Below are 60,948 nucleotides of genomic sequence, written 5' to 3'. Positions count from 1 at the left end.
TAAAAACAGTCTCGCTAATCGTATTGTCATTCTAGTCCATGTCCTTTAAATTCTACAAACATCTACTGTGCGAAGGCCTGATCCCAAAGCCATAATTTTAATTTCTTTCCAAAAGCCAGAAGGGAGGGAGCAGATCTTACCTCATTTGGGAGTGTGTTCCATAGGTGGCGGGCCACCGCCGAGAAGTCCCTGTCTCTCGTCCCTGCCAGACGCATTTGTGCAATTGACGGGAGCGAGAGCAGGGCCTGCCTGGATGATCTTAGATTACGAGATGGGACATAGGGGTGGATGCGTTTGGACAAGTAGGCTGGGCCAGAACCATATAGAGCTTTATAGGTCAAAACCAGCACTTTGAATTGGGCTCAGAGATAGACCGGCAGCCAGTGGAACTGGCACAACAGGGGGATGGTATGCGCCCAGTATGTCGCCCCGGTTAGTAATCTGGCTGCTGCCCGTTGGACTAGCTGAAGTTTTCGAATTGTCTTCAAAGGCAGCCCCACGTAGAGCGCGTAGCAGTAATCTATTCGGGATGTAACCAGAGCGTGACAATCCTGGCCAGATCAAACTTCCCAAGGTACGGGCGCAGCTGGTGCACGAGTTTTAACTGTGCAAAAGCACCCCTTGCCACTGCCGAAACCTGGGGTTCCAGGCTCAGCAATGAAACCAGGATCACTCCCAAGCTGCGAACCTGCGTCTTCAGGGGGGGTGGAACCCCATCCAACACATTTATACATGGCCCTCATCATGTCTCCTCTCAGCCTTCTCTTCTTCAGGCTAAACATGCCCAGTTCTTTAAGCTGCTTCTCATAGGGCTTCTTCTCCAGACCCTTGATCATTTGAGTCACCCTCTGGACACATTCCAGTTTGTCAATATCTCTCTTGAATTGTGGTGCCCAGAATTGGACACAATATTCCAGGTGTGGTCTAACCAGAGCAGAATAGAGCATGGGGAGCATGACTTCCCTAGATCTAGACACTATGCTCCCCAGAAGGCCTTCCTAAAATCCCGATACGCCCCATCTGCGGCATTCCCTGCATCAACCCACCTTGTGACCCCATCAAAAAAAAGATCAGATGTGTCCGTCATTACTTGTTTTTGATAATCCATGTAAGCCTAAACATTTGGAAGAGCGTCCTGATGGGAAGAAGAGCTGATTGTCAGTTGAATATGCTGCTGCCTGGGAGTCAAAGTGTCCTCGAGAGGTGTTGAAACAGAGGCTGGATGCTTGCTTTGATTGCCCTAATAAAACAGCACCAGGGGAAATCTAGTGTGCCAAGACCTGGCCTAAAAGCTCCCTTCTCTTAAGAGAGAAAAACAAGATTGTGGGGATTGTTTGGGTCCAAGGGGCATATCTTATCCTGCTCCTGCTGAGAGCCTTCACGTCATTTAGGATTTATGGCATCCCTATCATGAGGTTTTATGAGGCCAAGAGAGTGACTTTCCCCACCAGAAGGGACCCGGGCCCTTTCCACACAGCCATACACACCCAGAATATCAAGGCAGAACATCCTACAATATCTGAACTGTGTAACCTTACTTATTTATGTACAGTATTTATATTTCGCCCTTCTCACCCCGCAGGGGACTCGGGGCAGATCACAATGCACATAAACATGGCAAACAGTCAATGCCATTTAGACACACAACATATATAGACTGGCACACGATTAACCTATGAACTTTCAAGGAAAGGATGGAAGGAAGGGAAGGAGGAAGGAAGGAGAGACAAAAAGGGAAGGAAGGAAGGGGTGAAGAAAAGAAGGAAGGAGAGACTAAAGGGTGAAAGGGAATGGAGGGAGGGAGAAAGGGAGGAAAGAAGGAAGGAAAGACAAAAGGGAGGGAAGGAAGGATGAAAGGGTGGAAGGAAATGGAGGGAGGGAAGAAAGGGAGGAAAGAGAAGGAAGGAAAGAGAAAAGGGATAGAAGGAAGGGAAGTAGGAAGGAAAGAAGGAAGAAAGGAAAGAAAGAAAAAGGGAAAGAAAGAGGTATGAAAGGGTGGAAGGGAATAGAGGGAGGGAGAAAGAGGGAAGGGAGGCAGGGAGGGGTGGGAAGGAAAGACAAAAGGGAAGGAGGAAGAAAAGAAAGAAGGAAGGAGGGACGAAGGGTGGAAGGGAATGGAGGGAGGGAGAAAGAGGGAGGGGAGGAAGGAAAGACAAAAGGGATGGAAGGAAGGGAAGGGGGAAGGAAGGGAGAGAAGAAGGAAGGAAAGAAAGAGAAGGAGGGACAAAAGAGTGGAAGGGAATGGAGGAAGGGACGAAAGAGGGAGGGGAGGAAGGAAAGGCAAAAGGGATGGAAGGAAAGAGAAGGACGGGAGGGAGAAAGGGAAGGAGGAAGGAAATAAAGAGATAAGGAAGGAGGGAGGAAAGGGCGGAAGGGAATGGAGGGAAGGAAGAAGGGATGGAAGGAAGGGAAAGATGAAGTAAAAAGGATGGAAGGAAGGGAGGGAAGAAGGAAAGAAAGAGAAGGAAGGAGGGACAAAAGGGTGGAAGGGAATGGAGAAAGGGACGAAAGAGGGAGGGGAGGAAGGAAAGGCAAAAGTGATGGGAAGGAAAGAGAAGGACGGGAGGGAGAAAGGGAAGGAGGAAGGAAAGAAAGAGATAAGGAAGGAGGGAGGAAAGGGCGGAAGGGAATGGAGGGAGGAAAGAAGGGATGGAAGGAAGGGAAGGAGGAAGGAAAGAGAAGGATGGGAAGGAGGAAGGAAAGAAAGGGAGAAGGAAGGAAGGAAGGACGAAAGGGTGGAAGGGAATGGACGAAGGGAAGGAAAGACAAAAGGGATGGAAGGAAGGGAAGGAGGAAGGAAAGAGAAGAATGGAAGGGAGGGAAGAAGGAAAGAAAGAAGGAAGGAAGGAGGGACGAAAGGGTGGAAGGGAATGGAGGAAGGCACAAAAGAAGGAGGGAAGGGAAGGAAAGACAAAAGGGATGGAAGGAAGGAAAGTTGGAAGAGAATGGAGGGCGGGAAAAAGGAGGGGGGGAAAGGGAGGGAAGAAAGAGAAGGAAGGAATGACAAAAGGAAAGGACGGATGGAAGGAAGGAAGGGAAGAATGAAGGAAAGAGAAAGAAAGAAAGAAAAAGAAAGAAAGAAAGAAGCATTCAGCTCACAGCAAGCAGGGCCCGACGTGTTGTGGCTGGAAAAAGAACTTAGAACTTCGGAAGCAAAGATGAAAAGAGTTCAATCCTTAAAGTTATCAAAGGTTTATTTACAAATATAATAACTACATTTCTTGTATTGTCGAAGGCTTTCATGGCTGGAATCTCTCAGTTCTTGTGGGTTTTTTTCGGGCTATATGACCATGTTCTAGAGGCATTTCTCCTGACGTTTCGCCTGCATCTATGGCAAGCATCCTCAGACCTCACCTCTGAGGATGCTTGCCATAGATGCAGGCGAAACGTCAGGAGAAATGCCTCTAGAACATGGTCATATAGCCCGAAAAAACCCACAAGAACTGAGACTACATTTCTTCATTTCTGGGTCTGGGATACTTTACAACTCCATCTGTTAGAGGCCGGGTGGCTCTCTGTTTGGAAGGCTTGGGGTGGTGTGAACCCTGCCTGGCGGAAAGAGGGTCGGACTGGATGACCTTGAGGGGTCCCTTCCCACTCTGCCCTTGTTGGAGGGGGCTCTGGGCGGGCCATGTGGAGGGCTTCCCTCCCTCTTCCTCGCAGAGAGGCGGTGCCATCCATCCCTCCATCCATCCTTCTTTCCACGCAAGACGGAGGTGCCGGGAGGAGAGGCATGGGCGAGCGGGACCCCCCGAAGGGCGAGGGTCCCTTCCCGGCCCCTTCGGCGCCCCCTCCGCCCCTCCTGAGCGACCTGTACCAGTTCAGCATGGCTTGCGGGTACTGGCGGGGCGGGAGGCAAGGCGAGGCGGCCGCCTTCGAGCTCTTCTTCCGACACAACCCCTTCCGAGGCGGGTTCGCCCTGGCCGCCGGGCTCCAGGACTGCCTCGCCTTCCTCCGGGGATTCCGCTTCTCCCAAGAAGGTGAGCAGCAAAGCCAAGCAAAGCAAAGGAAAGGAAAGCAAAGCAAAGCAAAGGGCGCTCTGCACATGGGCAGAGAAGAGGGAACCCCGCACAGCCTTGGGACAGCCTTTCTCTTGGCTGGGGAGTTGCAGGAGAGAAGGGGGAGAGGAGCCCGAGAGCCAGGTAGAAATAGGTGAGAGGCTGCCCTAAGGAAGGAAGAGGGAGCAAGCCTTGGACACACTCACTTAGGCGATTCCTCGCTCTAGCATTCTCTCCTGACGTTTTGCCTGCATCTATGGCAAGCATCCTCAGAGGTTGTGAGATTTGTTGGAAACTAGGAAAAAGGATTTATATATCTGTGGAATGACCAGGGTGGGACAAAGGACTCTTGTCTGCTGGAGCTAGGTGTGAATGTTTCAACTGACCACCTTGATTAGCATTTGATTGCCTGGCAGTGCCTAGAGCAATCTTTTGTTGAGAGGTGATTAGATGTCCTTGTTTGTTTCTTCTCTGTTGTTGTGCTGTTCTAATTTTAGAGTTTTTTAATACTGCTAGGTAGCCAGATTTTGTTCATTTTCATGGTTTCCTCCTTTCTGTTGAAATTGTCCACATGCTTCTTGTGGATTTCAAGGGCTTCTCTGTGTAGCCTGACATGGTGGCTGTGGACAAGTCTCCAGAGGGACCACCAAACGCAGCACCCAAACATGAATCAAGGAACATGATTCTTCAGCCAGAGAAAGCAGCCATAGCGGAGCACCTGAGGAACCAACCTGGACACAGCATATTGTTCAAGAACACAGAAATGCTGGACCACTCTCACAACCACCATGTCAGGCTACACAGAGAAGCTGTGGGTTTGGGGGCAATTGACCTGGAAATCTGGGAGTTGTAGTTCTCCTTTACCCAGAGAGTACTAAACCCAGCCGACAATGGATCTGGACCAAACTTGGCACACAGACCCAACATGACCAACTGCAAATACGGTCAGGGTTTCGGGGTGATTGACCTGGGTATCTGGGAGTTGTAGTTCTCCTTTACCCAGAGAGTACTAAACCCAGCCGACAATGGATCTGGACCAAACTTGGCACACAGACCCAACATGGCCAGCTGTGAATACGGTCAGGGTTTCGGGGTGATTGACCTGGGTATCTGGGAGTTGTAGTTCTCCTTTACCCAGAGAGTACTAAACCCAGCTGATAATGGATTTGGACCAAACTTGGCACACAGACCCAACATGACCAACTGCAAATACGGTCAGGGTTTCAGGGTGATTGACCTGGGTATCTGGGAGTTGTAGTTCTCCTTTACCGAGAGAGTACTAAACCCAGCCGACAATGGATCTGGACCAAACTTGGCACACAGACCCAACATGGCCAACTGTGAATACGGTTAGGGTTTGGGGGTGATTGCTTTGGAAATCTGGTTGTGGTTCTCCTTTACCCAGAGAGTACTAAACCCAGCCGACAATGGATCTGGACCAAACCTGGCACACAGACCCAACATGACCAACTGCGAATATGGTCAGGGTTTGGGGGTGATTGACCTGGAAATCTGGGAGTTGTAGTTCTCCTTTATCCAGAGAGTACTAAACCCAGCCAACGATGACTCTGGACCAAACTTGGCACACAGACCCAACTGCGAATATGGTCAGGGTTTGGGGGTGATTGACCTGGGAATCTGGGAGTTGTAGTTCCCCATCCAGCCTCTGTTTAGAAACCTCCAGAGAAGGATACTCCACTGGACTCCTAGAAAGGGATATTCCTCGACTGAACAGTTCTTACTGTCAGGAAGTTTTTCCTAATGCTTAGATGGAATGTCTTTCCCCGTAATTTGAACCCATAGCTCCATCGGACACAAGATAATTCCAAGCAAGGTCTGACCAAGGCAGAAGAGAGAGGGACTGTGTGTACAACGCTCTCCTAGGTTTCGCCTTGGCCTTCCTCTGTGTCTCCTGGTTTCCCAGGCAGATAAGTAAAGGGAAGAGAGTGCAGGAAACTCAGCACTCTGCACATGGCTAGAGATTGGGTTGCTGTCCCAGATAGCCCTTGGCGCAGTTCAGCCACGCCGGACTTTGCTCTGCCAGCCAGGTCTGAAGTCGAATCGGAGATAAGGGAGAGCTGAAACGCCTGGCACGTGGGGGGAGCCATTGGAAAGGAGCCATAATTGGATTTTCCTAAATGCCAGATCAAAACAGTGCTGTCAGGTGAGTGCATGTATACCTTGAAGCTTGGCCTGTCACTGAATATCGAGAAAACCAAAGTGTCCTTCCAGCAGTCACCAGCCATCCCCTCCCCAATGCCAGAGATACAGCTTAATGGTGTAACATTAGAAAATGTGGACCATTTCCGCTCCCTTGGCAGCCACCTCTCCACCAAAGTCAACATGGACACCGAAATACAACACCACCTGAGCTCTGCGAGTGCAGCATTTTCCCGAATGAAGCAGAGTGTGTTTGAGGACCGGGACATCCGTAGGGAGACCAAGGTGCTTGTTTATAAAGCTATTGTCCTCCCAACCCTGCTCTACACCTACGAAACGTGGACTGTCTACAGACGTCACATGCAACTCCTGGAACGATTCCATCAGCGCTGCCTCCGGAAAATCCTGCAAATCTCTTGGGAAGACAGGCGGACAAACGTTAGCATGCTGGAAGAAGCAAAGACCACCAGCATTGAAGCAATGGTCCTCCACCGGCCATGTTGTCCGGATGCCTGACCACCGTCTCCCAAAGCAGTTGCTCTTCTCTGAACTTAAGAATGGAAAACGGAATGTTGGTAGGCAGGAAAAGAGATTGAAAGATGGGCTCAAAGCCAACCTTGAAAACTCTGGCATAGACACTGAGAACTGGGAAGCCCTGGCCCTTGAGCGCTCCAGCTGGAGGTCAGCTGTGACCAGCAGTGCTGCAGAATTCGAGGAGGCACGAATGGAGGGTGAAAGAGAGAAACGTGCCAGGAGGAAGGCACGTCAAGCTAACCCCAACCGGGATCGCCTTCCACATGGAAACCGATGCCCTCACTGTGGGAGAAGATGTGGGTCAAGAATTGGGCTCCATAGCCACCTACGAACCCACAAGGAAACCCATCATGGAAGACAATCTTACTCGTCCAACGAGGGATCGCCTAAGTAAGTAAGTAAGTAAGTAAGCATTTATACCAGACATGGGCAAACTTCAGCCCTTTGGGTGTTTTGGACTTCAACTCCCACAACTCCTGACAGCCGGCTACCTGGAGAGCCGAAGTTTGCCCATGCCTGATCTACACTATAGAATTAATGCCATGCACATGCAATGGAATCCAGAATATTGTAGCTTGGTGCTGCACTGGCACTCAGAGAAAGCACAAGACCTTGCAAAACTGCAACTCCCAGGATTCCGTAACATCAAGCCTTGCTGTTCAAGTGGTGTCAAGCTGCATTAATCCTACAACGTAGCTGCAGTCGTGGCCACGTGCCTCCCTCTCTCTCCACATTCAGAAATGACCGTCCTGAACCCAAATATGGGATTTTGAGGCCTCTAATTTAGCCTGTATAAAATGGAAAGGGTCCCAATTCTCAAATAGATAACTTGCCTTATAATAAGGGGCAATGCCTTCTTGTTAACTGCTGTGTTGTTTTATGGTGGCCTCATAAATGAGAGCCTGTATATAGTGGTTTGGGTCTTGGACTAGTTGATTTGCTTCCTAAGAGCTTTCTTCACAGCCCAACTTTCCCATCCATACATAGAAATTGGAAATTGGAGCCTAAAAATGTAACTGTTCCCAAAACTCCCAGGCTCAGCTAGCGTTTCGGGCTTTGTGCTTTGCATTTTTTTAGTTAACACACATACCAACACACATTCTTCACAGCCCAGCTTTCCCATCCATATATAAAAATTGGAAATTGGAGCCTAAAAATGTAACTGTTCCCAAACCTCCAAGGCTCAGCTAGCGTTTCGGGCTTTGTGCTTTGCATTTTTTCAGTTAACACACATACCAGCACACATTCTTCACAGCCCAGCTTTCCCATCCATACATAGAAATTGGAAATTGGAGCCTACAAATGTAACTGTTGCCAAAACTCTCAGGCTCAGCTAGCTTTGCGGACTTCATGCTTTGCATTTTTTCAGTTAACACACATACCAGCTCACATTCTTCGCAGCCCAGCTTTCCCATCCATCCATCCATAGAAATTGGAAATTGGAGCCTAAAAATGTAACTGTTCCCAAAACTCCCAGGCTCAGCTAGCTTTTCAGACTTTGTGCTTTGCATTTTTTTCAGTTAATACACATACCAACACACATTCTTCACAGCCCAGCTTTCCCATCCATACATAGAAATTGGAAATTGGAGCCTAAAAATGTAACTGTTCCCAGCTTTCCCATCCATACATAGATATTGGAAATTGGAGCCTACAAATGTAACTGTTGCCAAAACGCCCAGGCTCAGCTAGCTCCCTGATTTTTTTACATGCTCATTTACACAGTAACCCTAAATGGGTCCAGGGAATGACGTGACCTGTAGTTCTGCAAGGTCTTTAGCTTTCTAAGCCAAAGAGCATGCATGCCTCACCAAACTACAACTTCCAGGGTTCCATGACATTGAACGATGGCACTTCCAGTGGTGTCAAACCGCATTAATTCTACAGTGTAGATGCATCCTTATGGCAAAACAAAACTAGAGGGAGATTTTCCAAGCTCTACTTGACGTCCAGGATGTTAGCAGCAAGAATGAACAGATGGGCTAAGCACATAGAGACAGGAACTTCTCCCTGAATGGCAAATATTTCCAAGGAGCCTGAAAGCCCTGTGTTTACCAGGCCTCCGTTGAAGCATCAAGGACCCATTTCTCAATGTTCAGCAATGTTTGAAATGCATTAATGTGGCCATTCTTATTTCCGCCGTGGCCCTGGCCTTTTCTAACAATGGTCCATCTGGGCTGGGAGTCAACAAAGGAGATAAGATTGCAAGGAGAAGGGATGATGATGCAACCTGGAGAAGGGCAGCATCCCAGCTGATTCAAGAGCATTTATTTATTTACTAGCCATCCCCTGCCACACGTTGCTGTGGCCCAGTATGTGTGTGTGTGTATATATATATTTATATATGTGTGTATGTGTGTGTGTGTGTATATATATATATATACATACACACACACATACATATATATATGGGTTTATATATGTGTGTATTTGTGTATTTATATGTGTACATGCATATTGTCCTTTCGAAAAAGCCTTAAGACATGGCTGTTCGAGAGAGCATTCAATTAAGTGCTAGACATTACGGTAATGAGAATTGGAATGGAACAAGGAATATGAGACTGGCTATGATTCCACTAAGAGACGAAGCGGATTTTTAGTGTAGTCTGTAATTGTTGTGTAGTTATATGTTGTTGAAACTGGCTTTTTGTAATTGTCTTTTTTGTGTACTGTACACCGCCATGAGTCGCCCTTATGGGCTGAGAATGGCGGTTAATAAGTGCATCAAATAAATAAATAAATAAATTGTGTATATGTGTGTGCTTGTCTATATGCATATTTCTGTGTATGTGTATTTATATATATGTGTGTATGTGTATGTATATATTAGGCCTGGGTAACAACGCAAAAATTTGTTTCTAAAATCGATTTGTATTTGGGGGTTTTTTTTGTTTCGATATTTAAAATAATTACAAAATTTTCCTTTTAAAAAGTTCGATATTTACGAAATTTCGTAAATGGTAAAAAAATTAACGAATCGATTTCCGAAACAATAACGAATCGATTCGTTAATGGTGGACGCGACCGCGAAATACGCTAAAAAACCTCCAAAAACTTCTGAAGCTTCCCTCTCCCTCTGTTCTTGACTGCTGGTGTGATATTATAATTTTTTTTCACTAATTAAACCATAAAACTGGCCCAGACATGCAGATATAATAACGAAACGACCTCAGAACAATAACGAAACGGATACAATAACGAAATACGAAGCATTTACAAGACGTGTTTAAAAATTTGTTTTTTTTTAATGATTGCTCCAGAATGGTTCGTTATCGTTTTGTAATTGGAAAAATTAGTGAATTATTAACGAATTACGAATTAACGAAACGAAACCGCCCAGGCCTAGTATATATATATATATAAGCCTGTGTATATATGTATACTTGTGTGTGCATGTGTATATGTATATATGTCTGTATCTATATGTATGCAAATGGTCTTTGTGTGGCCATATGGAAGATCTCCTTCCAGCAGCTCATGAGGCAAGAACTCAAACTATCTCCTGCACAGCTCAGCCTAAAAATGTAACTGTTCCCAAAACTCCCAGACTCAGCTAGCTTTGTGTGTGTTTGTGCATATATATGTGTGTGTGTGTGTGTGTGTGTATGAATGTGTGCATATGTACCTCTGAGGATGCTTGCCATAGATGCAGGCGAAACGTCAGGAGAAAATGCCTCTAGAACATGGTCATATAGCCCAAAAAACCCCACAAGAACCTAATATTTTATCTCTTTCTTCATCTTATGCTTTTTGGGGGGGAAATTTTTTGGCAATGTTCCTTGCTAACTTTTGCTCAAAGGCCCAAGTGCATGAAGGAGGGGAACGGCAGGCCAGTATCTTGGAAATTTCCACAATTTAAAATGCAAACATGTGCCCCAGGGATCCTGGAACTGTTTTCTTTTTGCATATTTTTAAATCAAGAATTTACAATGCTGTTAAAACAACTTATACAAGAAAGGGAATAATGCAATAAAAGGAAACAAACCAAACAAGACAGAAAGCTAATGATAAAAGCCAAGAGTGACTACAATAAACTATCCAAAAGGCAAAGAGAAAATAAAAAAGGACATTAATTGACTTCCAACTTTTCTATGAGTGGATTTAGTTGTTATGAATTTTATTTTATCTAGTTCATATTACCTACTATATATCTTATTTTACTGCCCTTGTGTTTTATCTGATTTTAGAGCCCCACGGTCATAATTTTATCTTTCTTATCTTGCAAATATTCAATGAACGCTTGGCAACCTTTCCCAAAATGTTTCAGAGACATCTCTTAGCAAAATAGTTGACTTGTCCAAAGTTGTGTTGTTCATTCGTTCAGTCGTCTCCGACTCTTCGTGACCTCATGGACCAGCCCACGCCAGAGCTCCCTGTCGGCCGTTACCACCCCCAGCTCCCTCAAGGTCAGTCCAGTCACTTCAAGGATGCCATCCATCCATCTTGCCCTTGGTCGGCCCCTCTTCCTTTTGCCTTCCACTTTCCCCAGCATAATTGTCTTCTCTAGGCTTTGCTGTCTCCTCATGATGTGGCCAAAGGACTTCCACTTTGTCTCTAGTCTCCTTCCCTCCAATGAGCAGCCGGGCTTTCTTTCCTGGAGGATGGACTGGTTGGATCTTCTCGCAGTCCAAGGCACTCTCAGCACTTTCCTCCAACACCACAGCTCAAAAGCATCGATCTTCCTTCGCTCAGCCTTCCCTAAGGTCCAGCTCTCACATCCGTAGGTGACTACAGGGATGACTATGCAGATCTTTGTTGCCAGTGTGATGTCTCTACTCTTTACTATTTTATCGAGATTGGACATGGCTCTCCTCCCAAGAAGGAAGCGTCTTCTGATTTCCTGGCCACAGTCTGCATCTGCAGTAATCTTTGCACCTAGAAATACAAACCCTGTCACGGCCTCCACATTTTCTCCCTCTATTTCCCAGTTGTCAATCATTCTTGTTGACATAATCTTGGTTTTTTTTAATGTTTAGCTGCAGCCCAGCTTTTGCACTTTCTTCTTTCACCTTGATTAGAAGGCTCCTCAGCCCATCTTCCAATGGCATATCGACATATCTCTGGTTGTATTGGTCCATTTAGTATTCTTGGCAAGGATACTGGGGTGGTTTGCCATTGCCTTCCCCAGGGATCACGCTTGGTCTGACCTCTCTGCCACGACCATCCCATCTTGGGTGACCCTTCACGGTTTCGCTCATGACATCATTGAGGTGCTCAAGCTCCAGCGCCACAACAAGGCGGTGATCCTTTGCTGGAGTGTCCAAAGTTAACTTATCCAAAATAGTAAACTTGTACTTACGTACTTACTTACTTACTTAGGCGATACCTCGTAGTCTGAGGATAATGGTCCTCCAAGTGTAGTCTCCTGGCGGTGGGTCCGTAGGTGATTGTGGAGCCCTATTCTTGATCTGCATCTTCTCCTGCAGTGAGGGAATTGGTTTCCAGGTGGAAGGCGGTCTCGATCAGGGTTGGCTTGATGTGCCTTCCTCTTGGCACGTTTCTCTCTTCTGCCCTCCATTCATGCCTCTCCAAATTCTACAGCACTGCTGGTCACAGCTGACCTCCAACTGGAACGCTCAAGGGCCAGGGCCTCCCAGTTCTCAGTGTCTATGCCAGAGTTTTTAAGGTTGGCTTTGAGCCCATCTTTAAATCTCTTTTCCTGCCCACCAACGTTCCGTTTTCTGTTCTTGAGTTCAGAGTAGAGCAACTGCTTTGGGAGTCATTGGTCAGGCATCCGGACAACGTGGCCAACCCAGCGGAGTTGGTGGCAGAGGACCATTGATTCAATGCTGGTGGTCTTCCAGCATGCTGACGTTTGTCCGCCTGTCTTCCCAAGAGATTTGCAGGATTTTCCGGAGGCAGCGCTGATGGAATCGTTCCAGGAGTTGCATGTGACGTCTGTAGACAGTCCACGTTTTGCAGGCATAGAGCAGGGTTGGGAGGACAATAGCTTTATAGACAAGAATACCGTGGTCTATGGTATTGAAGGCCACTGAAAGGTCCAGGAGAACCAACAAGGACACTTCGAGGACTTCATGAGCATGGAGGATTTAGTTTCTTCATTGAATGCATTCCTAAAAGCAGGATTTCTCGGTGGTTTGGAATATTTTCTCTCTCTCTTCATCTTATGCTTTTTGGGGGGAATTTTTTTTGGCAATGTCCCTTGCTAACTTTTGCTCAAAGGCCCAAGTGCATGAAGGAGGGGAAAGGCAGGCCAATATCTTGGAAATTTCCAATATCTTGGAAATTACTTACTTACTTAGGCGATACCTCGTAGTCCGAGGATAATGGTCCTTCAAGTGTAGTCTCCTGGCGGTGGGTCCGTAGGTGACTGTGGAGCCCTATTCTTGATCTGCATCTTCTCCCACAGTGAAGGCATTGGTTTCCAGGTGGAAGGCGGTCTCGGTCGGGGTTGGCTTGACGTGCCTTCCTCTTGGCACGTTTCTCTCTTTCGCCCTCCATTCATGCCTCTTCAAATTCTGCAGCACTGCTGGTCACAGCTGACCTCCAACTGGAGCGCTCAAGGGCCAGGGCCTCCCAGTTCTCAGTGTCTATGCCAGAGTTTTTAAGGTTGGCTTTGAGCCCATCTTTAAATCTCTTTTCCTGTCCTCCAACGTTACATTTTCCGTTCTTGAGTTTGGAATAGAGCAGTGATGGGCAACCTTTTGAGCTTGGTGTGTCAAAATTTTCCAAAAACCTGAGCATAACTTGGGTGGGGTGTCAACTTCGAGAGAGAAAAAAAACCATATTTTGCAATATTTATAGTTTAAATAAGAAAAATGTATATTCCATGCTGAGTTATGGAGTGAACAATGGTCAAACATGCAGATGTTAAAATTTGTAGAGCCTTTTACAAATTTAAGGATGCATTGTGAGGACATATTGCTGCGAGTTCTCCTTATTCTGGGAAGGCACACTGGAACAACCACGTTTCAGGCTCCTCCTAAAGACTGCCAATGTTGGGGCATGTCTAATGTCCCTGGGAAGTGAGTTCCAGAGTCGGGGGGCCACCACCGAGAAGGCCCTCTCCCTCGTCCCCACCAATCGCGCCTGCGAGGGAGGTGGGAGCGTGAGCAGGGCCTCTCCAGATGATCGAAGAGATCGTGTGGGTTCGTACACAGAAATGCGGTCACGCAGGTAGGCGGGTCCCAAACCGTTCAGGGCTTTGTAGGTAAGAACCTGCACCTTGAATTGGGACCGGAAAATGAACGGCAGCCAATGGAGCTCCTTAAACAGGAGGGTTGACCGCTCCCTGCAAGAAGCACCGGTTAGTAACCTGGATGCCGCCCGTTGTACCAATTGAAATTTCTGGGCTGTTTTCAAGGGCAGCCCCACGTAAAGTCTGCAGAAAAGTTCTGAGAAAAGGGAAGAAATAGGAGAACAACAGCTATTGTTATTATTATTTTTTATTTTTTTTATTTATTTGTCGTGTCAGGGCAACCAGTCAAATTATATTACATTTCTAACAGAACAAAGCAAACAAACAGACAAAATACAAAATTTGTGAGTTTGGTAGTTGATTAAATGTCCTTTGACCAGTATTTGGCCCCTTGGAGTGCCTCTGGTGTTGCCGCAAGGAGGTCCTCCATGGTGCATATGGAAGGGCTCAGGTTGCATTGCAGCAGGTGGTCAGTGGTTTGCTCTTCTCCGCACTTGCATGTTGAGGATTCCACCCTGTAGCCCCATTTCTTGAGGTTGGCTCTGCATCTCGTGGTACCAGAGCGCAGTCTGTTCAGCGCCTTCCAAGTCGCACAGACTTCTGTGTGACCAGGGGGTAGTCTCTCATTTGGTATCAGGTTAAGGTTCTGGGTTTGAGCCTGCCACTTTTGGACTCTCGCTTGCTGAGGTGTTACAGCAAGTGTCTCTGTAGATCTTAGAAAACTATGTCCTGATTTAAGTCATTGACGTGCTGGCTGATACCCAAACAGGGGATGAGCCGGAGATGTCACTGCCTTGGTCCTTTCACTATTGGCTGCTACTTCCCGGCGGATGTCAGGTGGTACAATACCGGCTAAGCAGTGTGATTTCTCCAGTGGTGTAGGGCGCAGACACCCCGTGATAATGCGGCATGTCTCATTAAGAGCCACATCCACTGTTTTAGCATGGTGAGATGTGTTCCACACTGGGCATGCGTACTCAGCAGCAGAGTAGCATAGTGCAAGGGCAGATGTCTTCACTGTGTCTGGTTGTGATTCCCAGGTTGTGCCAGTCAGTTTTCGTATGATGTTGTTTCTAGCACCGACTTTTTGCTTGATGTTCAGGCAGTGCTTCTTGTACGTCAGAGCACGGTCCAGAGTGACTCCCAGGTATTTGGGTGCGCTGCAATGCTCCAGTGGGATTCCTTCCCAGGTAATAATCCTCAGAGCTCGGGATGCTTCTCTGTTCTTGAGATGAAAGGCACATGTCTGTGTTTTAGATGGGCTGGGGATCAGCTGGTTTTCCCTGTAATAGGCAGTAAGAGCACCTAGAGCTTCGGAAAGCTTCTGTTCTATTGTTATTATTATGTTTATTATGTTTATGTTTATTTACATCCTGCTTTTTCCCTCCAGAAGGAGACTCCTTTCTCCTGCCCAGTCTCAAGTCTCTTTCACATTACGCAATTACGGCGCTAGGATTCCTCTTTAACTGCCTTGACTCCACATCTTATGGAAAGGCCCTGGGAGACCTGGAGATATGTACTAATACAACCTGCAAACCATCGCATACGCAAAAAGCTCAGCCTGCAAATATGGAGGGCCAACTGTACTGTTACAACCAGTGGCTGCGAGCTTTATATTCATATACTAGCTGTCCCCTGCCACACATTGCTGTGGCCCAGTCTGGTGATCTGGAAAATAAAGTAATGAGAAAGTGTTGGTTTCTAATCTATGTCATGTCTTTCTGCTTGTGGGTAAACAGTATTTCTTGCTGTTTCTTTGTCAGTGTTGATGTGGAGAGTGTCTGGTTTGCCTACTCTGGAACATGCAACATATCATTGCCCTTCTTTAGGGGTCCCTTTCATATCTAGGATACTATCTCTCTCTGTGTGTGTGAATCATTATCTATCTATCTATCTATCTATCTATCTATCTATCTATATCTACGGCTGGATGGCTCTTTGTCAGGAGGACTTTGATTACGTTTTCTTGCTCTGGTGAAGGGAGTTGGACTGGATGGCCTTAAGTATTTTCTGTTGGTCATGCATAGGGGTTCTGTGTGGGAAGTTTGCCCCGATTCTGTCATTCGTGGGGTTCAGAATGGTCTTTGATTGATTGTAGGTGAACTGTGAATCCCAGTGTCTACAACTCCCAAATGTCGAGGTCTATTTCCCCCAAACTCCGTCTGTGTTCATATTTGAGCATATGGAATATTTGTGCCAAGTTTGTCCTGTGTGCCACAACTGGTTCAATTCCATTGTTGGTGGGGCTTAGAATGCTCTTTTGATTGTAGGTGAACTATAAATCCCGGTAACTACAACTCCCAAATGTCGAGGTCTATTTCCCCCAACTCCATCTGTGTTCACATTTGGGCATATGGAATATTTGTGCCAAGTTTGGTCCAGATCCATCATTGTTTGAGTCCACAGTGCTCTCTGGATGTTGGCGAACTACAACTTCCAAACTCAAGGTCAATGCCCACCAAACCCTTCCAGTATTTTCTGCTGGTCATGGAAGTTCTGTGTGCCAAGTTTGGTTCAATTCCATCATTGATGGAGTTCAGAATGCTCTTTGATTATAGGCGAACTATAAATCCCAGCACCTACAACTCCCAAATGACAAAATCATAATTTTTTGAGTGATGGTCACTCCTTGTGTAGTGAGACGTTTTGTTGCCAAATTTGGTGTGATTTCGTTCATTGGTTATTTTGTTTTTAAGGTACTCATTATGCACAGAGCATTTATATATATATAGAAGATGTTAACATGACACAGAAAAGGGGCCAAACTTTATTTACACACTCGATCATCTCTTGCGTGATGGACTCTTGAGATTTTGTTGGCAAAGTATTTTCATTTATTTTTTATCTTCCTATTTCTTTGCTCACTTTTCCTTTTGAAACGAAGATCCTTCCGTGACTTTTGCAATCAGTTACACTTGATTTCCCTTTTCCAGACATTGAGTATCTCAAGTCGGTGCTTCCTCCAACCACGGAAGAAGCCTTCTTTGAATACCTGCGCACAGTGGATGCGTCTGAAGTGTCCGTCTCATCCATTCCAGAAGGCTCCGTTGTCTTCTCCAAGGTGAGTCTCTGAAGGAGTAACATCTAGCACAGTGTATTGTCGAAGGCTTTCATGGCTGGAATCACTAGGTTCTTGTGGGTTTTTTCGGGCTATAGGGCCATGTTCTAGAGGCATTTCTCCTGACGTTTCGCCTGCATCTATGGCAAGCATCCTCAGAGGTAGTGAGGATGTAGTGAGGATCCTCAGAGGTAGTGAGGATCTAGCACAATGTTCCTCAACCTGGGGGTCGGGACCCCTGAGGGGGTCACGAGTGGATGTCAAAGGGGTCGCCAAAGACCATTAGAAAATACAGTATTTTATGTTGGTCATGGGAGTCCTGTGTGGGAAGTTTGGCCCAATTCTATCATTGGTGGGGTTCAGAATGCTCTTTGATTGTAAGTGAACTATAAATCCCAGCAGCTACAATTCCCAAATGTCAAGGTCTATTTTCCTCAAATTCCCCCAATGTTCACATTTGGGCATATTTAAGTATTCATCCCAAGTTTGGTCCAAATCTATCAGGTGAACTACAACTCCAAAACTCAAGGTCAATGCCCACCAAACCCTTCCAGGTCATGAGAGTTCTGTGTGCCAAATTTGGTTCGGTTCCATCGCTGGTGGAGTTCAGAATGCTCTTTGATTGTAGGCAAACTATACATCCCAGCAACTACAACTCCCAAATGTCAAGGTCAATTTTCCCCAAACTCCACCAGTGTTCACATTTGGGCATATTGAGTATTCGTGCCAAGTTTGGTCCAGCTCCATTATTGTTTGAGTCCATAGTGCTCTCTGGATGTAGGTGAACTACAACTCCAAAACTGAAGGTCAATGCCCACCAAACCTTTCCAGGATTTTCTCTTGGTTATGGGAGTTCTGTGTGCCAAATTTGGTTCAGTTCCATCGCTGGTGGAGTTCAGAATGCTCTTTGATTGTAGGCGAACTATACATCCCAGCAACTACAACTCCCAAATGTCAAGGTCAAATTTCCCCAAACTCCACCAGTGTTCACATTTGGGCATATTGAGTATTCGTGCCAAGTTTGGTCCTGATCCATTATTGTTTGAGTCCACAGTGCTCTCTGGATGTAGGTGAACTACAACTCCAAAACTGAAGGTCAATGCCCAGCAAACCCTTCCAGGATTTTCTCTTGGTCATGGGAGTTCTGTGTGCCAAATTTGGTTCAGTTCCATCGCTGGTGGAGTTCAGAATGCTCTTTGATTGTAGGTGAACTATACATCCCAGCAACTACAACTCCCAAATGTCAATGTCAGTTTTCCCCAAACTCCACCAGTGTTCACATTTGGGCATATTGAGTATTCGTGCCAAGTTTGGTCCTGATCCATTATTGTTTGAGTCCATAGTACTCTCTGGATGTAGGTGAACTACAACTCCAGAACTGAAGGTCAATGCCCAACCAAACCCTTCCAGGATTTTCTCTTGGTCATGGGAGTTCTGTGTGCCAAGTTTGGTTCAATCCCAACGTCAGTGGAGTTTAGAATGCTTTTTGATTGGAAAATGATGACGAGATTGCTGTGTCAGGTGCAGAAGGAGATGATAGTGAAACCTTGGACAGAAAACAAAGTTTTAGTAAACAGAGACAGAACTTTCAGAATCTCGGGAATTCTGCTCGTTTAAAACAAAAGAAAGATAACAAATCATTATCTAGTAGGAAAGTGAGAAAGAACGCTTTCTGTCAGTTTCGGCTTTTGGAAAGGGTTTATAATGATTCATGGGAGTCTAGTGCCTCAGTCGAGTCAACGTCGTTAAGTCATGCTGGTTTCGTTTTCAAGTGCTCTATGTTTCATGTATCAAGTTGTTGCCAAGTTTAAGTTTTTGCCTGAGAGTTCCTGCGGTTTTGTTCCATGTTTTCAAGTGCCTTGCTTCATGGATTTCAATGTACTAATGGACCTGATTTAATGTATCAGCAGGTAGGAGGAGATCAGGCAAGTCACTTCTTTTGGAAGACAACAAGTGTCCTCTACCTATGGGCTGGGGGGAACTCTATGGAAAGCTTTTTCAGTCGCCTTCGGGCTGAAATGGGCAGGATAGTGCCTCTGGTGTTGCTGCAAAAAGGTCCTCCATTGTGCATGTGTCAGGGCTCAGGTTGCATTGCAGCAGGTGGTCAGTGGTTTCCTCTTCTCCACACTCACATGTCGAGGATTCCACTTTGTGGCCCCATTTCCTAAGGTTGGCTCTGCATCTCGTGGTGCCGGAGCGCAGTCTGTTCAGCGCCTTCCAAGTCGCCCAGTTTTTTGTGTGCCCAGGGGGGAGTCTCTCATTTGGTATCAGCCATTGGTTGAGGTTCTGGGTTTGAGCCTGCCACTTTTGGACTCTCGCTTGCTGAGGTGTTCCAGCAAGTGTCTCTGTAGATCTAAGAAAACTATGTCTTGATTTAAGTCGTTGACGTGCTGGCTGATATCCAAACAAGGGATGAGCTGGAGATGTCTCTGTCTTGGTCCTTTCACTATTGGCTGCTACTTCCCGGTGGATGTCAGGTGGTGCAATATCGGCTAGACAGCGTCATTTCTCCAGTGGTGTAGGGCACAGACACCCCATGATAATGCGGCATGTCTCATTAAGAGCCACATCCACTGTTTTAGCGTGGTGAGATGTGTTCCACACTGGGCATGCGTACTCAGCAGCATAGTAGCACAGCGCAAGGGCAGATGTCTTCACTGTGTCTGGTTGTGATTCACAGGCTGTGCCAGTCACCTTTCGTATGATATTGTTTCTAGGGTCCATCTTTTGCTTGATATTCAGGCAGTGCTTCTTGTAGGTCAGAGCACGGTCCAGAGTGACTCCCAGGTATTTGGGTGCGCTGCAATGCTCCAGTGGTATTCCTTCCTAGGTCATCCTCAGAGCTCGGGATGCTTGTCTGTTCTTGAGATGAAAAGCACATGTCTGTGTTTTAGATGGATTAGGGATCTGCTGGTTTTCCCTGTAATAGGCAATAAGGGCACCTAGAGCTTCGGAGAGCTTCTGTTCTACTATCTCAAAGCTCCCTGCTTGAGCAGTGATGGCACGATCATCAGCATAGATGAAACTCTTTGTCCCTTCTGGCAGTGGCTGGTCATTTGTGTAGATGTTGAACATGGATGGAGCGAGCAGGCTCCCCTGAGGCAGGCCGTTCTTCTGTTTCTGCCATCTGCTTCTCCGGCCCTGGAACTCAACAAAAAAGCTCCTGTTTTGTAGCAGGTTTCCTATGAGGCGGGTGAGGTGGTCGTCCTTTGTGATATTATATATTTTCCTCAGGAGGAGGTGGTGGTTCACAGTATCATAGGCTGCTGACAGGTCTATGAAGACAGCTCCTGTGATCTGCTGCCTTTCAAAGCCATCTTCTGTGTGCTGAGTCAGGTTCAGCACTTGCAATGTGCAGCTTTTGCCTTTCCTGAAGCCAGCTTGCTGTGGAATCAGACAGGGGATCTATTTTTTTCATAATTCTATGCAAAATAAGTCTCTCCAGAGCTTTGTAGAGGTGGCACAACAGGGTTATCCAAAAAAGTAACCTTAATTTCTAAGGAGATGTCCTCTGGCCTTTTCCTTTCAGGTGCCTCTCCTACAGGTGAAGGGCCCTTTGCTCGTGGTACAACTCATAGAAACCACCTTGTTGTGCTTGGTGAACTATGCCAGGTAAGGCGGGCATTCCAGGTGTGTATGTGGCTTCAGGATCATGTGCATGGGTTGGGATGGGTGGGTTGCAAAGTTTGGATACTGCCGTTCACCCTTGATCTTTCCTCCCTCAGCCTTGTGGCAACCAATGCCTCCAGGTTCCGATTAGCCGCTGGCCCAAACAAGAAACTTTTGGAGTTGGGGTTGCGTCGGGCGCAGGGCCCGGATGGAGGGCTCTCTGCGTCCAAATACTCATACCTTGGAGGTAGGCTCAACCACCCGGCAACACACCTTTGGTAGGCTGCTAGGTCCTGTCTGATCTTGGAAGCTAAGCAGGGCCAACCATGCCTAGTACTTGGATGGGAAACCACCAACAATTACCAGGTGATACTTCAGAGGAAGGGACTGAAAAAGCCCCTCTGAGTGTTTCTTGGCTAAGAAAACTCTAGGAAAATTCATAAAATTGGCAGATGTCAAGGCGCATGCATATTTTTTTTTGTGTCAGGAGCAACTTGAGAAACTGCAAGTCACTTCTGGTGTGAGATAATTGGCCGTCCGCAAGGACGTTGCTCAGGGGATGCCCAGATGTTTGATTTTTTACCATCTGGGGAGAGTGCGGATGAGCTCCCTCTGTCAGCTAGAGCTGACAGAGGGAGCTCATCCGCACTCTCCCCGGATTCGAACCGCTGACCTCTTGGTCAGCAGTCCTGCTGGCACAAGGCTTTAACCCACTGCACAACTGGGGACTCAGGTGCATGCATGCAAAATCAAATCTTGATTTCTTCTCCCCAAATTGAGAACTTCCAGAGCATAGTTTTTTGGACTGTCACTCCCAGAATCCACCAGGCAGCTATCCTGAAGGATTCTGGAAGTGGCAATCCAAAATGCTGGAAAATGATGATGAGATTGGTGTGTCAGATGCAGAAGGAGATGATAGTGAAACCTTGGGCAGAAAACAAAGTTTTAGTAAACAGAGACAGAACCTTCAGAATCTTGGGCATTCTCCTAGTTTACAACAAAAGAAAGACAACAAATCATTATCTAGTAGGAAAGTGAGAAAGAACGCTTTTCTGTCAGTTTCTGCTTTTGGAAAGGGTTTATAATGATTCATGGGAGTCTAGTGCCTCAGTCGAGTCAACGTCATTAAGTCACGCTGGTTTCGTTTTCAAGTGCTCTATATTTCATGTATCAAGTTGTTGCCAAGTTTAAGTTTTTGCCTGAGAGTTCTTGCGGTTTTGTTCCATGTTTTCAAGTGGATTTCTATGTACTAGTAGACCTAATTTACTTTTAAAGGTAATGAATTATCTTGGATTTTGGATTTTTACTATTTTACTATTTTTTTACTGCTTTGCCTACATGTATTCTACAATAAACTGCTTGCCGATTTTACCAAGTTGGTGTGGTCTTTCAAGTCAGAGGTGTTCCAGCTCTGGAGCATGACAGGAGCAAGACATTGCCTTTGAGTATTCTTTTAGGGCGCATCTACACTGTAGAATTAGGGTGCATCTGTTGTGACTCAGCTGGAATCACAGAGTGATGGTATCAATGATTCTGATGGGGCTGATCAGATGGAAAACAAGGATGTTCCTATGTTAGATGAGGAAGACCAGGACCAGGGGGAGTTCAGTTGTTTCCCACAGCAAGGGTTGACGCTGGGGAAAGTGAAACTACTGAGAGGTCTATTTCCCCCAAATTCCATCTGTGTACATATGAAATATTTGTGCCAAGTTTGGTCCAGATCCATCATTGTTTGAATCCACAGTGCTCTCTGGATGTAGGTAAACGATAACTCCCAAACTCAAAGTCAGGTCCCTGATGAAGGAAGAGAGGAGGATAGTTCTCAGCCAGCTATGGAAGTGCCAATCCAAAAACAACCTTCTCCAAGCCCAGAAGGACTAGCAAGGTGCTTTACTATAGACTATATTTCAGAGGAAAACATTGACAAAGCCACCTTAGTTGTCTTCCTTGCTTAAGGAACCATAATACCACAAGTGACTTCATGCACAATATCTGACCTTGTTCTCTTGTCTCCAAATGATTTGATTCCTGTTTAGTACTTACGGAAAAAGTCACACTCCTGTTTGTCTCTCTTCCAGGCTTTGATTTCACCAGCAACGTCTTGGCTGGGAAGCTTTTCGGGATTCCGGTGAAAGGGACTGTCGCTCATTCATTTGTGTCTTCCTTCACTTCAATGGGTGAGATAAAACCACGGGTTAGTATTTGTAGGGGTTCAGCCTGTGATTGTCTCTTTGCCACAGGTTTCAAAAGAGAATGATCATGATCAGAGGTTCCTATGTCTGACTTTATCGATCAGGTTTCTGTTGATTCTCAGGGGTTTGTGAATGCAGAAGATGGCCTAGAAAATGCAGTTAGCCAGAGTGAAACTGAGGATTCTGGGATCGTTGGTTCCCAAGGCGAAGATGTCTTGAGACAGCCTGATGTGAAACAGGCTGAGGCTGAACAGTCAAGGTTAGATAGTGATAGCAAAAGGAATGTACTAATGAGCAAACCAGAGGAAGCAATCTGAAGATCAATCCCTACAAGACAGAGGTCCTCCTGGTCGATTGTAAACCTGACCGGGGTATAGGGTGGCAACCTGTGTTGGACGGGATGACACTCCCCCTGAAGCCACAGGTCCGCAGTTTGGGAGTCCTCTTGGATTCATCGCTTACGCTTGAGGCTCAGGCGTCGGCGGTGTCCGGGAGGGCTTTTGCACAATTGAGACTCGTGCGCCAACTGCGACCGTACCTCGCGAAGGCTGTTCTGGCTGGGGTGGTCCATGCCTTGGTCACCTCTAGATTGGACTACTGTAATGCGCTCTACGTGGGGCTGCCCTTGAAAACGGCTCGGAAGTTTCAACTGGTCCAACGTGCAGCAACCAGGATGTTAACTGGGGCCCCTTTCAGAGAGAGGTCAACCCTTCTGTTCAAGGAGCTCCACTGGCTGCCATTTATTTTCCGAGCCCAATTTAAGGTGCAGGTGCTTACCTATAAACCCCTAAACGGTTTGGGACCATCCTACCTGCGTGACTTTTTATTCTGTACCCATTATTCTGGCCCGGCCCAGTTTTATTGTGTTTTGGTGTATTGTTTATTGCTTGTTGTTTTGTTGTTTAATATTGCTTTAATTGTTTAATTTGCTTTTGGTGTTGTATTGTTATGTTGTGTGTTGAGGCCTTGGCCTTTGTAAGCCGCACCGAGTCCTTCGGGAGATGCTAGCGGGGTACAAATAAAGTTAATAATAATAATAATCTTTGATTGCCAAGGACAAATCTATCATGATCGCCACCTGGATTTAGGGAGGAGGCGTTCAGCAAGATTAAGAGAAAGAAGGGGTTTGGGAGAGGTTTCCCAAGGGAAACGGAATGCTTTTGCCATGGCTTTCTGAACAAATATAGAGCCTGTGAATCCATGCTCTTCAGTGAGTCCAACGTTTAGCTTTCACGCCTGCTTTGTGCCTTTTGTTTCATGCTGAGACTCATGTAATATCTTGCTCCAGATTCATGTTCATGCTGAGATTCTTGTAATTGTGGTACCCTCATTTCAAGCTCCTGCATTTGGTTTTGTTCAAGTTTGCTCCTGCTTCTTCAAGGGACTTGAACAAAACCAAATGCAGGAGCTCAGCATGAAACAAAAGGCATGAAGCAGGCATGAAAGCTAAACGTTGGACTCACTGAAGAGCATGGATTCACAGGCTATGGCAAAAGCATTCCGTTTCCCTTGGGAAACCTCTCCCAAACCCCTTCTTTCTCTTAATCTTGCTGAACTCCTCCTCCCTACGTCCAGGTGGTGATCATGATAGATTTGCCCTTTGCGATCAAAGATTGCCTCCTCCGATTTGCTCATTAGTACATTCCAAAAATGTAAAAGGCAATCAAAAACAAAAAGGTCCTTTTGGACTAAAGAGTTATTTCCAGTGGACTTAATTAATTGGACTTGGGAACTATCCTGTTCTTCTGATGTGTACTTTGCTGGATAACCTTCCACTGCTTCTGGATTGTTTTTTGTTTTTGATTGCCTTTTACTTTTTTGACATTTGCTATATTAATCTTCAATAAACTGCTTGCTTATTAAAGAACATTGCTGTGTTTGTGGGTTCAAAGGTGCTCATTACAGCCTTGGTGTGCAACAGTATTGCTGCTGGCAAACTGAAGGGGGAAAGGATTTACTTTTGTTGAGTTAGTGATGCATTTTCCCAGGGCATTAGCCATTCCTTCCAATATTTCATTGGTGAATACCAGGGAGAACATGTGGCCCAACATCAGATGCTGTCAAGATTTATGTATTCACTTAAGACAGCAAAAGTTATTAATGAGGAACAGCACAGCACACAAGCTAGCAGGTGGCTTTTCCTACCGGCGGTTAGGAATTGTGGGAGTTGAAGTGGGAGTTGAACACCTGGACGGTCCCAGTTTGCCCATGCCTGATTTACACTGTAGTCTTCCTCTTTTTGTTTTTCCTTCTACCTTTCAATATATTTGTTCCGTCTTCCAGGAGCTTGGTTTACATTGCCTTTTAGCTGCATGGGATAGCATTCCTTTGCATTCCCCCAGGGTTGCTACAGACCCAGCAGCACCCTGGAAGTTAAACAGTATCAGAGTCTGGAAAGCCAACCTGCAGGCCCTTTGCAATTATTGGTTTAGAAAGTATCTCTGGTTTGGGAGACCGCCCTTTTTCCTGGGCTTGAGATCTCCATTTTGGAATCTCCCCTGCCTCCTTCAGTAGAGAAAAAAGCCTCAGATGTGCTGTTGGTCAGACAGGTAGCTCTGAAAAGCCATTGTGAGTACTATCTAGTGTCTAGATCGTCTGATCATCAAGTTTGCAGACGACACCAAATTGGGAGGGATAGCCAATACTCCAGAGGACAGGAGCAGGAGTCAAAACGATCTTGACAGATTAGAGAGATGAATGGCCAAAACTAACAAAATGAAGTTCAACAGGGACAAATGCAAGATACTCCACTTTGGCAGGAAAAACGAAATGCAAAGATACAGAATGGGGGATGATGCCTGGCTCGAGAGCAGTACGTGTGAAAAAGATCTTGGAGTCCTCGTGGACAACAAGTTAAACATGAGCCAACAATGTGATGTGGCGGCAAAAAAAGCCAATGGGATTTTGGCCTGCATCAATAGGAGCATAGTGTCTAGATCTAGGGAAGTCATGCTACCCCTCTATTCCGCCCTGGTTAGACCACACCTGGAATATTATGTCCAATTCTGGGCACCACAATTCAAGAGAGATATTGACAAGCTGGAATGTGTCCAGAGGAGAGTGACTAAAATGATAAAAGGTCTGGAGAACAAGCCCTATGAGGAGCGGCTTAAGAAGCTGGGCATGTTTAGCCTGAAGAAGAGAAGGCTGAGAGGAGATATGATAGCCATGTATAAATATGTGAGAGGAAGCCACACAGAGGAGGGAGCGGGCTTGTTTTCTGCTTTCCTGGAGACTAGGACGCGGAGCAATGGCTTCAAACTACAAGAGAGGAGATTCCATCTAAACATGAGGAAGAACTTCCTGACTGTGAGAGCCGTTCAGCAGTGGAACTCTCTGCCCCGGAGTGTGGTGGAGGCTCCTTCTTTGGAAGCTTTTAAGCAGAGGCTGGATGGCCATCTGTCAGGGGTGATTTGAATGCAATATTCCTGCTTCTTGGCAGAATGGGGTTGGACTGGATGGCCCATGAGGTCTCTTCCAACTCTTTGATTCTATTGAGTTATTGGGTATTATTGAGAAAAGCTATTGAGGAAAGCATTTTGAGCTACTGAGATACTTTATTTATTTATTTATTATATATTGAGAAAGAAATTATTGAGAAATAGAGAGAAATAGTTATTGAGTACTATTGAGCATTACTTCATCTCCAAAGCTAACCTTGAGCTTAGATAGGGGAAGTCCTGTTCTTTCTAACCATAGCAGCTCAGGGTTAGGGTGAAAGATCCCAGGATTTTTCCTACCATTTGGAGAAAAGTTACCTCCGTAACTGAAGAAAAAGGAAAGAAAGAACATCTCTATGTTTTTCCAAATTGACTGTTTCTGTTGTAACTTTATCAAGCTGTGCCAAGTCTGCCAAGGACTTTGGAAATAAATATTTTGTTGATGTTCATATCTTGACTGGCATCAGTTGCTGAAAATATTGAGTTATTGCTTCAAAGAAAGACCCCCGCAGTTCACCCAGATAAAGAGAGAAGCACATCTTAGTTTTAACTTTATAGTGTCTGGTTGTGACGGCACAATATTACTGTCTTTTCTCTTGCGTGGTCTGATTCAAACTTGGTCTCTGTTTTGCACTCCAGAGCTTGCTTCCTCTGCATGGGAAGGAGCCAGTGGATTTCCCCTCCTTAGCAGAGACGTGGTTGAGTCGGGTCTGCCGCTTGCTCCGAGTCCAGCTTAACCAGGTCAATCGCGGAGAGTTGGCCGCCTTCGTGTCTTACGCCATCACCTTCCCGCAGAACTTCCAGGGCTTAGTGGACACCTACTGTGTGATGAGGTAAGCTGACGTCCCAAAACCACGGATTTGTCTCGTTGTGGCGGTGTTTATGCGCTTGAGCCAACATGTCATCATGGCATGAAAGTTGGACGAGAACCCATGATATAGAGCTCAGATTTCCTTGCTTAACCACACAAATTGACTGGATGGCATTAGACATGGTTCAGCCATTGGGGAAGAAAACACAACAATAACAACAACAACAACAACAACATGTAACAAACATTTGAAAAACTTTCTGTTCCTGGTTTGAAAAAGTCTTATTTCCTATTTAAGTATGCAGTGCTTACTTTGAAAGTAATTGCTACACTACAGAAACTTTGTTTTTGGCACTGCCACAAACTATGTTGAATTGGTTGAGGCGCTTCTCAACCTGGGGGTCGGGACCCCTGGTGGGGGGTCACGAGGGACTGTCTGATGGGTCACCAAAGACCACCAGAAAACACAGTATTTTCTGCTGGTCCTGGGGATTCTGTGTGGGAAGTTTGGCACAGTTCTATCATTGGTGGGGTTCAGAATGTGATTTGATTGTAGGTGAACTATAAATCCCAGGCAAGTACAACTCCCAAATGTCAAGGCCTATTTTCCCCAAACTCCACCAGTGTTTACATTTGGGCATATTGGGTATTCGTGTAGAGTTTGGTCCAGATCCATCATTGTTTGAGTCCACAGTGATCTCTGGATGTGGGTGAACTACAACTCCAAAACCAAAGGACACTGCCCACCAAACCCTCCCAGTATTTTCAGTTGGTCATGGGAGAACTGTGTGCCAAGTTTCACCCAATCCCATCGTTGGTGGGGTTCAGAATGCTCTGTGATTGTAGGTGAACTATAAATCCCAGCAAGTACAACTCCCAAATTACAAAATATTTTTTTTAGTGAAGGACATACATTGGCCTGATAGGTGTCTTGTGTCCAAATTTGGTGTCAATTTGTCCAGTGGTTTTTGAGTTCTGTTAATCCCCAAACTCCACCAGAGGGAAGGAAAGACAAAAGGGAAGGAAGGATGAAAGGGAAGGGAAAGAGGAAGGAAAAAGAGAAGGAAGGGAAAGACAAAAGGGAAGTAAGGAAAGAGAGAATAAAGGAAGGACAAAAGGGAGGAAGAGAAGGATAGAAGGAGAAAGAGGGAGGAAAGAGGGAAGGAAGGAAAGACAAAAGGGAAGGAAGGATGAAAGTGTGGAAGGGAAAGATGGAAGGAAGTAAGGGAAAGAAGGAAAAAGAGAAGGAAGGAAAGACAAAAGGGAAGGAAGGATGGATGAATGGATGGATGGAAGGAAGGCAAGAAGGAAGGAAAGAGAGAAGGGAGGAAGGATGAAAGGGTGGAAGGGAATGGTGGGAGGGAGAAAGAGGGAGGGAAGGAAGGGAGAGAGGAAAGAGGGAGGGAAGGAAGGAAGGAGGGAAGGAAGGTGGAGAGAGGGAAGGAAGGAAGGACGAAAGGTTGGAAGGCAAGAAGGGAGAGATGGAGAAAGAGAGAGGTAAGGATGGGAAAGAGGGAGGGAAGGAAGGATGAAAGGGTTGAAGGGAAGGATGGAAGGAAGAGAAGGAAAAAGGAAAAGAGAAGGAAGGAAACACAAAAGGGAAGGATGGATGGAAGGAAGGGAAGAAGGAAGGGAAGAGAGAAGGAAGGACGAAAGGGTGGAAGAGAAGGATGGAAGGAAGAGAAGGAAAAAGGAAATGGGAAGGAAAGAAACGCAAAAAGGAAGGAAGGAAGAAAGGAAGGGGAGAGGAAGGAAAGAGAGGAGGGAGGAAGGATGAAAGCGTGGAAGGGAATGGAGGGAGGGAGAAAGAGGGAGGGAAGGAAGGGAGAGAGGAAAGAGGGAGGGAAGGAAGGAAGGAGGGAAGGAAGGGGGAGGGAGAGGGAAGGAAGGAAGGACGAAAGGTTGGAAGGCAAGGAGGGAGAGATGGAGAAAGAGAGAGGTAAGGATGGGAAAGAGGGAGGGAAGGAAGGATGAAAGGGTTAAAGGGAAGGATGGAAGGAAGAGAAGGAAAAAGGAAAAGAGAAGGAAGGAAACACAAAAGGAAGGATGGATGGAAGGAAGGGAAGAAGGAAGGGAAGAGAGAAGGAAGGAAAGACGAAAGAGTGGAAGGGAATGGAGGGAGGGAGAAAGAGGGAGGGAAGGGAGGGAGAGAGGAAAGAGGAAGGGAAGGAAGGAAGGAAGAGGAAGAGAGGGAAGGAAGGATGAAAGGGTGGAAGGGAAGGATGGAAGGAAGAGAAGGAAAAAGGAAAAGAGAAGGAAACGCAATAGGGAAGGGAGGGAGGAAGGGAGGAAGGAAGGAAGGAAGGAAGGAAGAAAGGGGAGATGGAAGGAAAGAGAGAAGGGAGGAAGGACGAAAGGGTGGAAAGGAATGGAGGGAGGGAGAAAGAGGGAGGGAAGGAAGGGAGAGAGAAGGAAGGAAAGCAAAAGTGAAGGAAGGAAGGAAGAGGAAGAGAGGGAAGGAAGGAAGAGGGAGAGGGAAGGAAGGAAGGATGAAACGGTGGAAGGGAAGGAGGGAGAGAAGGAGAAAGAGGGAGGTAAGGATGGGAAGGAAGGAGGGAGGGAAGGAAGGATGAAAGGGTGGAAGGGAAGGATGGAAGGAAGAGAAGGAAAAGGGAAGGAAGGAAGGAAGGAAGGAAGGAAGGAAGGAAGGAAGGAAGGGGAGAGGAAGGAAAGAGAGAAGGGAGGAAGGACGAAAGGGTGGAAGGGAATGGAAGGAGGGAGAAAGAGGGAGGGAAGGAAGGGAGAGAGAAGGAAGGAAAGCAAAAGTGAAGGAAGGAAGGAAGGAAGGAAGGAAGAGGGAGAGAGGGAAGGAAGGATGAAAGGGTGAAAGGGAAGGCGGGAGACAAGGAGAAAGAGGGAGGTAAGGATGGGAAGGAGGGAGGGAGGGAAGAAGGAAGGAAAGAGCGAAGGAAGTATGGTGTGAGAGAGGAGGGCCTGAGAAAAAAGGCCCAAGGGGCCGCATCCAGCCTTGCGCCTGTGTTTGCCCATACCTGCAAACCGATACCTGCAAGCCAAAGTCTGAAACAAAGGCATGCATCTGCAAAGTTTCCATATTACACAACCAATCAGAACGAGAGCAGAAAGAGAGAGAAGAGAACGAATAGATGCATTCCACCTGTCATTCCTGAGTTGGGGGAAGAAGAGATTGCCTTAGCCTATTCTAAAGCTAACTGTTCCTCATTGAGGACTGCAAACTTGAGAAGTATGGGGTTGAATTCCAATGCAAATGAGTAAAGCAAGAGCAGCAGGCAGACCAACAGAGAGACTCCTTTTTCCTTGGGAACCTGCCATAAAGTCCTACAGCGCGAAAGGGAAAAACAAGGGATTTGATGCCAAGCAGGGAAAGGGAGCTGGTGGGAAAAGGTTATGCGTTGGCAAAGCAAGCCATTGACCTTTGCTTGGCACCTCTCCCTTCCAACCTTGAATGGATTACTAAGCAGGGAATCCAGGACTTGCTTTGATTTCTGTTTTGTGCCCTTCAAAGAAAGCGACTCAGGAGCCGGGTGGTTGGCAGCCTTGGCTCACGACGGGCACCGCTCCCAAACGGACAAGGCGAAATAATGATTTCTCAAAGCATTTCAATGGCAAACTCAGTTACCGAGTGCTGGCAAAACCAGCGCCAAAACTCGGGATCCTGAGAAACAAGTAGGAGGCATTATCAGCCAACTTTGATGAAGTTTGCAAAAGTACAGGGTGTTTTGTTTCAAAGGAACCCACACTGGAAAAATCCCCAAAGGAACAGTCCAAAGAGTACTGGGCATTAGAACTAATAAGTGGGGACTGTTTACCGGCTGTAAATAAATACTGTAGATAAATAAAATAATAAATAAATGCCAGCCACAGATGTAGGCAAAATGTCAGGAGAGAATGCTACCGGAATACGGTCATAAAGCCCGAAAAACTCAGCGCAACCTAGTGATTCTGGCCACGAAAGCTTTCGGCAATAGAATTTAAAGATGTTTTGCAGACCCTCCTATGATGCTTTTGCATAATCCTAAGGTCCCGCAAACCACAGTTTGGTATCTGCTCCGTCAGCTGGATTGTCCCTGTGATAGCGCAAGTGGCTCCACCTATATGTATTATTTATTTATTTATTTATTTAGAACTTTATTTATCTTCTCACCTCCGTGGAGGGACTCAGGCCGGTTTTCAACAATAATATCACAAGCAATCATTTAAAAACATCAGATTCCATAATACACTAACACATTAAAATACCAAAAATACAATCATATAATTACAATGGCCAAGTCGTCACAATAAAATCGTTGTTCATCACCATCCATCCATATAATTGTTAGTTGCAAGATTTAAATTGTTGTATCATGCTTAATCCTGCCTATGTATAGTTGGATTGATCGGTTATTTATAGCTGTCAATCAATGTTGTTTGCACCAGTTGAATTGCTTTCTCAACTCAATTGTTTGGCTCCACCTCTTCCTGGAAGAGGGGAGTGCTTCCCTTTTTCATTCCACCATCAGATTTTCTACCAGATGGACGTGAGTAAGAGACTTGGCTCTAAAAGCCCCTGATTAAGTTACCTCTCAGCACCAATTCTGAGGTTCTTACCCTTGAGACTTATGCTTCGTGTTCAGATCAACCTGAACGACGTTGGGAAGTCTCAAGCGCCTTCTAACCAGTTCTTTTGGCACCAGAGGAAGACTTTGTGTCTTCAAACATAGGCCATTTGGACTGGGGTTGTGGATTGCTCCGGCATTCACAGCCATTGAGAAAGAGGGACCTGAGACTGTAATGTATGTTTTCCTTCACCCCTTTGAAACTTCCAGCTTATTGCCTTAAAGAGATAACTCTTTGTGAACAATAAAACCTATTTTGAGTTATCTACAGTGTTTTGGTCCTTGGGAGTTCCAGTTTCCTTAAAGGAGGGCAAGAAGCAATCCCCTGGGAAAAGATGTCATGTCCATGCCTCTTTCACTAAGAGCTATAGCCCCCAGGCGCAACGGCACAGTCCCCATGTCACCACCGCATTTTCTTATTCTCATGTCACTGCTGCTCCTTGTTGGCTAAGGAGCTCCCTGTGGGAATCTGGCCCTTGGAGACACATCTCCTGGGGACAAAATGGGCAGCCCAAGCAATCAGCAAGGAACATACAGAGCAACTTGAGCAGATGTGACTGCTATGGTGAAGCAGGGTTGGTGGGGAATGTTGGCACTGATGTGGATGCATTCTCAGTCCAACTGGACAAGCTGGACACCAATGTGGTGCTGCCTCCTGGACTTTGGAACCTCGCAACTTTCTTCGACTTCGGACTTCATTTGACCACGGTTCTTTCTTCACGGCTCTCTGTGTCTTCACAGGAGTGGCATCCCAAACTTCTGTGCTGTTGCCCTGGCTCTGAATGAGTTGGGATATCGAGCCATTGGGCTGCGCCTGGACAGCGGGGACTTGGCCAAGCAGTCCGTCGAGATACGGCGTGTTTTCCGGATTTGTAGCGAGCAGTGAGTCTTATTTATTTATTTATTTATTTACAGTATTTATATTCCGCCCTTCTCACCCTGAAGTGGACTCGGGGTGGATCACAATGCACATATACATGGCAAACATTCAATGCCATAGACACACAACATATATAGACTGACACACAGAGGCTATTTAACTTTCCAGCTTCATGAGGGTATGCTCGAATTCCAGCCACCGGGGGAGCTGTTGCTTCACTGTCCACTTGTGACACCGATGGAGTACTTCCTCATTCTTTTGCACGCTGCTGGAGATTTTTATGGCATTGTAAATTACTGTATGTACTCGAGTACAAGCCTAGTTTTTCAGCGCCTTTTTTAGGCTGAAAAAGCTCCCCTCTGCTTATACTCAAGGTTGTTTATTATTTTTCTGTTTCATTTTTATTACATGTATTATTTTTCTATATTTATTATTATTACATTTATGTTATTTTACACTATTATTATTTTATTACATTTATTATTTTACTCTATTTATTATTAGTAATAGTACGTTAATTATTTTACTCCTTTATTTATTTATTTACTATATTTGTATCCCGCCTTTCTCAGCCCATGGGTGACTTTATTATTATTATTATTATTACATTTATTTTTACTTTATTATTATTACATTTATTATTTTACTCTATTTATTATTATTAGTAGTACATTTATTATTTTACTCTATTATTTATTTATTTATTTACTATATTTGTATACCGCCTTTCTCAGCCCATGGGTGACTTTATTATTATTGTTATTATTTTACTCTATTATTATTTCATTTATTATTTTACTATATTTATTATAAGTAGTAGTACATTTATTATTTTACCATACTATTTATTTATTTATTTATTATATTTGTATACCGCCTTCCTCAGCCCATGGACGACTTTATTATTATCATTATTATTACATTTATTATTTTACTCTATTATTTATTTACTGTATTTGTATACTGTCTTTCTCAGCCCATGGGCGACTTTATTATTATTGTTGTTATTACATTTATTATTTTATTCTATTATTATTACATTTATTATTTTACTCTATTATTTATTTATTTATTTATTTAGTATATTTGTATCCCGCCTTTCTCAGCCCATGGGCGACTCTATAATTATTGTTATTATTACATTTATTATTTTACTCTATTATTATTACATTTATTATTTTACTCAATTTATATTTATTATTTTACTTTATTATTTATTTATTTGCTTACTATATTTGTATACCACCTTTCTCAGCCCATGGGCCACTTTATTATTGTTGTTATTATTACATTTTTTATTATTACATCTATTATTATTACATTTATTATTTTACTCTGTTATTTATTTATTTACTTACTATATTTGTATACTGCCTTTCTCAGCCCATGGGCGACTCTATAATTATTGTTATTATTATGTTTATTATTTTACTTTATTATTATTCCATTTATTATTTTACTCTATTTATTTACATTTATTACTTTACTCTATTATTTATTTATTTATTTACTATATTTTTATACTGCCTTTCTCAGCCCATGGGTGACTTTATTATTATTGTTATTATTACATTTATTTTTTACTCCACTATTATTACATTTATTATTTTACTCTATTTATTATTAGTAGTAGTACATTTATTATTTTACTATATTATTTATTTATTTATTTATCTATTTACTATATTTGTAGTAAATACTAATGGGCGACTTTATTATTATTGTTATTATTGCATGTATTATTTTACTCGATTATTATTACATTTATTATTTTACTCTATTTATTTACATTTATTATTTTACTCTATTATTTATTTATTTGCTTACTATATTTGTATACCGCCTTTCTCAGCCCATGGGCGACCTTATTATTATTGTTATTATTAAATTTATTATTTTACTCTATTTATTTACATTTATTATTCTACTCTTATTATTTATTTATTTACTTAATAAATTTGTATACCGCTTTTCTCAACCCATGGGCGACTTTATTATTATTGTTATTATTATATTTGTTATTTTACTCTATTATTATTACATTTATTATTATTTTTATTATTACATTTATTATTTTACTCCCTTTATTATTATTGGAAGGATCCGTAAGCACATTTACATGGAAGAAGGTCAGATTGATGGTTGAATCAGAACTGGACAGTCTTATCTTACATTAGTTTTATGTAAAGATTCCAAAACATTTAACCTACTGATACCTCAATTACTGTAATATTATTGGTATTTATTTTTATTTTGAAATTTACCATTCACTGCTATATTTCCCACCTTCGGCTTATATTGGAGTCAATACCTTTCCCCAGTTTTTTGTGGCAAAATTAGGTGCCTCGGCTTATATTCGGGTCGGCTTATACTCGAGTATATACGGTAGTTAAATTAGCCTCTGTGATACCTAAATTTCCTACTTGACAGATGCAACTGTCTTTCTGGCTGCAAAGGTCAACAGCAAACTAGACAAATGGTTGGTAGCTTACTCGAGTATCTACGGTAGTTAAATTAGCCTCCATGCATAAGTGTTACCTAAATTTCCTACTTGATAGATGCAACTGTCTTTCGGGCTGCAAAGGTCAACAGCAAACTAGACAAATGGTTGGTAGCTTACTCAAGTATATACGGTAGTTAAATTAGCCTCCCTGCATAAGTGGTACCTAAATTTCCTACTTGACAGAGGCAACTATCTTTCGGGCTGCAAAGGTCAACAGCAAGCTAGACAAATGGTGGGTAGCTTACTCGAGTATATATGGTAGTTAAATTAGCCGTCCTGCATAATTTTCTACTTGATAGATGCAACTGTCTTTCGGGCTGCAAAGGTCAACAGCAAGCTAGACAAATGGTTGGTAGCTTACTCGAGTATATACGGTAGTTAAATTAGCCTCCCTGCATAAGTGGTACCTAAATTTCCTACTTGACAGATGCAACTGTCTTTCGGGCTGCAAAGGTCAACAGCAAGCTAGGCAAATGGTGGGTAGCTTACTCGAGTATATACGGTAGTTAAATTAGCCTTCCTGCATAATTTCGTACTTGACAGATGCAACTGTCTTTTGGGCTGAAAAGGTCAACAGCAAGCTAGACAAATGGTGGATAGCTTACTCGAGTATCTACAGTAGTTAAATTAGCCTCCCTGCATAAGTGGTATCTACATTTCCTACTTGACAGAGGCAACTGTCTTTCGGGGTTGCAAAGGTCAACAGCAAGCTAGACAAATGGTTGGTAGCTTACTCGAGCATATACGGTAGTTAAATTAGCTTCCCTGCATAAGTGTTACCTAAATTTCCTACTTGACGGATGCCACTGTCTTTCCGGCTGCAAAGGTCAACAGCAAGCTAGACAAATGGTTGGTAGCTTACTCGAGTATCTACGGTAGTTAAATTAGCCTTCCAGCATAATTTCTGACTTGACAGATGCCACTGTCTTTCGGGCTGCAAAATTCAACAGCAAGCTAGACAAATGGTAGGTAGCTTACTCGAGTACCTACGGTAGTTAAATTAGCCTCCCTGCATAAGTGGCACCTGAATTTCCTACTTGACAGATGCCACTGTCTTTTGGGCCGCAAAGGTCAACAGCAAGCTAGACAAATGGTTGGTAGCTTACTCGAGTATATACGGTAGTTAAATTAGCCTCCCTGCATAAGTGGTACCTAAATTTCCTACTTGACAGAGGCAACTGTCTTTCGGGCTGCAAAGGTCAACAGCAAGCTAGGCAAATGGTTGGGAGCTTACTCTGACCCGGGCTGACTTCGAACTCATGTCGTGATTTTAGTCTTGAGCCTCATTTGTCCAATTGAATCATCATATATCGTGGAGATTCCCCTGTATCAGGCATAGCAAAGGTGCTTTGGACTCCAACTCCCACAATTCCTAACAGCCGGTACCGTTGAGTGGAACTTGGTGGGGATGGAGACCGGAAATGCCCTCCCTCTGCCAAGGCTGTGGGTTGTGGACATTGATAACGCAGGGCTGTGTGGAAGGCGTCTCCTCCTTTTTGACCCCAATCTCTTATCTTCCAGCTTTCAGGTCCCTTGGCTTGAAAACGTTCCCATCGCTGTGAGTAATGATGTCAGCGAGCAGAGCCTCGAGGAACTCTCTGCCGAAGTACGTTTTTCGTTGTACACAATCGGAGAGCGACATATATGCATGCAGTGAGTCTATACCAGGCATGGGCCAACTTGGGCCCTCCCTCCATGTGTTTTGGACTTCAACTCCCACAATTCCTAACAGCCGGTAGGCTGTTAGGAATTGTGGGAGTTGAAGTCCAAAACACCTGGAGGGAGGGCCCAAGTTGGCCCATACCTGGTCTATACAATCCTACATCATAGCCTGCATTTTGGAACAGGATGGATCTATTGTTTACACTGCGCTGTTTATTTATTTGGTTTATACCCCACCTAAAATGGGACTCAAACCAGTTTACACGACGTTTACACCAGTTTAAATATGTATTGCAACAATTCAAATAATAATAATAATTGAACAAGCAATCCATAGAAAAACATAAATAATTTATAACATACTAGCTGTACCCGCCACGTGTTGCTGTGGCCAACCTTCCCTCCCTTTCTTTCTTTCTTTCTTTCTTTCTTTCTCTCCTTCCTTTCCTCCCTTCCCTCTTTTTCTTTCCCTTCTTCTTTCTTCACTACTTGTTTCTTTCCTTCCCTCCCTCCCTCTTTCTCTCTTTCGTTCCCTCTCTCTTTCCTTCCTTCTTTCACTTTTTATTTCCTTCTCTACCTTCCTTTCTTCTTTCCTTCCTTCCTTCCTTCCTTCCTTTCTGGTTCCATCCTTCCTTCTCTCTTTCCTTCCTTTCTTCTTTCTTTCTTTCTGGTTCCATCCTTCCTTCTCTCCCTCCCTTTTCCTCTATTTCGTTCCCTCTCTCTTTCCTTCCTTCTTTCACTTTTTATTTCCTTCTCTATCTTTCTTTCTTTCTTTCTTTCTTTCTTTCTTTCTTTCTTTCTTTCTTTCTGGTTCCATCCTTCCTTCTCCCTTTCCTTCCTTCCTTCCCTCCCTCTTTCTCTTTAGTTTCCCCTCTCTTACCTTCCTTCTTTCACTTTTTATTTCCTTCTCTACCTCTTTTCTTTCTTTCTTTCTTTCTTTCTTTCCCTCTTTCTCTCCTTCCTTCTCTCTTCCTTCCTTCCCTCGCTCTTTCTTTCATTCCCTCTGTTTCCTTCCTTCTTTCACTTTTTATTTCCTTCTCTTCCTTCCTTCCTTCCTTCCTTTCCTCCTTTCCCTCTTTCTCTCCTTCCTTCCTTCCCCCTTTCTGTGTATATGTGTTTTGTGTGTGCATACATGTGTATATATTTCTGTATATATTTCTGTATATATGTGTGTCGTGTATATATGTGGTTTTGTGCATGTATTTTTTGTTTTTTGGCTTTTTAAGTCCCTTCCACTGTGTTTTGCAGTGTTTTTATGAGTGACTAGCTGTCCCCTGCCAGGCATTGCTGTGGCCCAGTTTGTTGATCTGGAAAATAAAGTAATGAGAAAGTGTTGATTTCTAATATAATTTCTTTCTGCTTGTGGGTAAACAATATTTCTTGTTGTTTCTTTGTCAGTGTTGATGTGGAGAGTGTCTGGTTTGCCTGCTCTGGAACATGCAACATATCATTGCCCTTCTTTAGGGGTCCCTTTCAAATCTATGATACTATATCCATGTGTGTGAGAATCATATATATCTATCTATAGCTATGGCTGAATGGCTCTCTGTCAGGAGGGTTTTGATTATGTTTTCTTACCCTGGTGAAGGAGTTGGACTGGATGGCCTCAAGTATTTTCTGTTGCTCATGGGGGTTCTGTGTGGGAAGTTTGCCCCAATTGTGTCATTGGTGGGATTCAGAATGCTCTTTGATTGTAGGTGAACTATAAATCCCAGTAACTACAATTCCAAAATGTCAAGGTCTATTTCCCCCAAACTCCATCTGTGTTCACATTTTGGCATATGGAATATTTATGCCAAGTTTGGTCCAGATCTACCATTGTTTGAGTCCACAGTGCTCTCTGAATATTGGTGAACTACAACTCCTAAACTCAAAGTCAATGCCCACCAACCCCTTCTAGTGTTTTCTGTTGGTAATGGGAGAACTGTGTGCCACGTTTGGTTCAATTCCATCATTGGTGGAGTTCAGAATGCTCTTTGATTGTAGGTGAACTATAAATCCCAGTAACTACAACTCCCAAATGTCAAGGTCTATTTCCTCCAAACTCCATTTGTGTTCATATTTGGACATATAGAATATATGTGCTAAGTTTGGTCCAGATCCTTCATTGTTCAAGTCCACAGTGCTCTCTGAATATAGGTGAACTACAACTCCCAAACTCAAGGTCAGTGCCCACCAACCCCTTCTAGTGTTTTCTGTTGATCATGGGAGAACTGTGTGCCATGTTTGGTCCAATTCCATCATTGGTGGAGTTCAGAATGCTCTTTGTAGGTGAACTATAAATCCCAGCAACTACAACTCCCAAATGTCAAGGTCTATTTCTCCCAAACTCCATTTGTGTTCATATTTGGACATATAGAATATTTGTGCCAAGTTTGGTCCAGATCCTTCATTGTTCAAGTCCACAGTGCTCTCTGAATATAGGTGAACTACAACTCCCAAACTCAAGGTCAATGCCCACCAACCCCTTCTAGTGTTTTCTGTTGGTCATGGGAGAACTGTGTGCCATGTTTGGTTCAATTCCATCATTGGTGGAGTTCAGAATGCTCTTTGATTGTAGGTGAACTATAAATCCCAGCAACTACAACTCCCAAATGACAAAGTCATTTTTTTTAGTGATGGTCATTCCTTGGGTTAGTAGGTGTATCGTGTCCAAACTTGGTGTCAATTCGTCCCGTGGTTTTTGAGTTAAGTTAATCCTACAAACTAACATTACATTTTTATTTATAGAGATGTGTTGTTGTGTGCCTTCAAGTCCTTTCTGGCTTATAGTGACCCTAAGGGGACCATCTCATGGGGCTTTCTTGGCAAGTTCATAGGCTCATGGCCTTGGAAGAGACCCCAGGGGTCATCTAGTCCAACCCCCTATTGCTGTGCAGGAAAAGCACAATCAAAGCCCTTCCGACAGATGACCATGAGGGAAAACAAAGCACATTACTTAAACTGGGTGGATCTGTCGGTCCATTTGGTTAACACTGTTTACTCTGCTTTGCAGCAGGAATCTTTCCAATGCACAGCACTTGGAGATCTAAATTGCTGTTAGTATATACATAGGTTGAGTATCTCTCATATTTAATATTCTGTATAATTTTGAGTATGCCTAGCAGAAAAAAAATGGTGCTCAACTCCAAGCCCCATATCAAACTATTTGCTGGTCAGTGTAAATGCTTAATGATGCCAACATCACGCATGGAGGACTCATGCTGCTGTCTTGCTGTGACCCTTCCAGGGGAACGAGATCGACATGATCGGCGTGGGGACCCACCTGGTGACGTGCCCCCTGCAGCCTTCTCTAGGTTGCGTCTACAAGGTAAAGAATGGCTTGCTTACCTGTGACCATGTAGTCATCTGTTTTATTTATTTATCGTGTCAGGAGCAGACCGAACAGTTGCGTTGCATTTTTTAACAAACAAACAAACTGACAAAACACAAAGTTTGCAAGCTTGGTAGTTGATTAAATGTCCTTTGACCAGTATCTGGCCCCTTGGAGTGCCTCTGGTGTTGCCGCAAGCAGGTCCTCCATTGTGCATGTGGCAGGGCTCAGGTTGCATTGCAGCAGGTGGTCAGTGGTTTGCTCTTCTCCACACTCGTATATCGTGGACTCCACTTTGTGGCCCCATTTCTTAAGGTTGGCTCTGCATCTCGTGGTGCCAGAGTGCAGTCTGTTCAGCGCCTTCCAAATTGCCCAGTCTTCTGTGTGCCCAGGGGGGAGTCTCTCATTTGGTTTCAGCCATTGGTTGAGGTTCTGGGTTTGAGCCTGCCACTTTTGGACTCTCGCTTGCTGAGGTGTTCCAGCGAGTGTCTCTGTAGATCTTAGAAAACTATGTCTGGATTTAAGTCGTTGACGTGCTGGCTGATACCCAAACAGGGGATGAACTGGAGATGTCTCTGCCTTGGTCCTTTCACTATTGGCTGCTACTTCCCGGCAGATGTCAGGTGGTGCAATACCGGCTAAGCAGTGTAATTTCTCCAGTGGTGTAGGGCGCAGACACCCTGTGATAATGCGGCATGTCTCATTAAGAGCCACATCCACTGTTTTGGTGTGGTGGGATGTGTTCCACACCGGGGATGCATACTCAGCAGCAGAGTAGCATAGCGCAAGGGCAGATGTCTTCACTGTATCTGGTTGTGATCCCCAGGTTGTGCCAGTCAGCTTTCGTATGATATTGTTTCTAGCAGCCACTTTTTGCCTGATGTTCAGGCAGTGCTTCTTGTAGGTAAGAGCACACTCCAGAGTCACTCCCAGGTATTTGGGTGCGCTGCAATGCTCCAGTGGGATTCCTTCCCAGGTGATCCTCAGAGCTCGGGATGCTTCTCTGTTCTTGAGATGAAAGGCACATGTCTGTGTTTTGGATGGGTTGGGGATCGGCTGGTTTCCCCTGTAATAGGCAGTAAGAGCACCTAGAGCTTCGGAGAGCTTCTGTTCAACCATCTCAAAGCTCCCTGCTTGAGCAGTAATGGCACTATCATCAGCATAGATGAAACTCTCTGCCCCTTCTGGCAGTGGCGACCAGCATGCAAGCAAGAAGAATGGGTTGCTTACCTGTAACCATGTTTCTTTGACTGGTCATCTGTGACATTGGCACAGAACAGTGTTCTCAATAATGTGCTTTTGGTCCGGCATGAAAGATGCTTCGGTCCTCTTTTGCTGGGTTCTAGAGTAGGTTTCTGTGCAGTTCTCCAAAACTGACCCTTTCCTATAGTTCTGTTTGACCCTAAAGCATGACTGTATTGCTTCCAGATAGAATAATAGAATTATAGGGTTGGATTCCTTTCTTCTGGACACCTTCTACCTTGCCAATATCCTTCTTGAATTGCTTTGCCCAGAACTGGACACAAGATTATCATTCCAAGTGAAGTCTGAGCAAAGCAGAACTGAGTGTGACTATGGCTGGATCTGTACTGCATTGAACTGCATTAGATGAGTTCACACTGACTATGTAGTTTCAAACTGCATTATATGGCAATGTAGATCCAGCCTTCTCTTGCTCTAGTCTAAACACTATATTTCCATTGATGCACCCTAGAATTCCATTGGCTTTTTTAGCTGTTGACTTACATTCGGCTTGTGTTCTATACTACTATATAAAATCCAGATCATCTGCTTTGAACGGGCTTATATGGCAATGTAGACTCACATAATCCAGTTCAAAGCAGATAATGTGGATTATCTGATCTGACAATATAGAGCAGGGGTCCTCAAGCTATGGCCCAAGCTACAGAAAGTGAAGATTTCAATTCCTTTGCGGAATGGCCTTCATGAGTTTTCCCATGAAGCCAGATTAGGTTTGAGGACAGAGGGAGTGAAGGATAGACTAATTAGACCAGGGGTCCTCAAATTAAGGTCTTCGAAGGAATCTTCATCAATGGGTGACATAAGTATCTCCTGGATCCTCTTCCTCTGTTGCTCCTCATCTAACTCTTGAGCACTCCTTTTCCCTCTTCTAGCACCCTTACTACCAGTTGCAGTGTTGCTAACAGACTCTATTACAACAGCTAGGAATCAGAGAGAATTGCAGGCTGAGGTGGCCGTTGTTTGGGATTCTCGTGCTCATTCCCAAGCTACAGAAAGTGAAGATTTCAGTTCCCTCGTGAAACGGCCTTCATGAGTTTTCCCGTGAAGCCAGATTAGGTTTGAGGACAGAGGGAGTGAAGGATAGACTAATTAGACCAGGGGTCCTCAAATTAAGGCCTGGGGGCCGGATACGGCCCTCCAAGGTCATTTACCCGGCCCTCACCCAGGGACAACCTAAGTCTGAAACAACTTGAAAGCACACAACAACAACAACAACAATTCTATCTCATCAGCCAAAAGCAGGCTCACACTTCCCACTGAAATACTAATAAGTTTGTATTTGTTAAAATTGTTCTTCATTTTAATTATTGTGTTGTTTTTAAGTGCTTTTTTGCACTACAAATAAGATATATGCAGTGTGCATAGGAATTCATTCACGGTTTTTTCAAATTATAATCCAGCCCTTCAACAGTTTGAGGGACTGTGACCTGGCCCTCTGTGTAAAAAGTTTGAGGACCCCTGATATAGAGTATATGGCTGTGTAGGTCCAGCCTATTACTTCCCTTGCTCTAGACCAGTGTTTCTCAACCTGGGGGTCAGGACCCATGGAGGGGTCGCGAGGGAATGTCAGAGGGGTCGCTGAAGACCATCAGAAAATGCAGCATTTTCCGTTGGTCATGGGGTTTCTGTATGGGAGGTAAAGGTAGTCCCCTGACATTAAGTCCAGTCATATCTGACTCTGGGGTGTGGTGCTCATCTCCATTTCTAAGCCGAAGAGGTCATGTGGCCGGCATGACTGCATGGAGCGCTGTTACCTTCCCACCGGAGCAGTACCTGTTGATCTACTCACATTTGCATGTTTTCGAACTGCTAGGTTGGCAGAAGCTAGGGCTGACAGCGGAAGCTCACGCCGCTCCCCGGAATCGAACCTGCGACCTTTCGATCAACAAGCTCCGCAGCTCAGTGCTTTAACCCACTGCTCCACCGGGAGCTTCTGTATGGGAACTTTGGCCCAATTCTATTGTTGGTGGGGTTCAGAATGCTCTTTGATTATAGGTGAACTATAAATCCCAGCATGTCAAGATCTATTTCTCCCAAACTCCACCAGTATTCACATTTGGGCATATTGAGTATTCATGCCAAGTTTGGTCCTGATCCATCATTGTTTGAGTCCACAGAGATCTCTGGATGTAGGCGAACTACAACTCCAAAACTCAAGGTCAATGCCCACCAAACCCTTAAAGTTTTTTCTGTTGGTCATTGAAGTTCTGAGTGCTAAGTTTGATTCAATTCCATTGTTAGTGGAGTTCAGAATGTCATTTGATTGTAGGTGAACTATAAATCCCAGCAATTACAACTCCCAAATGTAAAAATCAACCCCCCCCCCCCCCCAACCCCACTAGTATTCAAACTCGGGTGTATTGGGTGTTGTTGTTGTTCATTCGTTCAGTCGTCTCCGACTCTTCGTGACCTCATGGACCAGCCCATGCCAGAGCTCCCTGTCGGCCATCACCACCCCCAGCTCCTTCAAGGTCAGTCCAGTCACTTTAAGGATGCCATCCATCCATCTTGCCCTTGGTCAGCCCCTTGTATTGGGTATTTGTGCCAAATTTGGTTCAGTCAAGGAAAATACCCCAGATATTTACATTACAATTGATAACAGTAGCGAAACATACAGTTATGAAGTAGCAACGAAAATTATTTTATGTTTGGGGGGGGGGGGTCACCACAACATAAGGAATTGTATTAAGGGGTCGTGGCATTAGGAAGGTTGAAAAACACTGCTGTAGAAATAATATTCCCATTGATGCAGCCTAGAATCGCATTGGCCTTTTTAGCTGCTGCATCACATGGTTGACTCACGTTTAGCCTGTGAGGAGTCTACTAAGGAGACTGTGAGGAGTCTACTAAGACTCCCAGATCCTTTTCACACGGACTTTTTCCAAGTTCCGTAGTAACTCTCAACATTCCTCACAAATGGCAAGGCATAGTTCATCAACACCTGGGCAAACGACATAACTCACAACGGGTTTCCCTAAACTAAATGATTTCCATCATCCTGATCCCCAAAAGAGGATGGTAGGGTATGTAGTTTGGCATTAGTTGCAGACCAGGAAAGTCAGGCTACTTCCATTCTTAACCGCCTTGTCTCTCCTTCCTTAGTTGGTGGAAGTGAATGGCTGTCCCAGGCTGAAGGTGACGGAAGACGAGGAGAAGATGACCCTCCCTGGAAGCAAGGTGGTCTATAGGCTGTGGGATGCGGCTGGTGAGATACAGGAGCCCATTTTGCATGTACAGAACTCCCTTAGATCCTGAGTCCCCAGGGGAGAAGGGCGGAATATAAATAAAGTAGTAGTATTATTATTATTTGAAACACAACAAGATGAGTCCACAGCAGACACTCTGCAGGCTGTTGTATTGGATGACACGTCGGACACTTCCAAAGTGTCTAGGACTGTGTGATGTATCGGTGGATAATGCGTGCAGATCCCAGTAAGGTGGCCTTTTGCAGCTGGCAGATGGTAATTTTGTCAGCGCCGATTGTGTTTAAGTTCAGGCCAAGGTCTTGAGGCACTGCACCCACTGTGCCGATCACCACTGGGACCACCTTGACTGGCTTGTGCTAGAGCCTTTGCTGTTCAATCTTTAAATCCTCATATCATGTCAGCTTTTCCAGTTGTTTCTCTTCAATCCTGCTGTCACCTGGGATTGTGACATCAATGATCCACACTCTGTTTTTTAACACAATCGTGAGGTCAGAAGTATTGTGCTGTCTGTCTGAATCCGGAAGTCCTAGAGTAGCTTGACGTGTTCATTTTCTGTAACTTTTCCCGGCTTGTGATCCCACCAGTTCTTTGTCGCAGGCAGATGGTTTTGTGGCACAAGTTCCAATGACCAGTCCCAGGATAATGAGTTATCCGGCCTTGAAGGTGATGGAGATTTGATTAGGGAGGACCGCTTGCAATTAAGGGTACGCCGAAGTGAGCGGCTTGCCAACAAACGGGAAGTTCAAGGTCAACATAATGCTTTCATGCTAGGGAAACATATTTAACGATCCGATTGAAGTCTATCCTTTGTCAGTGCAATGCTGCTTACACCCTGTTAACTTCTCTGGAATTGCCTCAACTTTTGGGGAAAGCTTTTAGCTCTTTGGGACTTTGGTTTTGATCTTGGTTTTTGGGGACCTTGTCATGCTGCCATGGAATCTTGTTTAACCAATGCTAATGGATTATACTTGCCTTTGGATCTTGGAAACTTTGCCTTTGCATTTAAGACTCTGTTTTGGCTATTGAACTTTTACAACGTTATTTCTATGTTTATGATTTTGCTTTTTCTTCAACAAGCTACAAAACCTCGGTGTGTGGTGGTGTTTTGAGCAAGGTGAATCTATCCTGAGTTGCGACAGTATCCGTGCTAAAGATTTGGACAGTGTTAGTCAGAGATTGGATTTCAGTTTCGGTTTTTCCATACAGCTTCAGGTCATCCATGTACAACAGAGGTGAAATGTTGTGAGATTCTTGGATGTTTGATAGCTGAGGTTTGTTTTTTGTAAGGTTGTTGACAGAGGGATCATAGCAATGATGAAAATATTATTATTATTATTACTATTATTATTATTATTGGCAGGATTCCCTTGCATGGACTTGATGGCACTGGAAAAAGAGCCGCCTCCGAAGGCCGGCCAAGAGATCGCATTCCGGCTGTTGGGAAGAACCAAAGAAGCCAGGAAAGTGACTCCATCCGCAGTAGAAACCTTGCACCGGTTGTACTTCAAAGATGGCCAGGTAGGGAACAAAATCCATTTGATGCAGTTGACAGTATGGATTAGGCATGGGCCAACTTTGGTCTTCCCTCCAGGTGTTTTGGACTTCAACTCCCACAATTCCTTACAGCCTACCGGCTGTTAGGAATTGTGGGAGTTGCAGTCCAAAACACCTGGAGGGAAGACCAAAGTTGGCCCATGCCTGGTATAGATGCCCCACTGGTCCTTGGTTTACATAGAATAACTTTTGTTAACTCTTCCTCTCCTCTTCTTTTCCCTCCGTGAAGGTTTGCCAGCCTCTCCCCAGCCTTGCAGAGATCAAGGCTCATGCCCAGGCCTCCTTAGATAAGCTCAACCCTATCCATAAGAGACTCCAGGATCCAGAGCCCTACCAGGTATGGACTAGACCTCTCTATCTGGATAAGATACCCTACTCTCTTTCGCCCTCCATTTGTGCCTCTTCAAATTCTGCAGCACTGCTGGTCACAGCTGACCTCCAACTGGACTGCTCAAGGACCAGGGCTTCCTAGTTCTCAGTGTCTATGCCAGAGTTTCTAAGGTTGGCTTTGAGCCCGTCTTTCAGTCATTTTTCCTGCCCACCAATATTCCGTTTTCCGTTCTTGAGTTCAGAGTAGAGCAACTGCTTTGGGAGACGGTGGGCGGGCATCCAGACAACGTGGCTGGTCCAGCAGAGTTGATGGCGGAGGACCATCGCTTCAATGCTGGTGGTCTTTGCTTCTTCTTCCAGCACGCTGACATTTGCCCGCTTGTCTTCCTAAGAGATTTGCAGGATTTTTCGGAGGCAGTGCTGATGGAATCCTTCCAGGTGTTGTGTATGACGTCTGTAGACAGTCCACGTTTCACAGGCATATAGCAGTGTTGGAAGGACAATAGCTTTATAAACAAGCCTCTTGGTCTCCCTACGGATGCCCCGGTCCTCAAACACTTCATTCGGAAAAACGCTGCGCTCGCAGAGCTCAGGCGGTGTTGTATTTCGGTGTTGATGTTGACTTTTGTGGAGAGGTGGCTGCCAAGAGAGCGGAAATGGTCCACATTTTCTAATGTTACACCATTAAGCTGTATCTCTGGCATTGGAGAGGGATTGGCTGGTGACTGCTGGAAGAGCACTTTGGTTTTCTCGATGTTCAATGAGAGGCCGAGCTTCTCGTATGCTTCTGTGAAGATGTTTAGAATGGCTTGTAAGTCTTTCTTCTGAATGCGCACAGACGACGTTGTCATCAGCATACCAGAGTTCTATAACAGATGTAGTTGTAACCTTGGTTTTGGCTTTCAGTCTGCTGAGGTTAAACAGCTTGGCATCTGTCCGATAGATGATTTCCCTCTGGTGGGAAGCTTCCCATCAACAAGGTGAATTATCATAGCGATGAAGATGGAAAATAAAGTAGAGGCAATAACACATCATCCCAGTTTGACACCTGATTCCACCTTAAATGGGTCACTTTGGGAGGCATTGCTGTCCAAAACTGTGGCCATCATGTCATTGTGGAGGAGCCACAGGATGTTCACAAATTTGTTAGGGCACCCAATTTTTTGGAGGATGTGGTCGAGAGTGCTGTGATCCACTCCAGATGTATGGTATTGCAACTCCCATTGTCCGCTATCAGCATGCATTTGTGTGTTAGAGCTAGCATGAGGGCCTTTTCATTCTATAGCACTATGATTCCACCTTAAGTATTGTTTTACAAGAAAAGGGGGCTTTTTAATGTGATGTGTTGTTTTAAAGCAGTTGTTTAAAACAGGTGGTTAGGGGAGCTTTTGCACAATTAAAACTTGTGCGCCAGCTGCGCCCGTACCTTGAGAAGTCTGACTTGGCCACGGTGGTCCACGCTTTGGTTACATCCCGTTTAGACTACTGCAACGCTCTCTATGTGGGGTTGCCTCTGAAGACTGCCCGGAAGCTGCAGCTAGTCCAACGCTCGGCAGCCAGACTACTAACGGGTGCTGGGTCCAGGGACCACACCACTCCACTGTTACACCAGCTCCACTGGCTGCCAATTAGCTTCCGAGCACAATTCAAAGTGCTGGTGTTAACCTATAAAGCCCTAAACGACTCCGGCCCTGTTTACCTCTCCGAACGTATTCTCTCCTATGAACCATCAAGATTATTAAGATCGTCTGGAGAGGCCCTGCTCTCGGTCCCACCGGCCTCGCAAGTGCGGCTGGTGGGGACGAGGGACAGGGCCTTCTCGGTGGTGGCCCCTCGACTCTGGAACTCTCTCCCACTGGAGATCAGAACCGCCCCGTCTATCCTGACATTTAGGAAACAGGTGAAGACGTGGTTATGGAGACAGGCATTCGACGAGTGAGCCAACACCCTGAGATATGGATCGAGGATGATGAGCAACGATTTTAGTGTGACGACTGACCATTATAGTTATTGATTGTAATTACAGAATCATAGAATCATAGAATCAAAGAGTTGGAAGAGATCTCATGGGCCATCCATTCCAACCCCATTCTGCCAAGAAGCAGGAATATTGCATTCAAATCACCCCTGACAAATGGCCATCCAGCCTCTGCTTAAAAGCTTCCAAAGAAGGAGCCTCCACCACACTCCGGGGCAGAGAGTTCCACTGCTGAACGGCTCTCACAGTCAGGAAGTTCTTCCTAATGTTCAGATGGAATCTCCTCTCTTGTAGTTTGAAGCCATTGTTCCATTGCGTCCTAGTCTCCAAGGAAGCAGAAAACAAGCTTGCTCCCTCCTCCTCCCTGTGGCTTCCTCTCACATATTTATACATGGCTATCATATCTCCTCTCAGCCTTCTCTTCTTCAGGCTAAACATGCCCAGTTCCCTAAGCCGCTCCTCATAGGGCTTGTTCTCCAGACCCTTGATCATTTTAGTCGCCCTCCTCTGGACACATTCCAGCTTGTCAATATCTCTCTAGAATTGTGGTGCCCAGAATTGGACACAATATTCCAGATGTGGTCTAACCAAAGCAGAATAGAGGGGTAGCATTACTTCCCTGGATCTAGACACTAGGCTCCTATTGATGCAGGCCAAAATCCCATTGGCTTTTTTTGCCACCACATCACATTGTTGGCTCATGTTTAACTTGTTGTTCACGAGGACTCCAAGATCTTTTTCACACGTACTGCTCTCGAGCCGGGCACTGTCCCCCATTCTGTATCTTTGCATTTCATTTTTTCTGCCAAAGTGGAGTATCTTGCATTTGTCACTGTTGAACTTCATTTTGTTAGTTTTGGCCCATCTCTCTAATCTGTCAAGATCGTTTTGAATTCTGCTCCTGTCCTCTGGAGTATTGGCTATCCCTCCCAATTTGGTGTCGTCTACAAACTTGATGATCCTGCCTTCTAGCACTTCATCTAAGCCATTAATAAAGATGTTGAACAGGACCGGGCCCAGGACGGAACCCTGCGGCACTCCACTTGTCACTTCTTTCCAAGATGAAGAGGAAGCATTAGTGAGCACTCTCTGTGTTCGTCCACTTAACCAATGACAGATCCACCTCACCGTAGTTTTGCCTAGCCCACATTGGACCAGTTTGTTTGCCAGAAGGTCATGGGGGACCTTGTCGAAGGCCTTCCTGAAATCCAGGTACGCTACATCCACGGCATTCCCCGCATCTACCCAGCTTGTAACTCTATCGAAGAAAGAGATCAGATTAGTCTGGCATGACTTGTTTTTGATAAATCCATGTTGACTATTAGCGATGACTGCTGTTTTAATGTTTTACTGTAATACGTATTATGATGTTTTATTGACTGTATGTGATATTATGGTTGGAAACCGGTCTGAGTCCCTCAAGAGAGGTGAGAAGGCCGGTACACAAAACTTTTAAATAAATCAATAAATAAATAATTGTTTGATATTGCTCGATTCACAACTTCTTGCACGTTTTATCCTTCCTCAGGTTGCTGTGACCGAAAAGCTGTACTCGCTGCTCACCAGCCTCCAGAGCAACGGCTCGTAATTCACGCAAACCCTTTGTCCAAAGGCAGAAACGGATGTGAGCCAATGCACTGAATCTTCCTGGCGCCAACAGTCCCTTCTTTGTGCCTTATGTTGACACTAGGTCTTATGCATTTCACAGGGGAAGCCAGACAGTGTTTTCCTATCCTCCAGTTGTCCAAATTTGGTAGCGACAATCCCTATTAATCCTCTGCCGTCCCACTTGTGCAGATGCTTTGAAAGCGTCCCGGTTTCTCTCTCCATCTTCCTCTTTGGAGAATATTCTTGCAATTCCCAGTAGGCCAAGGGAAAAGCAAACTGCTGCATCCTCTCCTTGCTTAGATGGTCTTTCGTATTAATAACTTTTGCCCTCTTTACCACAGACTCATTTATATATATATATATATATATATATATATATATATATATATATGAGATTCATTTTAACAAACATAGATATGTATATGTTTCTAATACTGTACAAGAAACTATAAAAAATTAAACCATGTGAATCCCTTATTCTGGATTTGTCTCTATTACTTCCAGTCTGTTTTCAATATGCATGTCTTTGAATGTTTGTTTTATTAATTCATTTATTACTAGCCGTCCCCTGCCATGCGTTGCTGTGGCCCACATGGGGGTTCTGTGTGGGAGGTTTGGCCCAATTTTATCGTTGGTGGGGTTCAGAATGCTCTGTGATGGTAGGTGAACTATAAATCCCAGCAACTACAACTCCCAAATGTCAAGATTCTATTTTCTCCAAAACCCACCAGTGTTCACATTTGGGCATATTGAGTATCCGTGCCAAGTTTGGTTCAGATCCATCATTGTTTGTGTCCACAGTGATCTCTGGATGTGGGTGAACTACAACTCCAAAACCAAAGGACACTGCCCACCAAACCCTTCCAGTATTTTCAGTTGGTCATGGGAGAACTGTGTGCCAAGTTTCACCCAATCCCATCGTTGGTGGGGTTCAGAATGCTCTGTGATGGTAGGTGAACTATAAATCCCAGCAACTACAACTCCCAAATGTCAAGATTCTATTTTCCCCAAACTCCACCTGTGTTTACATTTGGGCATATTGGGTATCCGTGCCAAGTTTGGTCCAGATCCATCATTGTTTGAGTCCACAGTGATCTCTGGATGTGGGTGAACTACAACTCCAAAACCAAAGGACACTGCCCACCAAACCCTTCCAGTATTTTCAGTTGGTCATGGGAGAACTGTGTGCCAAGTTTCACCCAATCCCATCGTTGGTGGGGTTCAGAATGCTCTGTGATGGTAGGTGAACTATAAATCCCAGCAACTACAACTCCCAAATGTCAAGATTCTATTTTCCCCAAACTCCACCTGTGTTTACATTTGGGCATATTGGGTATCCGTGCCAAGTTTGGTCCAGATCCATCATTGTTTGAGTCCACAGTGATCTCTGGATGTGGGTGAACTACAACTCCAAAACCAAAGGACACTGCCCACCAAACCCTTCCAGTATTTTCAGTTGGTCATGGGAGAACTGTGTGCCAAGTTTCACCCAATCCCATCGTTGGTGGGGTTCAGAATGCTCTGTGATTGTAGGTGAACTATAAATCCCAGCAACTACAACTCCCAAATGTCAGGATTCTATTTTCTCCAAACTCCACCAGTGTTCACATTTGGGCATATTGAGTATTTGTGTAAGAGTTTGGTCCAGATCAATCACTGTTTGAGTCCACAGTGATCTCTGGATGTGGGTGAACTACAACTCCAAAACCAAAGGACACTGCCCACCAAACCCTTCCAGTATTTTCAGTTGGTCATGGGAGAACTGTGTGCCAAGTTTGGCCCAACTCCATCGTTGGTGGGGTTCAGAATGTTCTGTGATTGTAGGTGAACTATACATCCCAGCAACTACAACTCCCAAATGTCAAGATTCTATTTTCCCCAAACTCCACCTGTGTTTACATTTGGGCATATTGGGTATCCGTGCCAAGTTTGGTCCAGATCCATCATTGTTTGAGTCCACAGTGATCTCTGGATGTGGGTGAACTACAACTCCAAAACCAAAGGACACTGCCCACCAAACCCTTCCAGTATTTTCAGTTGGTCATGGGAGAACTGTGTGCCAAGTTTCACCCAATCCCATCGTTGGTGGAGTTCAGAATGCTCTGTGATTGTAGGTGAACTATAAATCCCAGCAACTACAACTCCCAAATGACAAAATCTTTTTTTTTTTTTGAGTGAAGGACATACATTGGATTGTTAGGTGTCATGTGTCCAAATTTGGAGTCAATTTGTCCAGTGGTTTTTGAGTTCTGTTAATCCCACAAACGAACATTACATTTTTATTTATATAGATTAACTATACTATCGGTGACTCAATGAGGTTTTAAGGACTGTGGCTGGATCTACACTGCCGTATAATCCAGTTTCAGGATACAAATTAACTGCATGGAACTGGATTATCTAGGGCTGCTTCTACACTGCTATATAAAATCCAGATGATCTGATTTGAACTGGATTATATGGCAGTGCAAACCAGACATGGGCAAACTTTGGCCCTCCAATTGTTTTGGCTTTCAACTCCCACAATTCCTAACAGCCGATAGCGGGGAAATGAAAGGGCCTGAGGCTGTTAGGAATTATGGGAGCTGAAGTCCAAAATACTTGGAGGGCCAAAGTTTGCCCATGCCTGAACACACACACACACACACGCACACATATAGGTGTTCTTCTGTTTTCGTCGTCTGCTTCTCTGGCCCTGGAATTCAACAAAAGGCTCCTGTTTTATAGCAGAAGAACAGCCTGCCTCAGAGGAACATGCTTGCTCCATCTCTGTTAACATGTACACAAATGACTAGCCACTGCCAGAAGGGATAGAGAGTTTCATCTATGCTGACGATTGTGCCATCACCATCCAAGCAGAGAGCTTTGAAATGGTGAAGGCATGTAGCCGAAATTCTCAGGGTGGTCTGCAAGAAGGCCTTATGTTTATTCATATCATGATCTGATCACCATGCTCAATACATCCCATATGCATGGGGGTATTGGGATAGTGATACAAAAGGTTTGCCAGGGTAGATCCTCAGCATCCCCCCCCCCCCCCAAAATCAAACTAACCCCCCACCCAGAATCAAACTCGGCACCCCCTGAATCAAAATCCTGGCTGTGGGCCTGGAGCTTTCCGAAGCTCTTGGTGTTCTTCTTGCCTATTACACGGAAAACCAGCTGATTCCTAATCCATCTAAAACACTGATGTGTGCTTTTCACCTTAAGAACAGACAAGCATCCCGAGCTCTGAGGATTATTACCTGGGAAGAAATCCCACTGGAGCATTGCAGCGCACCCAAATACCTGGGAGTCACTCTGGACCGTGCTTTGACCTACAAGAAGCCCTGCTTGAACATCAAGCAAAAAGTGGGTGCTAGAAACAATATCATACGAAAGCTGACTGGCACAACCTGGGGATCACAACCAGGCACAGTGAAGACATCTGCCCTTGCGCTGTGCTACTCTGCTGCTGAGTACACATGCCCAGTGTGGAACACATCTCATCACGCTAAAACAGTGGATGTGGCTTTTATTAAGAAGTTATAGAAATCCTGAAGAAGGGGAAGTCCCCCGAAACAAGACATCTCAGTCCAGGGACCCTTGTTGGATAATATTTTGAACTGGACAGTATTTTGAATTATATGGACATTATTTTGGACTACAGTTTACTTTTTCAAGGACTATTCCAGTGTTTAATTCACCACTTCAGAGACTGTGTAAATATTTTCTCAATACTTATCCCTTGTTTTGAGAGTTCAAACGAAAGAGTGAAGATACCAACTCTGGCTACAAAAAAGTCACCTCCGTTACGAGAAAGAATATATATCATTTGGAAGAGTGCATTTATAATTCTAAAGCTTTGAATAAACTCTAGAGGGAAATAACCAAGTAGCATTTAGACTTATACCTTATATATTTTCTTCTTGTGATTTATGTGCAGTTTAAACCGATTAACACTGTTAATGATAACACAGTTCTGTGTGGATAAGAGTTTGCAACTTGCGTTCCGTCGGGATGTAGCAGCCAATAATGAAAGGACTGAGGCATTGACATGTCCAGCTCATCCTCTGTTTGGATATGAGCCAGCACACCAATGCCTTAAATCAAGAAATAGTTTTCTAAGATCTACAGATATTCGCAGGAACACCTTAGCAAATGAGAGTCCAAAAGTGGCAGGCTCAAGCCCAGAACCTCAATCAATGGGTAATACCAAATGAGAGACTCCCTCCTGGGCACACAGAAAACTGGGTGACTTGAAAGGCGCTGAACAGACTGCGTTCTGGCACCACGAGATACAGAGAAATGGGGCCACAAAGTGGAGTCCATGACATGTGAGTGCGGAGAAGAGCAAACCACAGACCACTTACTGCAATGCAACCTGAGCATTGCCACGTGCACAATGGAGGACCTTCTTGCGGCAACACCAGAGGCACTCCAAGTGGACAGCTTCTGGTCAAAGGGCATTTAATAGAATGCCAAGTTTGCAAACTTTGTGTTTTCTAAAAATACATTACAACTGTACCTTTGGTTGGCTTCGGATACGATAAACAAATAAATATATATTTGGGTGTCATCCCAAGATACCTCATTATGTCTATGCAAGCGTTCCAAGATCTGAAACACAGAATGCTTCTGGTCCTGAAAACATTTTGGATAAAGGATACTCCATCTGCACATAATTTAGTGTTCAAGTCTATATAAATAAAAATGCAATGTTCATTTGTGGGATTAACATAATGCAAAAACCATTGGACACCAAATTTGGACACAATACACCTAACAATCCAACAAGTGTCCATCACCCCTAAACACACACACACACACACACAAAACTCCAGCGGAACAGACTTTAACCCCCCCCCCAATACACAATATATACATATACACATACAGTCATATACACACGCACACATTCATACATCCACACGTTTATATATATATATGCATAAACACACAGAAATACACACACATACATATACATATATACATGCACACATACATATATACATATACACACACACATATATATACACACAAATATGCATATAGACAAGCACACGCATATACACAATATGCATGTACACATATAAACACACAAATACACAATTATATACACACATATATATGCACAAATACACACACACATATACATATATAGACAAATATGCATATAGACAAGCAAACACATATATATAGAATCATAGAATAGAATCATAGAATCAAAGAGTTGGAAGAGACCTCATGGGCCATCCAGTCCAACCCCCTGCCAAGAAGCAGGAATATTGCATATATGCACAAACACACACACATACACACACATACATATACATATATAAATGCACACACACACACATATATATATACAAATATGCATATAGACAAGCACACACATATACACAATATGCATGTACACATATAAACACACAAATACACAATTATATACACACATATACACACACATACACACACACACATATATATAGAAACACACATATATGCACAAATACACACACATATATAGACAAATATGCATATAGACAAGCACACACATATATATGCACAAACACACACACATACACACACATACATATACATATATACATGCACACACATATATATATATATACAAATATGCATATAGACAAGCACACACATATACACAATATGCATGTACACATATAAACACACAAATACACAATTATATACACACATACACACACACACATATATATAGAAACACACATATATGCACAAATATATACACACACAAAACATATACACAGACTGGGCCACAGCAACGCATGGCAGGGGTTGGCTAGTAGAATATAAACTTATTAATAGCAGATTCCTGATTATCAAACCCGCATGACTCCCCCTGTTCACTACTTTGAAAAGCTGGCCCTCCTTTTGCTGAACCAGCACGGCTCCTATTACTTGTTTTATTTACCAATTATTTTTAGGCCAAGGGTGCAAAGGAAACCCTCCCTTCTTATATTTCTTTGGCTCCCAAACAACTTTCAATTCTCCGTTTATAGAGGTCACCGCTGTGGCTTTCTTGCCCAGGTAAGTGAAACCAAAATCTCCACGCTCAAAGGACAAGCCTGGTTACACTGAACCATAAGTCAGCAAAAGGATCACAATCTCAGCCATGCAGGGGAACAATTTTGTATTTTGGGGTTATATTTGGGAATATATTTGGGGGTATTCCAGAGAAGGAATGTTTGGAGAGGCACTAGCACTCTTTGGCAGAGAAGGCTAAGGACCTTGTAAAACTACATCTTCCAAAATCCCATATCATTGGGCCAAGGGAGTTAAAGTGGTGCCAAACTAAATGGTGCAAACTAAATGGTGGGAATACGATGACGGTTCTCAACCCCTGGGCCATCCCAGTCATTAGATACACGGCTGGGATTGTGAACTGGACACAAGCAGAGCTTATTTATTTATCGTGTCAGGGGCAACCAGAGAATTGTATTACATTTCTAACAGAACAAAACAAACAAACAGACAGACAAAACACAAAATTTGCAAGCTTAATAGTTGATTAAATGTCCTTTGACCAGAATCTGGCCACTTGGAGTGCCTCTGGTGTTGCCGCAAGCAGGTCTCCATGGTGCATGTGGCAGGGCCCAGTCAAGGGGGTCCCAGAGGTGATTGGCACACTGGGCACAGTGCCTCAAGACCTTGGCCTGCACTTAAGCACAATCTGTGCTGATAAAATTACCATCCCCCAGCTGCAGAAGGCCACTTTACTGGGATATGCACGCATTATTCGCCAATACATTGAGAAGTGTCCGACGTGTGATCCAATACAACAGCCAGCAGAGTGTCTGCTGTGCACCCATCTTGTGTTTCTAACAACAACAACAACAACAACAATAATAATAATAATAATAATAATCGTTATTTATTCCCCGCCACCATCTCCCCAAGGGGACTTGGGGTGGCTTACATGAGGTGCATGCCGCATTATCACAGGGTGTCTGCGCCCCACACCACTGGAGAAATTACACTGCTTAGCCGGTATTGCACCACCTGACATCTGCCGGGAAGTAGCAGCCAATAGTGAAAGGACCAAGGCAGAGACATCTCCAGCTCATCCCCTGTTTGGGTATCAGCCAGCACGTCAATGACTTAAATCAAGACATAGTTTTCTTAGATCTACAGAGACACTCGCTGGAACACCTCAGCAAGCGAGAGTCCAAAAGTGGCAGGCCCAAACCCAGCACCTCAATCCGTGGGTGATACCAGATGAGAGACTCCCCCCTGGGCACTCAGAAGACTGGGCGACTTGGAAGGCGCTGAACAGACTGCGCTCCGGCACCACGAGATGCAGAGCCAACCTTCAGAAATGGGGCTACAAAGTGGAATCCTCGGCATGCGAGTGCAGAGAAGAACAAACCACTGACCACCTGCTGCAATGCAACCTGAGCCCTGCCACATGCACAAGGGAGGACCTTCTTGCGGCAACACCAGAGGCACTCCAAGGGGCCAGATACTGGTCAAAGGACATTTAATCAACTACCAAGTCTGCAAAATCTGTGTTTTTTTTTAAATCTGTTTGTTTGTTTTGTTCTGTTAGAAATGTAATAAAATGGTATGGTCGCCGATGACACGATAAATAAATAAATACATGAGGTCAAGCCCAGCAAAACAATACATCAGTATAAACAGAATACAGCAATAAAATGTAAAAAAATGAATACAAAAACCATTATAAATAATACATTAACAATACAAAATCACAGCATTTAAAACACACAAATCAATCACTATGGGCAGGGTCAATCTAATAGATTAAAAGATTAAAAACACTGGGTGAGACGGCAGTGTAATGTATCTGGAAATGGGGTCTGGAGCGTAAATTGCACGAACAGATGAAATAAAGTGCTTCTGAGGGCATTTGCAGGAATTGGTCAGATTAGGGAATTATTGTTCACTAGCCATCCCCTGCCACGCGTTGCTGTGGCCCACATGGGGGTTCTGTGTTGGAGGTTTGGCCCAATTCTATCGTTGGTGGGATTCAGAATGCTCTGTGATCGTAGGTGAACTATAACTCCCAGCAACTACAACTCCCAAGCATCATGTTTATTTTCCCCAAACTCCACCAGTGTTCACATTTGGGCATACTGAGTATTTGTGCCAAGTTTGGTCCAGATCCATCATTGTTTGAGTCCACAGTGATCTCTGGATGTAGGTGAACTACAACTCCAAAACCAAAGGACACTGCCCAACAAACCCTTCCAGGGTTTTCTGTTGGTCATGGGAGTTCTGTGTGTCAAATTTAGTTCAATTCCACTGTTGGTGGTGTTCAGAATGCTCTTTGATTGTAGGTGAACTATAAATCTCAGCAACTGCAACTCCCAAATGTCAAGATTCTATTTTCCCCAAACTCCACCAGTGTTCACATTTGGGCATATTGAGTATTCGTGTAGAGTTTGGTCCAGATCCATCATTGTTTGAGTCCACAGTGATCTCTGGATGTAGGTGAACTACAACTCCAAAACCAAAGGACACTGCCCACCAAACCCTTCCAGTATTTTCTGTTGGTCATGGGAGTTCTGTGTGCCAAGTTTGGTTCAATTCCATCGTTGGTTGGGTTTAGAATGCTCTTTGATTGTAGGTGAACTATAAATCCCACCGAACCCTTCCAGTATTTTCTATTGGTCATGGGGGAACTGTGTGCCAAGTTTGGTTCAATTCCATTGTTGCTGGAGTTCAGAATGCTCCTTGATTGTAGGTGAACTATAAATCCCAGCAACTACAACTCCCAAATGACAAAATCATTTTTTTTGAGTGAAGGGTTTTTGATTGGGTTGTTAGGTGTCTTGTGTCCAAATTTGGGGTCAATTCCCCCAGTGGTTTTTGAGTTCTGTTAATATCACAAACGAACATTACATTTTTATTTATGTAGATTCATTCAGTGAAGGCACACTAGAACTTCCAAGTTTTCAGACTCTTCCTGAAGACTGCCAGGGGTGGGGACTTGCCTAATTTCTCTGGGGAGCAAGTTCCAGAGCTGAGGGGTCACCGCAGAGAAGGCCTTCCCGTTCCCACAAATTGCACCTGTGAAGAGAGTGAGTAGGAGCGAGAGAAGGACCTCTCCGGAAGATTGAAGGGATCACGTGGGTTCGTAAACAGAGATGCGGTCATTTCTTTATGCCCCCAAGTGCAGAAAAGTGTGGCCAACCCTTTCCATGGTTGCATCCACACTGTTGAATGCATGAAGTTTGATACTACTTTAAATGCCATGGCTCAATGTACCCTACATTTACCCTAGAAGAGTGGTCCCATTTAGTGGGAGCACTGGAATTAGAAGTGGTGGCAGGAAATAGGAGATATTATACATTAAAATCTGACCCTTAATCTTATTGCAGTCTTAAATATGATAAAGCTCACTCAACGCAATGTTTGTATGCAGAATCATAGAATCATAGGATCAAAGAGTTGGAAGAGACCTCATGGGCCATCCAGTCCAACCCCCTGCCAAGAAGCAGGAATATTGCATTCAAATCACCCTTGACAGATGGCCATCCAGCCTCTGCTTAAAAGCTTCCAAAGAAGGAGCCTCCACCACACTCCAGGGCAGAGAGTTCCACTGCTGAACGGCTCTCACAGTCAGGAAGTTCTTCCTCATGTTCAGATGGAATCTCCTCTCTTGTAGTTTGAAGCCATTGTTCCGCATCCCAATCTCCATGGAAGCAGAAAACAAGCTTTCTCCCTCCTCCCTGTGGCTTCCTCTCACATATTTATACATGGCTATCATATCTCCTCTCAGCCTTCTCTTCTTCAGGCTAAACATACCCAGTTCCCTAAGCCGCTCCTCATAGGGCTTGTTCTCCAGACCCTTGATCATTTTAGTCGCCCTCCTCTGGACACATTCCAGCTTGTCAATATCTCTCTTGAATTGTGGTGCCCAGAATTGGACACAGTATTCCAGATGTGGTCTAACCAAAGCAGAATAGAGGGGTAGCATTACTTCCTTAGATCTAGACACTATGCTCCTCTTGATGCAGGCCAAAATCCCATTGGCTTTTTTTGCCGCCACATCACATTGTTGGCTCATGTTTAACTTGTTGTCCACGAGGACTCCAAGATCTTTTTCACACGTACTGCTCTCGAGCCAGGCATTGTCCCCCATTCTGCATCTTTGCATTTCATTTTTCCTGCCAAAGTGGAGTATCTTGCATTTGTCACTGTTGAACTTCATTTTGTTAGTTTTGGCCCATCTCTCTAATCTGTCAAGATCGTTTTGAATTCTGCTCCTGTCCTCTGGACTATTGGCTATCCCTCCCAATTTGGTCCCGTCTGCAAACTTGATGATCCTGCCTTCTAGCCCTTCATCTAAGTCATTAATAAAGATGTTGAAGAGGACCGGGCCCAGGACGGAACCCTGCTGATGGCACTCCACTTGTCACTTCTTTCCAAGATGAAGAGGAAGCATTAGTGAGCACTCTCTGTGTTCGTCCACTTAACCAATTCCAGATCCACCTCACCGTAGTTTTGCCTTGCCCACATTGGACTAGTTTCCTTGCCAGAAGGTCATGGGGGACCTTGTCAAAGAAGGCCTTCCTGAAGTCCAGGCACACTCCATCCACAGCATTCCCCGCATCTACCCAGCTTGTAGCTCTATCGAAGAAAGAGATCAGATTAGTCTGGCATGACTTGTTTTTGATAAATCCATGTTGACTATTTGATAAATCCATGTTTGTATCTTCGTGTGTCAGACTGCAAATGCAGATGGGAAGCAATATTCAGACCTTTGAATCACAAACGGTCCAGGATACGGTCCTTTGGGCTTGCATTCCTGGATCACTCCCTGACCCGATCTTTTTTCCAAAGTGTCATATGCCCCAGTTACTTGAGGTCAGATCTTAAAAGGAAAACAGGATCAGGTATCCTAAAGTCTTTTATGATAAATACAGTTCTCACTGCCTACCAGGAAAGGGTTGGGCTGGAATCCTGCCTAGGTATCTCCCTGGGAATTCGTTTTGTGCAGAGTTGTTTGCTGTTAATTCGTTCAGTCGTCTCCGACTCTTCGTGACCTCATGGACCATCCCACGCCAGAGCTCCCTGTCGGCCGTCACCACCCCCAGCTCCCTCAAGGTCAGTCCAGTCACTTCAAGGA

General features: G+C 44.5%; 1 protein-coding gene across 1 annotated transcript; it reads left to right on the top strand.

Moving 5' to 3' along the window:
- Positions 1-3,731: 3,731 nt before the first annotated feature.
- On the top strand, positions 3,732-50,312 carry NAPRT (nicotinate phosphoribosyltransferase). The gene is made up of 13 exons (XM_060775979.2): positions 3,732-3,980; positions 16,785-16,912; positions 20,439-20,521; positions 20,635-20,765; positions 22,597-22,712; positions 26,790-26,983; positions 32,280-32,420; positions 36,443-36,527; positions 39,813-39,893; positions 44,262-44,364; positions 45,726-45,883; positions 46,149-46,256; positions 49,756-50,312. The coding sequence occupies exons 1-13, from the start codon at positions 3,734-3,736 to the stop codon at positions 49,813-49,815; spliced, it is 1,635 nt and encodes a 544-aa protein (XP_060631962.2). The 5' UTR covers positions 3,732-3,733; the 3' UTR covers positions 49,816-50,312.
- The last annotated feature ends 10,636 nt before the right edge of the window (positions 50,313-60,948 follow it).

The sequence above is a fragment of the Anolis sagrei genome, chromosome 4, assembly GCF_037176765.1.
Source record: "Anolis sagrei isolate rAnoSag1 chromosome 4, rAnoSag1.mat, whole genome shotgun sequence".
In the NCBI taxonomy this organism is placed as follows: domain Eukaryota; kingdom Metazoa; phylum Chordata; class Lepidosauria; order Squamata; family Dactyloidae; genus Anolis; species Anolis sagrei.
This window is presented reverse-complemented; position numbering and strand designations above follow the sequence as displayed.

Coding starts and splice junctions, on each gene's coding strand:
- NAPRT (XM_060775979.2), top strand. CDS start 3,734: ATGGGCGAGCGGGACCCCCCGAAGGGCGAGGGTCCCTTCCCGGCCCCT. Junction 16,913..20,438: donor GCTCCGTTGTCTTCTCCAAG/GTGAGTCTCTGA, acceptor TTTTCCTTTCAG/GTGCCTCTCCTACAGGTGAA. Junction 20,766..22,596: donor CAAATACTCATACCTTGGAG/GTAGGCTCAACC, acceptor TCTCTCTTCCAG/GCTTTGATTTCACCAGCAAC.